We start from the raw sequence: 71909 nt of genomic DNA, 5'->3' as shown, positions 1-71909 counted from the left end.
TCTGTGGAAAGGGTTCTAAATGGAATCCAAAAGGGTTCTACCTGGAACCAAAATGGGTTCTTCAAAGGTTTCTCCTATGGGGACAGCCAAAGAACCCTTTTGGTTCTAGATAGCACCTTTTTTTCTAAAAGTGTAGGGTTGCACATTATGGATTTCGGGAATCCACCAACCGGGATTTCGGGAAAACCAGATTTTTTTTTTTAAGTTCCCAGATTTTTTCGACCCTATGCTTCACAGAGGGATCAGAGAACTGTTTGAATAGTCACTCACGTTTTCTTGAAGACCCCTCCGATCGAGCTGCCGATGAGCAGGCAAAACTGCTGGGAGAAGAAGACCCAGGTGATCTGGCTCAGTGTAGACTGGGTTTGACATCGCAAGTCCAATATGGTGGGTCCCAGGAAGGCTATACACAGTCCAAAACTGAAGAACACACTCCAGTAGGTACAGGTGTGGTGAAAGTTCCTTTTAAAAAGTGTTATAATCCGCTCTTCTATAAACATTATTGTTCCACAAGCTTCAGAAATTCAAATTTAGAAATTATGAACAAAAGTCAGTCCACAATTTTGCAAAGAGAATTGTCCAGTAGTAGACCTAACTAGCCTTTATGTTATTGGGTGTCCAGTCAACAGTATGATTGGTAACTACTCTGTCTCTACCTGCTGAAAGTCTTGCAGTATAATATTTGAGTGATTTGGTCTCTTTTAAATATTTTCAAGTTCCCACCAAAATGACTTAACTGAAAGGATGTCCTTTGTAGTTAATGGGTAGAGGAGATTCTATAAACATTGGGCATCTTTCAAGTGTCAATGATTTGCTGTTAAGCGTCAAACTGTGTCAAAATTATATTTTAAAGCTAACTATTGTCTTATCTGTCATAGTCACTCATGTCCCTCCATTCATTCATTCATTTAGGTCAGGAAATGACACAGGATGAAAGAGTGCCTTGGCTTCCCTTGGTGCCATCATGGAGTTGTATCACCAGGAGGGCTTAGGGGACCTAACCTGTGGAGGGCCCAAAATAACTTCCCATAGATATAAAAGCATCATACTTTATATATTATTAGAATATAACTTCAAAAGGACTCCAACATGCTCTTGATCATTTATATGGCAGACTCTCTTCCTCCTTTACCAGTGTTTGTGACCCGAGACTTTCTCTGTGTGGGCGGCAAGGGAAAGTACTGAAAGTGATGAGAGTCAAGGTGGGGAAAAGTATTATCGCAAGTCATTGACAAAGTGTCACTTATACTCGCTGTCAGTTGTATATTTAAAATGGCAGACTTTAGCAATGACTCCCCAGCTAAATATAGGTTAAATAAAGTATACCAACATGAACTTGTTTGCAGGTCTAAAGTCTAGGAGGTTGACTGGGGTTGGAGGATGTGCATCAGACAACACCACTAGTTTTATATTGCCTTACATTTGTTGTAAAACTTCAACCATGACAGGAAGATCAAATTGTTTAGCAGCAGCAACGTCTTGGTGAGCGTCTTGGTTTGCCGGCATACAACTCATCCCTGAATTGATTTACTGAGGCTAATGGCCAGTTATGAATTTTCGGGTCACAACAAGGTCAAAGAGTAGGAATGGGGACCAACAAATGGTAGCAATGCGAAGAATCAAAAGCATTTATTTAATCCTATTCCTTACCATATTGCACCCAGGCCAGTATCCTCCACATAGATGCTAACACATTGACCTTCATGTAATTTGGAAGAGAGTATTTATGCTACACATTTACTACACATTCATGCTGCAATATGCTACATATGCTTCATATCCTTGTGAAAGGCTAAATACAGTGCCTTTGGAAAGTTTCCATACCCCTAAATTTTTCCATATTTTGTTATGTTACAACCTTATTCTAAAATGGATACAAAAAAAAAAAAGTGGGCAGAAATGGTTGTCCTTCTGGAAGGTTCTCCCATCTCCACAGAGGAACTCTAGAGCCCTGTCAGATTGACCATCGGGTTCTTGGTCACCTCCCTGACCTAGGCCCTTCTCCCCCGATTGCTCAGTTTGGCCGGGCGGCCAGCTCTAGGAAAATTCTTGGTGGTTCCAAATATCTTCCATTTAAAAATGATGGAGGTCACTGTGTTCTTGGGGACCTTCAATGCTGCAGACATTTTTTGGTACCCTTCCCCAGATCTGTGCCTTGACACGATCCTGTCTCGGAGCTCAACGGTCAATTCCTTCGACCTCGTGTCTTAGTTTTTGCTCTGACATGCACGGTCAACTTTGGGACCTTATATAGACAGGTGTGTGCCTTTCCAAATCATGTCCAATTAATTGAATTTACCATAGATAAATGGAAACGGGATGCACCTGAGCTCAATTTGGAGTCACATAGCAAAAGGTCTGAATACTTACAGTTGAAGTCGGAAGTTTACATACACCTTAGCCAAATACATTTAAACTCAGTTTTCACAATTACTGACATTTTATCCTAATAAATATTCCCTGTCTTAGGTCAGTTAGGATCACCACTTTATTTTAAGAATGTGAAATGTCCGAATAATAGTAGAGAGAATTATTTATTTCAGCTTTTATATATTTCATCACATTCACAGTGGGTCAGAAGTTTACATACACTCAATTAGTATTTGGTAGCATTGCCTTTAAATTGTTTAACTTGGGTCAAACATTTTGGGTAGCCTTCTACAAGCTTCCCATAATAAGTTGGGTGAATTTTGGCCCAATCCTCCTGACAGAGCTGCTGTAACTTAGTTAGGTTTGTAGGCCTCCTTGCTCGCACACGCTTTTTCAGTTCTGCCCACAAATTTTCTATGGAATTGATGTCAGGCCTTTGTGATGGCCACTCCAATACCCTGACTTAGTTGTCCTTAAGCCATTTTGCCACAACTTTGGAAGTATGCTTGGGGTCATTGTCCATTTGGAATATCCATTTGCGACCAAGCTTTACCTTCCTGACTGATGTCTTGAGATGTTACTTCAATATATCCACAATTTTCCTTCCTCATGGTGCCATCTAGTTAGTGAAGTGCATCAGTCCCTCCAGCAGCAAAGCACCCCCACAACATGATGCTGCCACCCCTGTGCTTCACGGTTGGGATGGTGTTCTTCGGCTTGCAAGCATCCCCCTTTTTCCTCCAAACATAACAATGGTCATTATGGCAAAACAGTTATATTTTCGTTTCATCAGACCAGAGGACATTTCTCCAAAAAGTACGATCTTTGATTCCCATGTGCAGTTGCAAACCATAGTCTGGCTTTTTTATGGCGGTTTTGGAGCAGTGGCTTCTTCCTTGCCGAGTGGCCTTTCAGGTTATGTCGATATAGGACTTGTTTTACTGTGGATATAGATACTTTTGTACCCGTTTCCTCCAGCATCTTCACAGGGTCCTTTGCTGTTGTTCTGGGATTGATTTGCACTTTTCGCACCAAAGTACATTCATCTCTAGGAGACAGAACACATATCCTTCCTGAGTGGTATGACCGCTGCGTGGTCCCATGGTGTTTATACTTGTGTACTATTTTTTGTACAGATGAACGTGGTACTTTCAGGCGTTTGGAAATTGCTCCCTAGGATGAACCAGACTTGTGGATGTCTACAATTTATTTCCTGAGGTCTTGGCTGATTTCTTTTGATTTTCCTATGATGTCAAGCAAAGAGGCACTGAGTTTGAAGGTAGGCCTCAAATACATCTACAGGTACACCTCCAATTGACTCAAATTATGTCAATTAGCCTATCAGAAGCTTCTAATGCCATGACATAATTTTCTGGAATTTTCCAAGCTGTTTAAAAGGCACAGTCAACTTAGTGTATGTAAACTTCTGACCCACTGGAATTGTGATACAGTGAATTATAAGTGAAATAATCTGTCTGTAAACAATTGTTGGAAAAATGACTTGTGTCATGCACAAAGTAGATGTCCTAACTGACTTGCCAAAACTATAGTTTATTAACAAGAAATGTGTGGAGTGGTTGAAAAACAAGTTTTAATGACTCCAACCTAAGTGTATGTAAACTTTCGACTTCAACTGTATGTAAATAAGGGATTTCTATTTATTTATTTATACATTTGCAAAAATGTCTACAAACCTGTTTTTTCTTTGTCATTATGGGGTATTGTGTGTAGATTGCTGAGGATTTTTATTTATTTAATCCATTTTAGAATACGGCTGTAACGTAACAAAATGTGGAAAAAGTCATGGGGTCTGAATATATTCCGAAGGCAATGTAGTTCCATGTGTGTGAAAGTGGATAAACTGTGCCCAAAATTGAACAACTTGCTGGGTTCATATTGTGTAACTGATTTGCCAAGTCTATTCCTTGGAGCGGAGATGCTGGTTGAGTCATGGCCCCTGAGAAATACTGTATATGTTTTTATAAAAGGCATTGATTAACGACAATCAGCCTGCACACTTCCTCTTTCAAGGTTACACCAACACACAAGTAACGTTTTAGGTAATTGTCAACTAACAATGTCAACAAACTAACATCCTTGCAGAGATTTGTAAGGCGGTTGTTAAATTTCAACTACATTGTAATTTGAATGAGGCTGAAGATGGTGGTTTTCCATGGTTGGTAGAACTAGTTCTGCCAAAGTTGTCACAAGCAGAATTATAAGAATTGGTGTCTATTGCAAACAAAGTATTATTTTTTACTCAATCTCTCAAATATTTGGTTAAGAAACCTGGTCTAACTATCACAATCACTATTTGTTACAAACTACTATTATACTATATATATCTTTTAAAGTGTTAATACTGTATATTGTTTTTATTATATCCCAGAGTTATAATCCACAACTACATCATCAAAATATCCCATCTAATGAAGTACCGCTTGCGTACTAACGCTCTGATTATAGTGGGGTTGAGGTTGTTGACTTTAAACACTAGATGGTGCACATACGTTGCATTTCCTTTAGCTTACCTTAAAAAAAAATGTGAACCCCATTTTTTGTTGGGGATACATTATCATGTATAGGTACATTATCCATTTCAAATGATACTTTTATGAAACATGTACCCATATATTGCCACAAAAAATAAAAAAAAACTGTGTGGGGAGGGGGGGGGGGGGGGCAGTGGAGCACATAGACAGCTTCAGTTCCTCTGTGTCCAAATCACTAGACTTAAAATAGTCCAAACACACACGCACAGTTGTGAAGAAGTCACGAACATCACTGCTAGGTATGGCAATAGCACCACCCTCGATCGCATGGAGCTACAGAGGGTTGTGCGGACCGCCCAGTACATCACTGGGAACAAGCTTCCTGCCATGCAGGACCTATATATCAGGCGGTGTGAAAAGAAGGCCTGGAAAATCTTCATAGGCTCCAACCACTCAAGCCATAGACTATTTTCTCTGCTGCCGCACGGCAAGAGGTGCCAGTACATCAAGTGTGACACAAACAGGCTCTTGAACAGCTTCTATCCTCAAGCAATACAACTGATAAATGGCTAACAAAATAGCTACACAGACTGAGTTAGCCTTGTATCTTTATTGACCTTTTATTTCAGTATTTGGACTCTCTCTATGCACACTGACAGGGCCTACACACTGTCACTCCATCATCTGCTCACTCACACATAATATGCACACACATGTCTTTTTTGTCATTTAGCAGATGCTCTTATCCAGAGCGACTTACAGTACTGTGTGCATACATTGTCATACTATTTTCGTGCATACATTTATACTGACTCTACACACCCGCACACATGCAAGCTGCTGCTACTCTGTTTATCTTATATCCTGTTGCCTAGTCACTTTACCCCGATACATATTGACCTCAACAACTCCAGTATCCCTGCACATGTAAATATGGTATCGGAACTGACTTTTTTAATATTTCCTTTATATAGTATGCATACTTACTTTGTGTATTTCATATTACTTGTGTTTTTTTTCTAGTAATACAATGTTATTGATTATTGCATTGTTGGGTTTTAAATTAGCAAGAAAGGAATTTCACTATACGTGTGCATGTGACATTAAAACTTGAAACTCATATTTTTCCATACTCTGCTCCAGTTAACTTAAAGGGTTGTTCAGATTCAATTAGGTCTGTGGACCATACTTTTTTAATGGCTAGCTTAGAATATGAGCTTTCCAAAAGTTGTTTACACTGTATATTATAGAGATCAGTCCTTTCGGGAGCCCAGATAATTGATTTATAAATCCCATCATTGGATGGTTGGGTGGTTGCATTTTGTCAACATGAAATTACATTTACTGCTCAGTAATTGTATCCAATGAAATTAAATGCCAATTATGGCAATATCAACATAAAGACGGCCCTTCTTCATAAGATTGGCGACAGAATGTAGAAATGAAATAAGATTATGACACAGAATGATTTATTTAGCCATAGTAGATGTTCTGTAAATAGATTTAGTGAAGAGAAAATATGCTGATTAATCCTGCAAGTCAGATGTCTCTAATACTGAATGTTTCTGAGATGAACACTTTTACACTCTGAATAGAAGACAAACTTTGTCACGTATCTTGATCCATGCGTTATCGATCATATTAAATGAAAACAAACTGAGTTCTGGCAGACAGTTTTTCATTTTCTCTGCAGGATTAATGCCCATGAATCAACCTCTAATATTTTTTCTTTTTGTCACCTCTTTTGTCTCGGTGTGTCGCATATAGGCACACATTCGCTCACACACAAACAATTTTTTTCTGTTGAAGCCTTCTGACATTTAGTATGCTGGCCACATCAACATCAGTAGCCGGGCATAAACTAGAGAGAAGCGGTTCAGGCATCTCAACTCCGTCTCATCTCCATAGTCTGACATTTAGCCAACACTTAATCAGAGGCCTAAGACAGTGCGAGGTCAAACTGTGTATGGAATCTTAATCTGCTAGTTTCACTTTTTTACTCCCGGCCCCCTATTCTTCCTCACTGTTTTTGCTGCGGGTCTCTCTTGTATTTCCCCCAGGGTTCTAGTAAGACTGGCTGCAGTAAGGGGGAGGGACTGCAGATTGTTTTGCTGTTGAAGCTGTCACTGTTATAAGGAGAACATGTTGCCTCACTTCTTTCATCAAGAGACATTTATACTGCTATAACTCACACCAGCCCTACAATCCCTTAAGATAATGTAGCTAGTGCTATTGACATTCAACTAAAAGTAGATTTTAATGTAGGCCTCCTTTGAAATTAGAATTGACTAAAATGCCTAAAGAGAAGAGTGCCAATGATTTTTAAAGAGTAAACAAGTTATAAGACTAAAGACTTGTTGTCCCAACCAGACAGGGCTCCATTCTGAGGTAATGTTCAGATTGTCCAGAGAGCTATAACGATAAGCCATAAATGTCCATGTTCAATTTAGTTTCTAAATGGGCTCTGGAATTGAAATTGACTCTTCACGCTTCTAGCAATGGAGAATCTGTCACTCACCTTTCAGTGCTTTGGAGGGCACAGAGACATGAGTTGTGTCAAACCTGGCCCCACCCCTCCCCTCAGACAGAGATACCCCCATGCTACCTCTTTCCAAGGCCAAAAATAGAGTCAAGGATATGTTGAATGCAAAAGACAGGCAGCTGAGCAATAGCATAATGTTAGCACTGCAGAGCAAATTAGCACTACCACTCAGGAAAAAAAACTGAAAACCTATTTTATTGAAGTCTTGTAAACTATTTTCCTAATTCTGAATGTGAGGTAGAAGCTAATTTAATCAGGTTCTTAAGTGGCAGCAACAAATGCCTGCAAGTTCTCCATCTTTACAGGACCTTGGCGGTTGCAATGAATGAATCCTAGGGTTTCCAGTGTATTACAATATGGCAGACTTAAAATAACAACATGATGCAAGATGAATTATCCAAAAGACTAATATGAGACGTTTTTGTAACCATGGTTCATAGAAACAAGTCAACTAATGTATCAGTCTCAGGGATGGGGGTCAAAATGTGGTTGAATGTGAGAAGTGTCACTTACAGTAGAAAATGGCTGTGGTCAAATGAGCATGAAGCATTATTCCTTGAAAAGTCCTCCCATGATATCTGTATACTAGATTAAAGTTCAGTGAAGCAGCTCTGATCACCCAAGCTGTCACATGGTTTGATGCTGGAGAGATGAAGCAGGTGCGGGGAGTAAAACATTTAATAAAGACGGACATAGAACGAGACAGGAACAGCGTCAGCAAACCAATGTTAAAGACAAAAACAATACAATGCAGCAGCGGGGAACAGAGCTGGGGAACTGACAAATATAGGGGAGGAAATTAACAGGTGATAAGTGAGTCCAGGTGAGTCCAATAACACTGATGTGCGTGACGAGGGAAGGCAGGTGTGCGTGATGGATGGTAGGAGTGCGTGATGCAGGGCAACCTAGCACCCTCAAGCGCCAGGGGGAGGGAAGAGCGGGAGCAGACGTGACACAAGCACTGCTGTCAGAAAAATACCCACCCAGTGTTCCTAAAGAATCAAAGTCCAATCAGATGCAGAGGCCTCAGAAGATAATCAGATGTGCCAGCTAGTTTCCCCTAGCTGGCACACAGGTTTACAACAGCAGCAATGACTATTCTGTGGTGCCATTCCATTAACTCTTCAACGTTGCTCATAGAAATCGTAATCAATAATTTCTTAGAGTAAGATTTCACCTAATTGAACAACAGTAAAACTGGAACAACTGATGTCAAAGGACACGAATGAACCCCCCAAAAAACAGTTAAGATTAGGCAGCCTAGTCACTGCTGCATCATACACTGAGTGTACCAAACACTAGGAACACTTCCTAATATTGAGTTGCACCCCCAACTTTCACCCTCAGAACAAGCTCATTTCGTCAGGGCATGGACTCTACAAGGTGTTGAAAGTGTTCCACAGGGATGCTGGCCCATTTTGACTCCAACGTTTCAAACAGTTGTGTCAAGTTGACTGGATGTCCTTTGGGTGGTGGACCATTCTTGCTACACAAGGAAACTGTTGAGCGTGAAAACCCCATCATCGTTGCATTTCTTGACACACCGGTGAGCCTGGCACCTACTACCATACATCGGCACATATTTTCTTTTGTCTTGAACATTCACCCTCTGAATGGCACACATACACAATACATGTCTCAATTGTCTAAAATGTTCTTTAACCGGTCTCCTCCCATTCATCTACACTGATTGAAATGGATTTAACAAGTGACATCAATAAGGGATAATAGCTTTCACCTGGATTCACCTCGTCAGTCTGTCATAGAAAGAAATTTTTTGTATACTCAGTGTAAGTCCATTATCATATCAAGATCCTCTTTAAGACATACTTTTAGATTATTTTGAAGAGCCACAACATTAAAATTGTTCTTGACAAAGCAAGCAACCTTTTATCAAAGGTATTTGTTACAGTCTCTTTAAAGTGCTCATGTTGGAGGTGAGTTCATGGCTGAAAACCCAGATGTTTTATGTGGTTGAAAGCAACAGGTGAACTATAGTGAACTCTAGTTTGGATGTAACACTAGGCTAGATTGATGTGTGAATAATGTATACATATCATGCACAAAAGGCATAAGCGTTTTAACAATGTACATGGTTGAACATACAGGGCATTCGGAAAGTAATCAGACCCCTTAACTTTTTCCACATTTTGCTACGTTACAGCCTTATCTTAAAATAGATTAAATTGTTTTCCCTCATCAATCTACACGCAATACCCCATAATGACAAAGCAAAAATGGGATTTGAGAAATTATTGCAAATGTATAAAACTATACAACTGAAATATCACATTTACATAAGTATTCAGACCCTTTACTCAGTACTTTGTTGAAGCACCTTTGGCAGTGATTACAGCCTCGAGTCGTCTTGGGTGTGACTCTACAAGCTTGGCACACCTGTATTTGAGGAGTTTCTCCCATTCTTCTCTGCTGATCCTCTCAAGCTCTGTCAGGTTGAATGGGGAGCGTTGCTGCACAGCTATTTTCAAGTCTCTCTAGAGATGTTCGATCGGGTTCAAGTCTGGCCTTTGTCTGGGACACTCAAGGACATTCAGAAACTTGTCCCGAAGCCACTCCTGCTTTGTCTTGGCTGTGTGCTTAGAGTCGTTGTCCTGTTGGAAGGTGAACCTTCGCCCCAGTCTGAGGTCCTGAGCTCTCTGGAGCAGGTTTTCATCAAGGATCTCTCTGTACTTTGCTCCACTCATCTTTCCCTTGATCCTGACTAGTCTCCTAGTCACTGCCGCTGAAAACATCCCCACAGTATGATGCTGCCACCACCATGATTCACTGTAGGGATGGTGCCAGGTTTCCTCCAGACGTGACACTTGGCATTCATGCCAAAGAGTTCAATCTTGGTTTCATCAGACCAGAAAATCTTGTTTCTTATGATCTGAGAGTCCTTTAGGTGCTTTTTGGCAAACTCCAAGTGGGCTGTCAAGTGCCTCTTGTGGCTTCCGTCTGGCTACTCTACCATAAAAGGCCTGATTGGTAGAGTGCTGCAGAGATGGTTGTCCTTCTGGAAGGTTCTCCCCTCTCCACAGAGGAACTCTGGAGCTCTGTCAGAGTGACCATCGGGTTCTTGGTCACCTCCCTGACTAAGGCCCTTCTCCCCCGATTACTCAGCTTGGCCGGGCGGCCAGCTCTAGGAATAGTCTTGGTGGTTCCAAACTTCTTCCATTTAAGAATGATGGAGGCCACTGTGTTCTTGGGGACCTTCCAATGCTGCAGAAATATTTTGGTACCCTTCCCCAGATCTTTTCCTCAACACGATCCTGTCTCGGAGCTCTACGAACAATTCCTTCAACCTCATGTCTTGGTTTTTGCTCTGATATGCACTGTCAACTGTGGGACCTTATATAGACAGGTGTGTGCCTTTCAAAATCATGTCCAATCAATTGAATTTACCACAAGTGGACTCCAATCAAGTTTTAGAAACATCTCAAGGATAATCAATTGAAACAGGATGCACCTGAGCTCAATTTCAAGTCTCATAACAAAGGGTCTGAAACCTTATTTACACAAGTAATCTGTTTTATATTTTCAATAAATTTGCTAAAATTTCAAAAAACCTTTTTTCACTTTGTCATTCTGGGGTATTGTGTGTAAATTGATGAGGAAAAATGTTTTGTTTAATCAATTTTAGAGTAAGGCTGTAACGTAACAAAATGTGGAAAAAGGGAAGGGGTCTGAATACTTTCTGAATGTACTGAATACATCTGTGTTGTGCGTTAGTAATAGAGATTCAATCTAAACAGCAGAAAGCTCCATTAGTTCACTGCATTTGTTGCCAGACTCAGGGATATTAGCGGTGGTGCGGATTAGAATACAACTAGCATTGTTGTTTACCTGGATATATGCTATCACACAACAGAAAAACAAACCACCAGATGATACATAGCACATAACAGTCTAGTAAGTTTTTTTTTTTTTTTTTTTACACACATCTGGATAGTCTATTGTGATTTATTCTCCTCCATTGTAAGATTTATCTGTGTCTCTACCTTCCCTCCTCCCCTCCCCTCCCCTGCACCCAGTGGTAGTGAGTGGGGCAGTGAAGCGTGTCTTAGTGAGACCTGGTGAATAGTAATGAACTGTGCCTGTATGTCTATTTGATGGAAAGGGAGAAGGAGAGACAGAATAGAGTCGGGTCTGGGGCTGGCAGCGGCAGGGAGACAGTGAAACTGGGTTTTTCTTGAAGCATTGATGCGGTACAAGCTGTGATCTGAATGTACAGGGAGCCGGGGAGAATAGGAGGGATGAAGATTCATTTCTCCCCACCATCTAACCATTATCCAACATACTCTCTTCTCCTTTTCCTCATCAGTCTTGTACTACAGAGCTGATCAAGATGTCGTGACATTTTACATGTTAGTTATTTAGCAGACACCCTTACCTAGAGCGACTTACAGTAGTGAGTGCATCCATGTTCATTTTTTTCCCCTTACTAGTCGCAATGTGGGCATCGAACCCACAACCCTGGCATTGCAAGCGCCATGCTCTACCAACTGAGCCTCATGGGACATCGTGACCTAAACCTTTTTACTAATTAAATCTTCACCAATTCACACACATTTCTTCTTCCCTCTGGTTTCTTGCCCTTTATTTCTCTCCCCTTCCACTTACGTATACAGTAGCTCATATTCTCCCCCCTTCCCTTCACCCCATTTTCTCAAAGGGGAATGTGTTAACAGGGGAGGCGGATGGAAGGAGGGAGAAGAAAGCTGAGAGAGAGAGTGTGAATGTGGCTCAGAGAGGGGCATAGCACCTGCTGGCTTCATCCCTGCACACTACATTCTTCCTCTGCCAGTGATGGACTGTTTAAGGGGACAAAGAAGGAATAAAGAAGGCCTGAACAAAGAATAGTGAAAAAGCTCTTTGAGGAATGAGGATTTTCCTGCATTGATTTGTCCCAGTGCTTCTCTGACATGTTTGGATTGCCTGCTCTTTTCTTCCCTGTAAATCCACAAATTTTCTGTGCTGGGAGTAGATGTCGAAGTTCATGTCAATTTCGGCAGTTATAATCTAACAGATTAAACAAAATGTACAAAATTTTCCAATCTGGATGTTGATAAACTAAGATTCTTTGAGAATAATCAGCAGCCACCCACTGCCTGCAAGGATCAACTGGAGTGCTATGGTTGAAAGGAAGGGGACACAATAGACACCCCCCTACCTCAACCCTCTCTTTTATCCTCTGCATCCCTCCTCTTCTCCCCGGCTCCAACACACATGGGCACACTGCCAACTCGGAATCTTAAGAACTCTCATTCAAAGAAACCCCCTAAAATAAGGACTTGTTAAAAGCCAGGACACATTCTCTCTCCCAGTCCTTGTGTTTTTCCCCTTTCATTTCCCCATGTGAAGGGGGATGTTTGCTTGATTATTCTCCATCATGGCAACTGGGGTTTCTAAAATTGCCATTCCAGCAACATTTCGTCAGATTTGTGAATTTATGAGTATTGCCAGAAATTGATCCTCCAAAAGTCTCTCTCTCTCTCTCTTTCAGTTTTCATTCTGCTTTACTCCCTCGGTCTCTCCAGTCTTCTCTCGCCTCCTGCTTACACATTAACTCCTCCCCCCCACTACCCATTGTCTCTCTACAGTATCAGGCTGAGGGGATGCCATAGCCTACTCGCTCCAGCGAGGACACAGCCAGAAGATGAGGAAATGGAGGTAAGTGAAAGATTTATTACATCGAATAAATCTGCCCATCAGTAAACTGTGGGTTTAGGGCTAGTGTGTGAAAGCTACTTGTCCATGTTTTGATAATTGTTATCTGGTTGTATGAAAAAGGCAGCTTCAAATAAGATGTTACTGTTGTTCTTCTGCTTACAGAATGCAGTGTTTGGTCTGTGATAGTGACTGTGTAGTCTGACAGTAGTAGGTGCATGTGTATTGAATGAATAGTGGGTTGCAATGTGACTCGCTAGACATTTGATTGCTCTCCCTTATTCCTGTGTATTAGGGAAACAAGCAAATACCTCTGTGAGATGGAGTTTAAAACACAACTGCAAATAATGGAATGTATCGTATCCTGCACTGTAATAGTGAAGGGCAACCATGAACCTCTGCACTTAGAATCTCTTTTATCTTCATTTTGTTTTGTCCATTACTCCACAGTATGTATGTGATTACATTCCACACAGACATATATTACATGCACACTGACATACACTTCTGGTGTGTCTGACAGTGTGACAATGACTTCAATTGGCTCCCAGTGGAGATGAAACGTTGTAGGATGTTTGGGATTAGTGCTAATCCTCCTGGCTGTGCTTCCCTGAGATTCACCTTATCGTCTGGCCAGTGTCTGACACACAGCAGAGCAGAGGCCTTGCTAATTTATGCCTGGACATGCATCAGTAGGCTCCCTGGTGTTATGGGATCTGGAGGAGGGAGGGGGCCAGAGGAGGCTGTCAACCCAAGGTTTGAATTGGGTGTCTGGGGAAAGGAGACTTATTAGGGGTGTGAGAGCTCACTGCCTTCCAAAAAAGTGAGCAGGGAATATTCTCACCAATAATAGCCATCTAATGTCTGCCGGACAAATGAATGATCACCCTGGCTGGCTGGGAGACTATTAGAACAGAATAATAATGAGATGGGACAATAGTACAATGACAGGCAAGATGGTAGAGTAAGTTACTAGAACATTGTCATATAATTTTAGGTACTGTAGGGCCTTCATATCTAAAGCATTAATTCCAGGTACAAAGGACAGTGCAAATCAAGCTCTGAATGTACTGTAGCCTTAGTTCTATTGCATTTTGGCCTGTCCTCTGTACACTTTCTGTCTTAAGATGGCCTGACTCTTTTGCACCTATAATACAGCTATATACACTGAGTGTACCAAACATTAGGAACACCTTCCTAATATTAAGTATTAACTTTTATCCTCAGAACAGCCTCAATTTGTCAAGGCATGTACTCTACAAGGTGTCGAAAGCGTTCCACAGGGATGCTGGCCCATGTTGACTCCAATGCTTCCCATAGTTGTGTCAAGTTGGCTGGATGTCCTTTGGGTGGTGGACTATTCTTGATACAAACAGGAAATTTAAACTGAAAATGAAAAACCCAGCAGCATTGCAGTTCTTGACACAAACCGGTGCGCCTGGCACCTAATACCATACCCCGTTCAAAGGCACTTAAATCTTTTGTCTTGCCCACACCCTCTGAATGGCACACATACACAGTCCATGTCTCAATTGTCTAGAGGCTTAAAAACCCTTCTTTAACCTGTCTCCTCCCCTTTATCTACAAGGATTGAAGTGGATTTACCAGTGACATCAATAAGGGATCATAGTTTTCACCTGGATTCACATGATCAGTTTATGTCATGGAAAGAGCAGGTGTTCTTAATGTTTTAATATACTCAGTCTACAAACCCCACATGGAAAAGTGCAGGTTTAAGAACAAAATTGGTTGGCAGTCTATAATCGTCCTACCCTCTTTGTGTTTTGTCTGAATAACTGTCCACTGCAGAGCAGAAGCCCTGTTCTGCAGTGGACAGTCACAGCCGTACAGGAAGCTTTGTGCTCGAGTTCAGAGAAAAAAAAGCTTGTCTCAATGGGGCTTTTGTTGTTTGAGTTGGAGACATAGAAAGCACCAGAAACCCTGAACACTGACTGACAAATACCTGGCCCCCCTGTGCCTCAAATACCTCAGCTTTGCTTTCGATACAATTTCAACAAATACTGCCTCTGTCCTCCTCAGTTCCCAATTTTCTTCCCTGAGCTAGACTACAGCATCCAGGCATTTTATGTTTGTACTTTTTCCTCAGCAGAGATGGCCAGCTTGAATGACCCGAATAAAGTGAACAGGGGATGTGTCTGACTGGTACAGACCAATAAAGAGAAGGGGTGAGTTAACAGTGATTGAGTTAAAAGCCCAATGTAGTCAAAAACATGATTCTCCTGTGTTTTATATATATTTCCACACTATGAAATTGTGAAAATGATGATAATGCCATTTTAGTGTAAGAACATTTAGAAAATAGAGCCTGAAATTTCAGCCTGTTCTTGTGGCCTTCCTGGTGACATCAGCAGGCGGTGTATTAGTTCATAGACCAATAAGAAACAGAGTTCCAAACCTCTCTTTCAAAAACAGCTAGTGTTCAGTTTCCCCCTCCCCACCAGACCACTCCCAGAGAGTCCTAGCAAAATTCTTGCTTCAGAAACTGCTCTTTACTAAGAAGCTTTTGAACATTTTAAACAAAAACAATTACAGTAAGGTACTTAATAGTTACCCAGAAATTATTTGATATTAAGATAAAAATGGCTGCATTGGATCTTTAACAGTGATTTATGTATGTATTTCAGTCAGAAGGGCTGCACAGAAGACATTGCACTAATGGTAGGTACAGTTGGCCCGTTTGTTAAATAATGTGTTTGGATGTCTCTCTATAGCTTTGGGTATGCTGTATAGGGAATTGGTTTGCAACAGAAGAAAAATAATTTCTATTGCATTGTTTTTGATTAAAAGGAATTCTTGAGGTGTGAGGGTTGTGTGTTTTGGACTTATCCTGGAAACACTGTTAGGCTACCAGTTTTGATTGAACAAGGCTGAGTCTCTAAAAATAGCATATCTTAAATGGGCAGACTGTTCTGTCCATGCAACTAAAGCTTATCGTCCAGTTCCCAATCCCAAATATTGCCTCTGTTTGCACAAAGATTTAGTTAATTAGCCAAAACTGCTTAGTTCTCTGTGTCTCAGTCATGAATGAATCAATGCTGAGGTCATTCTCCAATCCTTTGTCTGTGGTTCCAAACGTCAGGAAGAGGCCTGCCACTGAATAGAAATGACTGTTTACATAATCTGTCTTGTATTCACTGCTTCCATTTAAAACCACAAACACCCTTTTGATTAACGCTTTACCTTTTCCCTTTAGACATTGATTAAAAGATTTGGAAAGAGTATTTCTGTAATTGGGTATTAAATGGCTTGCAGATAGATATTTTAGAATGATGCGTTGAATAGGGATCACTGTACGTTTAGCCTAATATTTGAGTTTCCTCCGTCAAAAACACAATTCTGTTCATTCACCGAGGAATCAGTTGGAAAAATAAAAGAATAATGAGATACTATAATTTATTTCCTCTGAGGCCTTGAATACTACCAGTTCAGTTTCTTTTGTCAATTATTCAAAGGGTTATGAGTTTTAAATCCTGACCAGTGCCTCCTTGCAACCTGCCCCTGTTATAATTACTATTTTTCCAGCTTTTGATATTAAAATAATGTGTCTCAACATATTGCTGCATAACATTTTGGAGGCTAATAAACAAAAGAAGCACATTGGGACTATTCAGAAGTTTGTTGTTTTCCCTGATCATTTAGTCACGCCTGTGTTCTATGGCTTTCTATTCCTATGTGATTTCTCTCTGGTATGTCATGTAGGGTTTAAAGCCATTGTGTACAGAGTGGAAACGCAACCAGGGTACCGACTCTATTCTAAACATAGACCATGAGGAAGGAATATAATTTTGCTTCTATCACTTGCATATAGTCATAGCCTCTTTAATTATTGTACATCTACTACTTATTGATTCATAGGGCGGCGCACAATTGGCCCAGCGTGGTAAGGATTAGTGGAGGGTTTGGCCGGGGGTAGGCCATCATTGTAAAATAAAAATGTGTTCTTAACTGACTTGCCTAGTTAAATAAAGGTTAAATAAAATTTAAATAACCATAGATATCGCAAAATCTGTTCTCCAAATATACAATAGGATCTTCATATAACATTTTAAATAGACAAATAATATTTTTTGTCTGAAAATTAATCAAATCAGCTGTCCATCATTTAGTGATAGCCTAAAGCAGAAACACCTTCTATCCTTTGTGTTGGAGATAGGATGTAGTATCCTGTCAGATCCTTATCCTCCCTCCAGCTGCTCAGTCCCCTATCTACATCTGCCTAGATGCCTAGAGCACTGTTTAAAAATCTGGCATTCCTCCCTGCCTGGAGCAAATGCAATGAGGTTGGTACTCTATCACTGTCTATGTCCACATGCCAGTAAATCTGCCTCAGTCACCTTGTTTGGCATGTGTATCCTTTTAAAACAGCTGTTATACTCACATCATCCACCTTTTCAAGGAGTAAATAAAACCTGTCTCTGAGAAAACTGCCAGGAAGAGGGAATGGCTGCTGAAGCCACTGGGTGTAATAATGTAAGACAATTGTAACAAAACGAGGACCCAAGCCCACCACTGTGATCTCGTGGGAAACAAACCAAACCCAGACACATAGCCTACATACAGGTAGGCAAACTGGTAAAAGGATATTTGTTACTCAGGTCCTATACTACAGGGCATAGCTTAGGCCTACCTTTCGAAGCCGGTAAACCAATAAGCATCCTCTTTTCTTCTGCAAGCATGACTGTATGCTCAAGCTCCCACATTCTTTCTATGTCTTGGGTTCTTTATGCCAGCCTAAATGACAGAAGACGACAGGAAAAATGGATAACTATGGAGGGTCCGGAGGATATGGAAAACGACTGGGCCAGAGGTAGGTTACGTCACCTGTGGACCTCCTCATAGGTACTGTATGGGCATGTTTAGGTTTATCCTGAGAATGAAACATCTTTAACATATACTCACACATTTTATATATATATATATACACTGCTCAAAAAAATAAAGGGAACACTTAAACAACACAATGTAACTCCAAGTCAATCACACTTCTGTGAAATCAAACTGTCCACTTAGGAAGCAACACTGATTGACAATACATTTCACATGCTGTTGTGCAAATGGAATAGACAAAAGGTGGAAATTATAGGCAATTAGCAAGACACCCCCAATAAAGGAGTGGTTCTGCAGGTGGTGACCACAGACCACTTCTCAGTTTCTATGCTTCCTGGCTGATGTTTTGGTCACTTTTGAATGCTGGCGGTGCTTTCACTCTAGTGGTAGCATGAGACGGAGTCTACAACCCACACAAGTGGCTCAGGTAGTGTAGCTCATCCAGGATGGCACATCAATGCGAGCTATGGCAAGAAGGTTTGCTGTGTCTGTTAGCGTAGTGTCCAGAGCATGGAGGCACTACCAGGAGACAGGCCAGTACATCAGGAGACGTGGAGGAGGCCGTAGGAGGGCAACAACCCAGCAGCAGGACCGCTACCTCCGCCTTTGTGCAAGGAGGAGCAGGAGGAGCACTGCCAGAGCCCTGCAAAATGACCTCCAGCAGGACACAAATGTGCATGTGTCTGCTAAAAGGGTCAGAAACAGACTCCATGAGGGTGGTATGAGGGCCCGACGTCCACAGGTGGGGGTTGTGCTTACAGCCCAACACCGTGTAGGACGTTTGGCATTTGCCAGAGAACACCAAGATTGGCAAATTCGCCACTGGCGCCCTGTGCTCTTCACAGATGAAAGCAGGTTCACACTGAGCACGTGACAGACGTGACAGAGTCTGGAGACGCCGTGGAGAACGTTCTGCTGCCTGCAACATCCTCCAGCATGACCGGTTTGGCGGTGGGTCAGTCATGGTGTGGGGTGGCATTTCTTTGGGGGGGCCGCACAGCCCTCCATGTGCTCGCCAGAGGTAGCCTGACTGCCATTAGGTACCGAGATGAGATCCTCAGACCCCTTGTGAGACCATATGCTGGTGCGGTTGGCCCTGGGTTCCTCCTAATGCAAGACAATGCTAGACCTCATGTGGCTGGAGTGTGTCAGCAGTTCCTGCAAGAGGAAGGCATTGATGCTATGGACTGGCCCGCCCGTTCCCCAGACCTGAATCCAATTGAGCACATCTGGGACATCATGTCTCGCTCCATCCACCAACGCCACGTTGCACCACAGACTGTCCAGGAGTTGGCGGATGCTTTAGTCCAGGTCTGGGAGGAGATCCCTCAGGAGACCATCAGCCACCTCATCAGGAGCATGCCCAGGCCTTGTAGGGAGGTCATACAGGCACGTGGAGGCCACACACACTACTGAGCATCATTTTGACTTGTTTTAAGGACATTACATCAAAGTTGGATCAGCCTGTAGTTTAATTTTGAGTGTGACTCCAAATCCAGACCTCGATGGGTTGATACATTTGATTTCCATTGATCATTTTTGTGTGATTTTGTTGTCAGCACATTCAACTATGTAAAGAAAAAAGTATTTAATAAGAATATTTCATTCATTCAGATCTAGGATGTGTTATTTTAGTGTTCCCTTTATTTTTTTGAGCAATATATATATATATATATATATATATATATATATATATATATATATATGTGTAATAATATATATATATATATATGTGTAATATATATATATATATATGTACGTGTGTACATATATATATGTACACACGTACATATATACACACACACACACACACATGTACACACACACATGTACACACACACACACACATATATATATATATACACACATACAGTTGAAGTCGGAAGTTTACATACACTTAGGTTGGAATCATTAAAACTTGTTTTTCAACCACTCCACAAATTATTGTTATCAAACTTTAGTTTTGACAAGTCGGTTAGGACATCTACTTTGTGCATGACACAAGTCATTTTTCCAACAATTGTTTACAGACAGATTATTTCACTTATAATTCACTGTATCACAATTCCAGTGGATCAGAAGTGTACATACACTAAGTTGACTGTGCCTTTAAACAGCTTGGAAAATTACAGAAAATTATGTCATGGCTTTAGAAGCTTCTGATAGGCTAATTGACATAATTCGAGTCAATTGGAGGTGTACCTGTGGATGTATTTCAAGGCCTACCTTCAAACTCAGTGCCTCTTTGCTTGACATCATGGGAAAATCAAAAGAAATCAGCCAAGACCTCAGGAAATAAATTGTCGACCTCCACAAGTCTGGTTCATCCTTGTGAGCAATTTCCAAATGCCTGAAGGTACCACCATCTGTACAAACAATAGTACGCATGTAGCCATCATACCACTCAGGAAGGAGATGCGTTCTGTCTCCTAGACATGAACGTACTTTGGTGCGAAAAGTGCAAATCAATCCCAGAACAACAACAAAGGACCTTTTGAAGATGCTGGAGGAAACAGGTACAAAAACATCTAGATCTACTGTAAAATGAGTCCTATATTGACATAACCTGAAAGGCCGCCATAAAAGAGCCTGACTACGGTTTGCAACTGCACATGGGGACAAAGATCGTACTTTTTGGAGAAATGTCCTCTGGTCTGATGAAACAAAAATAGAACTGTTCGGCCTTAATGACCATCGTTATGTTTGGAGGAAAAAGGGGGGGGCTTGGAAGCCGAAGAACACCATCCCAACCGTGAAGCACAGAGGTGGCAGCATCATGTTGTGGGGGTGCTTTGCTGCTGGAGGGACTGGTGCACTTCACAAAATGGATGGCATCATGAGGGAGGACAATTATGTGGAGATATTGAAGCAACATCTCAAGACATCAGTCAGGAAGGTAAAGCTTGGTCGCAAGTGGGTCTTCCAAATGAACAATGACCCCAAGCATACTTCCAAAGTTGTGGCAAAATGGCTTAAGGACAACAAAGTCAAGGTATTGGAGTGGCCATCACAAAGCCCTGACATCAATCCTATAGAAAATGTGTGTGCAGAACTGAAAAAGCGTGTGCGAGCAAGGAGGCCTACAAACCTGACTCAGTTACACCAGCTCTGTCAGGAGGAATGGGCCAAAATTCACCCAATGTATTGTGGGAAGCTTGTGGAAGGCTACCCGAACATTTGACCTAAATTAAACAATTTAAAGGCAGTGCTTCCAAATACTAATTGAGTGTATGTAAACTTCTGACCCACTGGGAATGTGATGACAGAAATAAAAGCTGAAATAATTAATTCTCTCTACTATTATTCTGACATTTCACATTCTTAAAATAAAGTGGTGATCCTAACTGACCTAAAACATGGTATTTTTACTAGGATTAAATGTCAGGAATTGTGAAAAACTGAGTTTAAATGTATTTGGCTAAGGTGTAGGTAAACTTCCGACTTTAACTGTATCTATATATATGACAAACCTGGTAAAGTACAAAATTCTACCTGTTGCGTCACCAAATGATGCCCCAGCCAGCCTCACATGTAAATGTAAAAAAGTATTTAGTCAAAGTGACAGTTGTAAACGCAAGCAAGTGTGACTTGAAAAAGCATTTAATCAATAAGCGACAAAAAAGTCATTCGGCGCCAAATCAGAGAAACAGACGACAACCGAACCGTGCCTGCGTTGCAGTACCAGCCAAACAAAGGTAACTATTTTAAGGGTATAAGCGCTAAATAATGCATAAAAACGGTATCAACAACTAATGTCAGTTAATACTATTAAAGTGAAATGCCACTGACGTAGCTAAGAAATCATGACTAGTCTGATTCAATTAGCTCAGTTAGCTAACGTACTGTAGCTCCTACAGTTGCAGCTGCTTGCTTGACCATGTTGGCTGGCAAATCAAGTAACTCGTCCCCTCTGCCCTCTTCCAGGCGTGAGCACCTGTTTCTCCGGCTGAGTGACGCCGTAGCTAGCTAGCAACGATTGCTGGTTCATTGGCATTGGACCGTCTCTTTACTTGAATAGCTAGCTTGCTAAACAAGTTGGCATATTGCTTGCTTTGGTGTATTGGTCGGCCCCTGGACGCGTGACATGCCCGTGTTTGTAGAAGACCCCGCTCAGTTCTCCAAGCCGAGACTGAAGTCGGAGTTAATAGCCCACAACGTCACCCTGCCTGCGGTGGAGAGCAAGAAGCAAGTTTATGTGGAACTATATTTGAAACATATCGTTCAGAAAAGTGCTGCAGATTTCTCTAGTGATGAGGAAGATGACGATGTTGTTGAAGTACAGGACAGTCAGGACTTTGTAAGTAGAGCTATCATGTCAATCGAATGGCTAGCTAATTATTTTGTATCAAGTAGCTCGAGTGAAACGCTTTATAACGTATACTGGATCAAGCCAACATATGTGTTCTGATCTAGATCAATTGAGCTTTCTATACCCAGTCCTCCTAATCTATTTGGGAATAGGAATCGATCTCATATAAACTCTGATCATAAGTAATTTATGCGGTTTTATCAGCATCCAGGATTAGACCCCCCCGTTGTTTAATATTATGTGTCCCTCCCTTATTCAGTAATTTGCTCACCAGGGAACGTTCAAATGGTTTTAGCTTAGCAGAGGTAGTCAACTATAAACTAATACTATACTTTACTGTACTTTATACTATACTAACATTTAGCATGCAGTGTTTGCTATGTCTATGGGGTCAGATCTTCTGGTAAACTAAGTTAAACATGTTATTGATACTGTCCCAGGGTGACTGCCTATAGTAAAGGCAGGGCACAAGGTTGCATGCAGCTGTTGTAACCCCATATCAACTAATACCCTGAACTCTGCAAGGTCAGCTATATAGTCGGCCTGGCTGGCTGGCTGGCTGGTCTGCAGGGGAGGGTGAAGGGAGCAGGGAGGGGCCCATGAAGGGGGGGTCTTCCAGAACTGAGTCACCAATGCCATGCCATCATTCAGTGTGGTTTCACACTTAACTAGAGCGTTCAACAAGAATTAGCTTTTTGGTCTTAATTTAAGGTTAGGCATAAGGTTAGCAGTGTGGTTAATGTTAGGTTTCAAATCAGATTTTAAGAAGATACATTGTAGAAATAGGCACCATCGAGAGCATCCTGACTGGTTGCATCACCGCCTGGTGTGGCAACTGCTCGGCATCCGACTGTAAGGCGCTACTGAGGGTAGTGCTTACTGTAGTGGTGCTCGGGTCAGCTGTTTGTTCACCGGCAAGACATTTCTAATAACCCATCTGCAACCGCACGACTATATGTGATAAAATGAAAATATGAGGCCCACTCCCAACCCTAGCCCGCAAATATAGAAAATGCGCTATAGGCGACAGTCAAAGACTGCAGAACGATTTTTTTTGACAGAGGGTGCACGATTTTGTTTTGCCCGATTTAGATATGTTTCTGCTTATAATTTACAACATGTTGGTAGGCTATTTGTTAGTCAACTTGTCTATAATGAGATACTTGTAGTTTTTCTTTTGTCATATGTTGCCCTTGACGACTAAATATACCCTTGCACAAAAGAATAATGTAATATATCGATAGAATTAATTCTTCAATCTATAGTAGTTGACATCGGTAAAGTTTTTTCTGTCATCTTTTGCGGAGCAAAGACGTTTATGGACTGGGATGAAAATACAATAAAGCAATGCGTATTTTATGTAGTTGAAATACTATCAACTTGTATTATGAAGACAGCACCTCTACAGATCGTATCTAACTGAGCATTGCATTCTCTCAAGGTGCAGAAAGAAATCAATCATATTTCTCCACTCCTGTTACCAAATCCAATTTTTGCTGACATTTGGTGTATTATTTTACTGCAAGAAATGCTTAATTTTGCAGGATTTATTATTAATTATAAACTGTGTGCTACCAGTCCTGAATGCTGATTGGCTGACAGCCGTGGTATATCAGACCGTATACCACAGGTATGACAAAACATATTATTTTTACTGCCCTAATTACGTTGGTAGCCAGTAGCAATAAGGCACCTCGGGGGTTCGTGGTATATGGCCAATATATCACGGCTAAGGGCTGTGTCCAGGCACTCGTCGTGCCTAAGAATAGCCCTTAGCCGTGGTATATTGGCCATATTGGCCATATACCACACCCCCTTGTGCCTTATTGCTTAAGACTATAGCCCAATTTGCACAGGACTATTTTTTTACTAGAGAACGTTGGTTATGTATTTATTACCCCAGAATATACGTTATTCCTGAGGACAATTCAGACGGGATATGCCCCCAGTAATTATTGTTTTTTAAATTGACCGTTTTGACGGAATCCTGGAGGTTTGTTTTTCTAGGTGTGAAGATATTTCAACAAGTCCAGGCAATAACAGGATACACTGATAACTCGAGCTTGGTTCCCAAGTTTCTAAACCATACCAAACCATCTTTATTATAGTGTCGCCATAATATTTGAATTGAGGAAGTGTGATCATAATCATTAGGATATTTTACCGATCTGCAGTAGAAGACTTCCTAAATGCCCCCCAGCCTTCAGATGTGTTTAACAGTTAACTTGCGCTTGATATGCGTTTTCAGGCTATGGATGAGAAAGTGAACTTGTTCCAAACGTGTAGCTCAGTTGTATGCTGCTTTGCGATCTATTAACAGCAAGGGTTGCGTTAAACAGGCACAATATTTTTTTTATGATGCATTTGGTGATGTTCAATTCATTTGCACAAAACATATAAACAAAAGCATTCACTGTGAAAGTTGTTACGTGTAGGCCATTCATATATAGGCTATGTGTAGCACTTTGTTCAATTTATCCACCCAGGTCTTGTTTTCTTGCTCAAACCGTGAGCAACACCTGTAAAACTCAGACATTTTCTCTCAAAACACAGGGATGTCGATTCACACTGGACTATTATTAACAGTAGGTTATTCTGGTTAGTTGTCCAGATTTCAGTTTTCATTTAACCCATCTAAACAGTAGGCTACAGTTCCCCTGACATGCCATAGGCCTATTTGAAGTCCTGTCTTGTGACAGTCAAATTTGTAAAGCACCTCACAATCATCACATAAAAATATTTTTTTACATTCAAACAGCTCTCCTGTGAAGTTGTGACTTGTGACATACGCCTAGTTTCCTAAATCGGGTCACATAACATCGCCGGCACTGTTATCATCCTCTTTTACCACTTCACCAAATCTTTTCCTAACATTACTTGTCTGGCCCTCCCTTCTCTTTATTTTCAACTCTCATTTCGCAGCATTTATCTTTTTCTTTTTGCCTCTGTGGATTGATGTTAACTTTTTCTGCCCATTCCCAAAAGCATCATTTGGGGATTGGCTGCGTAGGCAATTTGGCGCGCATACAGTTAAGCCTTAAAGTTTAGGGTTATGCACTCATTCCAGATAGCCTAAAATAATGAAAGAAAAACCTCAATGTACATTTATGTAAATTGCACAATAATGATAAATTTCTGTTTTTTAAAGGTGTTGTTTCTCTTTATTCCACCTGCCCGCTACCCACCCGCCCTACAGCCACACAATATTTAATGACCCTAAACCCAGCCCGTGGGGACTGGCGGGTTATGAGTCAACCCACGCATCACTATCATACGGCCCAGTACATTACTGGGGCCAAGCTTCCTGCCATCCAGGACCACTACTAGGCGTGTCAGAGGAAGGCCCAAAAAATTGTCAGACTCCAGCCACCCAAGTCATAGCCCGTTCTCTCTGCTACTGCATGGCAGGTGGTACCGGAGTGTCAAGTGTAGGTCGAAAAGGCTCCTTAACAGCTTCTATCCCCAAGCAATAAATCTGCTGAACAACTAATCAAATGGATACCCGGACTATATGCATTGACCCCCCCCCCCCCCTTTTTTTTACGCCGCTGTTTATTATCTATCCATAGTCACTTTACCCTTACCTACATGTACATATTACCTTGACTAACCTGTAACCCATTCACATTAACTCGGTACCCCCTGTATATAGCCTCATTATTGTTATTTTATTGTGTTACTTTTTTTGGTTTATTTAGTAAATATTTTCTTAACTGCATTGTTGGATAAGGGCTTGTAAGTAAGCATTTCACGGTAAGGTCTACACCTGTTGTTTTCAGCGTATTTGACAAATCCGATTTGATTTGGTTTAGCTGTAATAGTGACTTTGGCTCTGGTAACTAACACCCGGGTTGTGTTCTCAGATGTCTTCTCAGCTGCTTTCTCTGGTCGAACACATGCTTGATGCTTTCAAAGGCTGCTGATGCTGTACCTGATTGCCGTCTTTGCAACTTACAGCCCTGTCAGCTAGTCCGCTAGTCTGTCTAAGAATATATATGAACACTGAAGTATTTTTCAATAAAGGCTAGAACCAAGCATTATGGATAAGTTGAATTGTAGACAAAACAGGGTGTCTTCTATAGAAGCTGTAATGGGGGTGGAATTTGAACCGCTGTTAAACCACTTTGTACAACTTGCCGTTATATTGATGTTCTGCTGTAACAGCTAGCTTATCGTGATGTTTGATTCAGCATTCAACTGTCATTATAGTAGACATGATACATATATGTTTCTATCAGTATGATCAACATGACTATTTTACCCTGTCTAGTTTAAAAGACAGTTTAGTTATGGTAAAAGTTGTGTAATGTGTTTTCATCATACATGGTAATTTGTTGTCCCCACAGGAAGAGGAGAAAGATCCAGAGATGTTAGACCCCAGTGTACTGACAGATGATGAGCTCAAGACCACACTACTGAAATATGGAGTGGAAGCTGGACCCATTGTTGGTGAGATTATTCCCAGACTACACTGTTTACAGACGGTCTATTTATCTATATTATTATACAATGTATTCTCATCTAATATTTGTGTGTGTGATAGCCACCACTAGGTCTATATATGAGAGGAAGTTGCAGAGGCTACTAAAACCTGCCCAGCCCAGGCAGAACGGTGGCACAGGGGATGCAGACCAGTACTCAGACAGTGAAGGGGAGGAAGAGTCAAGTATGATCATTAAGATGTAACTTTTTAATGTCAACTTTGGGATCAGAGTGAAATGTGTGTGTCTCTGTCTGTCCTGTGTGTGTGTGTGTGTGTGTGTGTGTGTGTGTGTGTGTGTGTGTGTGTGTGTGTGTGTGTGTGTGTGTGTGTGTGTGTGTGTGTGTGTGTGTGTGTGTGTGTGTGTGTGTGTGTGTGTGTGTGTGTGTGTGTACACACACTGCTCAAAAAAATAAAGGGAACACTTAAACAACACAATGTAACTCCAAGTCAATCACACTTCTGTGAAATCAAACTGTCCACTTAGGAAGCAACACTGATTGACAATAAATTTCACATGCTGTTGTGCAAATGGTATAGAAAAAAGGTGGAAATTATAGGAAATTAGCAAGACACCCCCAATAAAGGAGTGATTCTGCAGGTGGTGACCACAGACCACTTCTCAGTTTCTATGCTTCCTGGCTGATGTTTTGGTCACTTTTGAATGCTGGCGGTGCTCTCACTCTAGTGGTAGCATGAGACGGAGTCTACAACCCACACAAGTGGCTCAGGTAGTGCAGCTCATCCAGGATGGCACATCAATGCGAGCTATGGCAAGAAGGTTTGTTATGTCTGTCAGCGTAGTGTCCAGAGCATGGAGGCGCTACCAGGAGACAGGCCAGTACATCAGGAGATGTGGAGGAGGCCGTAGGAGGGCAACAACCCAGCAGCAGGACCGCTACCTCCGCCTTTGTGCAAGAAGGAGCACTGCCAGAGCCCTGCAAAATGACCTCCAGCAGGTCACAAATGTGCATGTGTCAGCATATGGTCTCACAAGGGGTCTGAGGATCTCATCTCGGTAGCTAATGGCAGTCAGGCTACCTCTGGCGAGCACATGGAGGGCTGTGCGGCCCCCAAAGAAATGCCACCACACACCATGACTGACCCACCGACAAATCGGTCATGCTGGAGGATGTTGCATGCAGCAGAACGTGCTCCACGGCGTCTCCAGACTCTGTCACATGTGCTCAGTGTGAACCTGCTTTCATCTGTGAAGAGCACAGGGCGTCAGTGGCGAATTTGCCAATCTTGGTGTTCTCTGGCAAATGCCAAACGTCCTGCACGGTGTTGGGCTGTAAGCACAACCCCCACCTGTGGACGTCGGGCCCTCATACCACCCTCATGGAGTCTGTTTCTGACCGTTTGAGCAGACACATGCACATTTGTGGCCTGCTGGAGGTCATTTTGCAGGGCGCTGGCAGTGCACCTCCTTGCACAAGGGGGAGGTAGCGGTCCTGCTGCTGGGTTGTTTCCCTCCTACGGCCTCCTCCACGTCTCCTGATGTACTGGCCTGTCTCCTGGTAGCGCCTGCATGCTCTGGACACTACGCTGACAGACACAGCAAACCTTTTTGCCACAGTTCGCATTGATGTGCCATCCTGGATGAACTGCACTACCTGAGCCACTTGTGTGGGTTGTAGACTCCGTCTCATGCTACCACTAGAGTGAGAGCACCGCCAGCATTCAAAAGTGACCAAAACATCAGCCAGGAAGCATAGGAACTGAGAAGTGGTCTGTGGTCACCACCTGCAGAATCACTCCTGTTTTGGGGGGTGTCTTGCTAATTGCCTATAATTTCCACCTTTTGTCTATTCCATTTGCACAACAGCATGTGAAATTTATTGTCAATCAGTGTTGCTTCCTAAGTGGACAGTTTGATTTCACAGAAGTGTGATTGACTTGGAGTTACATTGTGTTGTTTAAGTGTTCCCTTTATTTTTTTGAGCAGTGTATATGTCAATATGATGTATACATACTATGTGTATATATATATTACTTTGGACACACCTACTCATTCAAAGATTTTTCTTAATTTTTTACAATTTTCTACATTGTAGAATAATAGTGAAGACATCAAAACTATGAAATAACACATTTGGAATCATGTAGTAACCAAAAAAGTGTTAAATGACAGCTTTGCACACTCTTGGCAGTCTCTCAACCAGCTTTTCCAACTGTCTTGAAGGAGTTCCCACATATGCTGAGCACTTGCTGGCTGCGTTTCCTTCAACTCATCCCAAACCATCTCAATTAGGTTGTGATCGGGTTATCACTTCTTCGCTGTCCTTCTTGGTCAAATAGCCCTTACACAGCCTGGAGGTTTGTTGGGTCATTGTCCTGTTGAAAAACAAATGATAGTCCCACTAAGCGCAAACCAGATGGGATGCCATGCTGGTTAAGTGTGCCTTGAATTCTAAATAAATCACTGACAGTGTCACCAGCAAAGCACCCCCACACATCACACCTCCTCCTCCATGCTTCACGGTGGGAACCACACATGCGGAGATCATCTGTTCACCTACTCTGCGTTTCACAAAGACACGGCGGATGGAACCAAAAATCTCAAATTTGGACTCATCAGACCAAAGGACAGATTTCCACTGGTCTAATGTTCTTTGCTTGTGTTTCTTAGCCCAAGTAAGTATTTTCTTATTGGTGTCCTTTAGTAGTGGTTTCTTTGCTGCAATTCGACCATGAAGGCCTGATTCACGCCGTCTCCTCTGAACAGTTGATGTTGAGATGTGTCTGTTTCATGAACTCTATGAAGCATTTATTTGGTCTGCCATTTCTGAGGCTGGTAACTATAATGAACTTATCCTCTGCAGCAGAGGTAACTCGGTCTTCCATTCATGTGGCGGTCCTCATGAGAGCCAGTTTCATCATAGCACTTGATGGGTTTTGGACTGCACATGAAGAAACTTTTTCAAAGTACTTAAAATTTTCAGGATTGACTGACCTTCCTGTCTTAAAGTAATGATGGACTGTCGTTTCTCTTTGCTTATTTGAGCTGTTCTTGCCATAATATGGACTTGGTCTTTTACCAAATCTTCTTTATACCACCCCTACCTTGTCACAACGGATTGGCTCAAACGCATTAAGAAGGAAAATAAATCCCACATTTGAACTTTTAACAAGGCACACCTGTTAATTGAAATGCATTCCAGGTGACTACCTCATGAAGTTGGCTGAGAGAAGGCCAAGAGTGCAAAACTCATCAAGGCAGAGGGTGGCTACCTTGAAGAATATAACATATATTTTTATTTGTTTAAGACTTTTTTTGGTTCCTACATGATTCCATATGTGTTAGTTCATAGTTTTGATGTCTTCACTATTATTCTATAATATAGTAAAATAAATAAAAACCCTTGAATGAGTAGATGTCAACTTTTGACTGGTACTGAATATATAAATAAATTGCCCTCATACTGTGCTGATATACCAGCAATCAATCTAATCTAATGGGTTTCTGCCTCTGATTTTGCAGGTTCACAACAAGGAAGCCCAGAGCCGGTTTCATTAATGGAGGAAAACCTGCACGTTGACATGCGGGTGAGTGCATTCATACTCTGGTTTTCAGACCTGTGATCAAAGCAAAGATCCGTACCTATGTTCAGCTTCTCATTCCTTTAAAAATAGTAAATGTCCTTTGCAGTTACAGTATGTCATGTTCCTCAAGATATGAAAGGAGAGAACATTGCCTGCAGTGCCATCTGGTGGCAGTAATTGGTATCTCTGGACATGGATCTAATAATGAAAACTCTCTCAATGTAAAGATAAGTTATATTTTAGGAATGGTTCTCAGCTAAGTTATTCCTTACTTTTAATAGATGGTACCGCACTCACGGAATAATAAAAACACGGAATATCACTATCATCAGTGTTTTATGCCTTTGTCCAGAATGGTAAATCTGCCTATTCATTATACCACCAACACCATTATGTATTATTTATTCACAAATTCAATGTTTTAAAATGGGTGATGGAATTATTTCATGAGGGTAATGCTTTTGTGTAATGGGATGATAATAGTGCCACCCTGGCAGCTGGTTCGAAGAGATCTGGGCCGCTTTGAATTCGATCACAGGAGGAATGCAGGGTATCATGGGAATGTGGCTGAGTCGTCTGCCACAGCAGAGTGGGGGCAGCAGCTTCCCCCCTCACATGGGCATGTGCTGAGCAGAACATCCTCTGTACTAGGACTGCCCACAGATTTAGGGATATACCACTACACTCACCTAACTTCCTCCTACTGTAACACTTTCATAACGACTTACTTTTTACGGACATTCCTCTTCAATGGGCATGGGATCTCTCCCCTTCTGCTAGCAATTCATTTAATATATACTGAACAACAATATAAACGCAACTTGCAACAATTTCAACGATTTTACTGAGACAGTTCATATAAGGAAATTAGTCAATTGAAATAAATTCATAAAAATTAAATACAATTTTCTTTGTCACATGCGCCGAATACAACAGGTGAAATACTTACTTTACAAGCCCTTAACCAACAATGCTTTAACACTTATTTTTCTTAAATCTTCTTAAGTAAAAAATAAATTAAATAACAATATAATTCAACGACAGCAGTAAAATGACAATAGCGAGGCTATATACGGGGTACCGGTACAGAGTCAATGTGCAGGGGCACCGGTTAGTCGAGGTAATATGTACAGTTAAAGTGACTATGCATAGATAATAAACAGAGAGTAGTCCTGGGCAGGGGCACAGCCATGGGTGGGCCTGGGAGGGCATAGGCCCACCCACTTGGGAGCCAGGCCCAGCCAATCAGAATGAGTTTTCCCCACAAAAGGGCTTTATTACAGACAGAAATACTCCCTCAGTTTCATCAGTTGTCTGGGTGGCTGGTCTCAGACCATCCCGCAGGTGAAGAAGCCGGAAGTGGAGGTCCTGTGCTGGCGTGGTTACACGTGGTCTGTGGTTGTGAAGCCGGTTGGACATACTGCCAAATTGTCTAAAACGACGGAGGCAGCTAATGGTAGAGAAATTAACATTCAATTATCTGGCAATAGCTTTGGTGGACATTCCTGCAGTCAGCATGCCAATTGCACGCTCCTTCAACTTGAGACATCTGTGGCATTGTGTTGTATGTCAAAACTGCACATTTAAGAGTGGCCATTTATTGTCCCCAGCACAAGGTACACCTGTGTAATGATTATGCTGTTTAATCAGCTTCTTGATATGTCATACCAGTCAGATGGATGGATTATCTTGGCAAAGGAGAAATGCTCACGAACAGGGAAGTAAACAAATTTGTGCACAAAATTTGAGAGAAATAAGATTTTTGTGCATATGGAACATTTCGGGGATATTTGATTTTAGCTCATGAAACATGGGACCAACACTTTACATTTTGCGCTAAAATTTTAGTTCAGTATAAAATGTGCATGAGTCTGGGCACCCTTTTCTCACTCCAAAGATGGTGCAAGGATTTTGGTGGGTTTCTTTCACTTATGGAGAGTATCTTCTGAGGCAGGGGTGTCAAACTCATTCCACAGAGGGCCTAGTGTCTGCAGGTTTTTGGTTCTTCCTTTCAATAAAGCCCTAGACAACCAGGTGTGGGGAGTTCCTAACTAATTAGTGATGTTAATTCATCAATCAAGTACAAGGGAGGAGCGAAAACCCGCAGACACTCGCCCCCCCCCCCCCCCCCCCTGTGGAATGAGTTTGACACCTGTGCTCTAAGGGATCAAGCAAGCTGTTGGTGTATATTTCTTTTTAAGTTCTGTCCTAACCCCTGCAGGTGTCGCCACAGTCAGTGTCTCTGAGAGGCGGTTGTGATGTTGACTCCTCTTCGTACTCTAAGAGCTTCAGCATTACTCAGATGGTGGAGGAGGGAAGTTTGTTTTGAACTGGTTTTGGTATCTAGTCTTAATGATCATATTTTCTATGTAAAATATGCAATTCTATCAATCTTCACTGGAGTGATATGCTGTATTTACCTTTTCCTCTGGAACTACAGTTTGAGAGTCGGATCCCTCTGTCCAGTAGTGGACCAGAAATCAAGAGAGGGAATAACAGGAGTAGTAATCAAGGACCTTGCCCCAGGCCCTACTGGGTCAGTAGTACTGACAAACAGTTCAATAATCTTATCAGTGACAGGCTGGTGTTGGTGGTTATAGGGTTTCTGTGATTCACTGGGCTATGGTAAACATTGTGTGGGTGTACAGGGCTGAGAGGGAAACAAGGATGTAACATTTAATTTGCGTTGTTTCTCACCTATTTTAGCAGGAAGCGGCGACGGTGGACAAGTATACGATGACTAACAGATCCCTATTCATCACCCCTAAGACATCCCTTTTCAAACGGCAAATCAAGGCACATACATTAGCTTGTTTATCCAAGTCTTTTAGATTCTTTCTTTACGCTTTTTCAACAGTTCATATACTTGTGCTTTCATGTCTACATGCAGATCTGCAGGGCTCATTCTATTACTCTGTTTATAAATTGACTGTCAGTATGTGAGTTTAATTGGGTGGGTCTTCATGTATATAACCAAGCCAGTGGTTTAATTAGTGCTCATTCATACCTTAATTAATGTTTTACTAAGAAAAGGTCGATACATTAGTTGACTGTCACTTGAGGACTTTAATCTTATGGTCTAGCTAGCACAATAACCACAAGTGTCTCTATCTGACTTTCCTGTTTCCCCTAACTTTTAATTATCTATTTTTGGGATTCTACCTGACCTGTTTTAAGGTGGTGAGGGTGGACACTGGTGTGGACACTTCTCTTTCCTCTCATCTATTTTGGTGTGTGTCAGTCTCTGATATGTGTGTCTGTTTGTCTGGTCTTTAGGAGCCAGTCACAGATGTTCTGATGGAGATGTTCCCAGAGACAGAACCCACACCAACTGGCATTGCGTAAGTCCAGTCTCTCATAAAAATACACTACACAGTAGACTAGAAATTAAGGAAGCCTGCAGTCACATCAGCCTTTATCCAAACCTGGTTAAGCAGTCAGTTGCTACCGGTATTTTAATTGAAAGGTACCCTGTCTGGGTTATTCTGCAATCTATTGGTTCCTTCATATACAGTACTAAAACAAAATGCAGCAGCTCTTTAGGACCAGGGTTGGAGAATTCTAGTTTACCTAAGTCTACTTATATTCCATGTACCTATAGTATTTGGGTACTACAATGTTGCTAATTCCCCCTTTATTTCAGTGCCACCCGTCGGAGGCCTATCAAGGGTGCAGCGGGGCGACCGGTCCAGTTTAAATACCCAGACCTCCCTGCTAGTCCCATGACCCTACAGCGATGGGCAGTGGAGCATCGCCTGGTTCCTCTGTGGGTCCAGATCCTGGTCTTCTTCATCGTGGCCTGCCTCCTCTACCTCATCTATGCTGCCATAGAGGATAGCTTGGCCAATCCCTTTGTGGCTTTGCTGGACAACCTCAGCATGGAGACGAAGACTGAGGGACTGTCCCTCCAGGCTGAACCCTAGGATATTCCTCAGCTCGTTCTCTAGGGAGGCATAATTCCCCTGCTCCTCCTCGATACTCCACACATTGGTTTACAGTTGTGCGGAACATCATTTTGTTACTATCATTCAAAGCCTTTTAAAAAATCTCTATATATGGCTCTGGTGTCATTCTCCTTTGGACAATCCTGTTGGTTCGAAAATGTTACGGTGAACCTACTGTGTGCTGTTCAAATGCATACAGGATCAGTGCAAGTGCAGAAAACGAATGACTAGGCCTACATTTTTTAAAATAATAAAAATATGTATGAAATTTAACTTAATGGAGTTTTTGTATTTAATAAAATTATGTCTCAATGACATTCATGGAGTTACAGTATAAGTTACACTGTTGGTTTTGTTTGTGGCCTTATCAAAAACAAGTTGAGTGTTATGTGGAGCTCACCAAATGTCAGGGATTTCAGTGTAATATGAAACATGAAAGTTGTTTTTTGTTTATTTTCCAAGAGTTGCTTATTGTGTAGTTGTCTGAGTTAATTTGAATAAAGAGCATTTGACATGTTCTGTCTAATAAAATAAGTGCTACATGGCAATTTGATAGGAAGTGCATAAGGTAAATTATTATCTGGTGACCTATTTCCAGCCCAAAAGGTGGCGCTCAAACGATCATTCATAGATGAAATTAGCAGAACACGTCACGAGCAGCTTGCACTCTTCACAACAACACGCTGTGCACTGTCGAATTAAAAAATGACCGAACGCAGTGCAAAATTGAACATTCTCAAGTTTGTGAAAATTGTGTCGTTTAGCTTGTTATTAGTTATATTAGCCTTTTTCGTTGCAGCCACTGTAAGGACACTAACGTTTGATGTGAATGCAGGACTTCAACTTGCACACTGGGAGAAGACGAACAATATTGCGTCTGACATAAACCAGCACCAGAGAGAGGAGCTTCTAGCGAATTTCAGAGGTGAGATCCGGACTCGATCATCAAACTGAGCAGATTTGTCAATTTATGCTGTGTGAATGAATAATCGCTATAATGTGCTCACTAAATTTGCTCAACGCCGCCTGCTTTTTTGTACACAGACGCAATCCGGATTCCCACCGTGTCAACCACGGAGACACAGCTCAACACCACCGCATTGCGCGAGTTCGACGGCCTCCTGAGGAAAGGTAAGCTACCGGATACCTGCTGTTATACTTGGTTTAGGAGCAGGTACATGCTGCATACGCGGTTATATTATAACCGGTTACTGTAGGAAACATGTTTTCACTGAGTACACTAGCCCACTGAACACAAGGCCCATTAGCCCACTGAGCACAAGGCCGGAAAATGGCGATAAGGATTCGTTTCATTTTACCGTCCAAAAGGAATGCATGGCGCTGGTTGTTTTCAATAAAACGTCACAATAAGAGAGGATTCGATTTACCTGCTGGGGTGCATGTAGTCCCCCAGCTCCGCAGAAAGCATTGACAACTGCGTGCCGTTTAAGGAAATATTAAATACATGTTAACTATTTGGAATGTCATCTCCTCTTGAAGAACATAGTCAGAACTACAAATGTATGTTTACTCCATGCAAAACAATTGCGCACATTTTAGCTCTATCCGTTATATACAGCAAGTAACTGCATGTTTTTCATGACTAGTATGTAATTTGAGGTGTAGCCTCACCACATCTCTGAGTAGAATCCCACAGTGGAGGTGTCATAATACTCATAAAACCTAGTAGTCAAACAGGGAAATGGTTCCAATCATTTTTACCCCATTTTCCCATAAGGGATTTTAGAAACACTTAAAATAAGGGCTGTGTTTTGTGTAGGCTTACCTTGGCTTGAGGTTTTGATAACCATGTACATCTCTCTCTCTTATATCAATATATGTGGCTCTATTTACTCTCAGGTTCAAAAATGCTAATTGGCATCAATTTAGACATCATGTCAAAACTACAAATCTCTGCAAGTTCCTGCATGTCATCTCTAGCTGATACCTTTACTAATGGGTATTGTGTCAATTTAAAACTTTCACAAGACAGTTCACAGAATTGTCCATTTAAAGAAATGTAGCCTATTTATTTATTACTACATTTAGCTAACATTATAAAACAATCAAATGTATTTATGAAGCCATTGTTACATAAGCAGATGTCACAAAGTGCTTATAGAGAAACCCAGCCTAAAATAGACAGCAATGCAGATGTAGAAGCATGGTGGCTAGAAAAAACTCCTTAGAAAGGCAGGAACTCAAGAAACCTAGAGAGGAACCAGGCTTTGAGAGGTGGCCAGTCCTCTTCTGGCTGTGCTGGGTGGAGATTGAGAGTACATGGTCATTAAGGCCAGATTGTTCTTCAAGATGTTCAAACATTCATAGATGACCAGCAGGGTCAAATAATAATCACAGTTGTAGAGGGTGCAATAAGTCAACACCTCAGGAGTAAATGTCAGTTGGCTTTTCATAGCTGAGCATTAAGAGGTTGAGACAGCATGTGTGGTAGAGGGAGGGTGAGAGCGGGTCCAAAACAGCAGGTCTGGGACAAGGTAGCCGCAGGCAGAACAGTTGTAACTGGAGCAGCAGCATGACAGATATGTGTATGTGGACTAGGGCTGTTACGGTGACCATATTACCGTCACACCGGCGGGGACCAGTCATGAAGGCAGTCTAATTCCACGTGACCGCATAGTCACAGTAATTAGCTTCTCGAGTGGCACAGCGGTCTAAGGCACTGCATCTCAGTGCAAGAAGCGTCATTACAGACCCTAGTTCGAATCCAGGCTATATCACAACCGGCCGGGTTTGGGAGTCCCATAGGGCGGTGCACAATTGGGCCAGTGTCGTCCGGTTTGGCCGGGGTAGGCCGTCATTGTAAATAAGAATGTATTCTTAACTGACTTGCCTAGTTAAATAAAGGTTAAATTTAAAATAAATTAAAAAGCTCTGATGCTGCTGATGGTCATTAGTAGCCTACCAGGCTTGTTAACTGCCTGGTACTCAGCACTCTATTGTCCCTCTAATCACTCTGACATCAATGCAAATGTATTCGAACATCAAATCAAACATTTCATGAGAGCTCATGTTGCGCAACATTTCTATAGGCTATGCTGTTGCGTGAGAGAACGAAGAGGTTAAAAGAAGAGGTTCCCATCCAGCGTTCTATAGGCTAGGCCTACTATATATATATTTATACATTATCCTAATGTTAAGCACATTGTTTCTCCTTACAACAGGAGTATAGCATACCTGGCTGGCATGATAATGAATCACGGGAAAAGCGTCCTCTATTTGCTATTTAAGTGCATAGATGACAAGTATTTCTTCTGCTGCTGCTGTTTCGAGAGAGAACTGACCATTATCATGCACCTAAATCAAAACAAATTTCACATATTTAGTATATGCAACGATAAGATTAAATCAAGAATAGTTTGATGGGTGACAATATTAGCCTATTACTTGTGAGTGATTCCCAGCTTAAGGCAAGAAACAGCATTTGCTTTATTTTGCGACTTTCAAATCATTGTTGCCTAGCCCATAGGCCTATATCTCCTGAGGCACCAAAGCATCCCCAAACCATCACACCACCACCACGCTTGACTGTTGGTATGAGGTTCTTACTGTGGAATGCAGTGGTTGGTTTAAATCAGGCATAATAGGATGCATGTCATCTAAAGAGTTGACTCAGAAATACTCTGAACTAACTATTACTGCTTCTATGTGAGCTGGAGGCTTGCCAGCTCAGTGAAGTGCTAAAAATGCCCACTGGCCATATACTGTTAGGTGAAGTATTATGGTAGGGTGTTGGGGGTCGTGACAAACAATGGCTGCTATACCCAAATGTCAACTTTGTTACAACGTTAATGTTACAGCCCCTTAGTGAAGCCCGATAAATCCATGTATGCAACTGCACGATAATATTTTAAGGGTTCCCTGCAGGAATGCCCCACCTTGAGCATCCCATTGGTTCCTTCATAACCCCCCAGGTTAGGATAATTCGGTTAAGGTTAGGAAAAGAGTACGGTTAGCTAAAATGTAAAAATAATAACTTTTGACCTCAATTTTGACAAGCTGTCCCATCTAGACATGACCCTGGCTAAACATCAGGAAGTAGCATTAGCCACTACCATGGGGGTGAAAAATGTTGTTTCATCAAGACAGTATGCATACTTTCCAAATAAATGCTGCCTTCTCGCTTTTAAATTGAGTTCATGAGGAAATTGATGTCTTTGCAGCCTGAATGGAGAATGTACAACAACAAAAACTGTTCACGGGGGACACTAGTGTATAGCCTGCTGCATGCATTCCCTGTAGACCATAAGATGAAACGACTCAATATCGCCATCTGCTGTCCTTTTGGCTTTGAGCATATAAAGTTAGCAATTAGCATTTCGACACTGCTTTCTGATACTCAAGCAGAAATGCATCTGCGTTTACTTCAAATCCACTATTTTAAAAGCTTATTAGAAATGCCCTCACAAAAAGATTTCAGATTTGAAACTGCAGTAAATGTGCAGTAACTGCAGTCGACTGTGGTATTTTGGATGCAGTATTTGCAGAATACTGCAGTTATACTGCACTCTGAGTGCATTTTTTTTTCTCGTAAGGGTGGTATCCTGCATTTCCTAACATTTAACAGATTTTTTCCCCCCCTCTGCCAGCTTTCCCTACAGTGTTTTCTTCCCACCTGGTCCAGCATGAGGTTGTGGCCAACTACAGCCACCTGTTCTGGGTGCCAGGCTCTGACCTGGCCCTCGTCCCCTACATGCTGCTGGCCCACATAGATGTGGTGCCTGCTGAGGAGAGAGACGGATGGGAGGCCCCACCATTCTCTGCACAGGAGATAGGTGGATTCATCTACGGGAGAGGGACCATCGATAACAAGCAGTCTGTTATGGTGAGGCCGTGAGGGTTGACAGTGGGTAGATGTTTATGGAACCTGGGTGTTCCAAGAACAAGGACCAAATCTATGATATGTTTTATCTTTGAGCTAGAGGCCCAAGAGCATTGCGTAATCAACAATGCGGTTGCTGTTTTTCTCACCCAATAATACGATTTCACATTGTGAGAATTTAACCAGACAAATTTTTCACTGTAGGGAATTCTCCAGGCGCTGGAGTACCTGTTGATAAGAGGTTATTCACCGCGAAGGGGATTCTTCATTGGTCTGGGTCATGATGAGGAGGTTTGTGAAGTTGGTAGAGGTATTTACAGTTGAAGTCGGAAGTTTACGTACATTTAGGTTGTCATTAAAACTCGTTTTTCAACCCCTCCACAAATGTCTTGTTAACAAACTATAGTTTTGGCAAGTCGGTTAGGACATCTACTTTGTGCATGACACAAGTCATTTTTCCAACAATTGTTTGCAGACAGATTATTTCACTTATTTCACTGTTTCACAATTCCAGTGGGTCAGAAGTTTACATACACTAAGTTGACTGTGCCTTTTAAACAGCTTGGAAAATTCCAGAAAATGATGTCATGGCTTTAAAAGCTTCTGATAGGCTAATTTACATTATTTGAGTCAATTGGAGGTGTACCTGTGGATGTATTTCAAGGCCTACCTTCAAACTCAGTGCCTCTTTGCTTGACATCATGGGGAAATCAAAAGAAATCAGCCAAGACCTCAGAAAAAAGTCTGGTTCATCCTTGGGAGCACTTTCCAAACGCCTGAAGGTACCACGTTCATCTGTACACACAATAGTACGCAAGTATAAACACCATGGGACCACGCAGCCGTCATACCGCTCAGGAAGGAGACGCGTTCTGTCTACTTGAGATGAACGTACTTTGGTGCGAAAAGTGCAAATCAATCCCAGAACAACAGCAAAGGACCTTGAAGTGAAGATGCTGGAGGAAACGATTACAAAAGTATCTGTATCCACAGTAAAACGAGTACTATATCGACACAACCTGAAAGGCCGCTCAGCAAGGAAGAAGCCACTGCTCCAAAACCGCCATAAAAAAGCCAGACTACGGTTTGCAACTGCACATGGGGACAAAGATCGTACTTTTTGGAGAAATGCCATCTGGTCTGATGAAACAAAAATATAACTGTTTGGCCATAATGACCATTATTATGCTTGGAGGAAAAATGGGGATGCTTGCAAGCCGAAGAACACCATCCCAACCGTGAAGCACGGGGTGGCAGCATCATGTTGTGGGGGTGCTTTGCTGCAGGAGGGACTGGTGCACTTCATAAAATAGATGGCATCATGAGGGAGGAAAATTATGTAGATATATTGAAGCAACATCTCAAGACATCAGCCAGGAAGTTAAAGCTTGGTCGCAAGTGGGTCTTCCAAATGGACAATGACCCCAAGCATACTTCCAAAGTTGTGGCAAAATGGCTTAAGGACAACAATGTCAAGGTATTGGAGTGGCCATCACAAAGCCCTGACCTCAATTCCATACAAAATTTGTGGGCAGAACTGAAAAAGCGCGTGTGAGCAAGGAGGCCAACACACCTGACTCCGTTTCACCGGCTCTGTCAGGAGGAATGGGCCAAAATTCACCCAACTTATTGTGGGAAGCTTGTGGAAGGCTACCCAAAACGTTTTACCCAAGTTAAACAATTTACAGGCAGTGCTACCAAATACTGAGTGTATGTAAACTTCTGACCCACTGGGAATGTGATGAAATAAATAAAAGCTGAAATAATCATTCTCTCTGCTTTATTCTGACATTTCACATTCTTAAAATAAAGTGGTGATCCTAACTGACCTAAGTCAGGGAATATTTACTAGGATTAAATGTCAGGAATTGTGAAAACTGAGTTTAAATGTATTAGGTTAAGGTGTATGTGAACTTCCGACTTCAACTGTATTTCACTAACTAAAAAGGGACAGAAATCAAAAAAAGGATTTTGTCTGTCTACTGTAGGTGAGTGGCTTCCAGGGGGCAATGAACATAGTGAGGGTGCTGAAGAAGAAAGGGGTACAGCTGGCGTTTGTACTGGATGAGGGTCTGGCTGTGCTGGATGGAGTCATCAGTGGTCTGCAGGGGCCTGCTGCTCTGTAAGCATTCATTCACTCTTTTCTCATATTTAGTGACTTTGTAAGTGACTAACCACAGGCCCAATGTAGCCATTTTTATCTCAGTATGAACTCATTTCTGGTTAACAATTAAGTACCATTATAATAGTTTTCCATTTAAAATTGTCAAAAATCCAAATAGATTTTTTGTAAAAAATAATTTCTTAGACAGAATTTAGTTAGGACTGTGGGAGTGGTCTGAGTGAGGGGTGTAATTGGAAGGGCCTAATGGGAGGGATATGTAAGCTGAAAAAACTATCTGTTATTGGCAGAGAGGTTTGGAAATCTCTTTATTGGTCTATTAACTTATACTGCCTGGTGATGTCAACAGGCAAGCCAAAACTCCACCCTTGCAGAAACTGCTGATTACAAGGTCCTGCGTAGTAAATTGTATTTTCAACCAGAAACTATCAGAAAATTACATTAGCTTGGTTTCCATCCAATTGGCGACAGATTTTCATGCGACTATTGAAAAATGTGCGTACAACAATATACACATTTTCCCACCAGAGAAGTTTCCATCAACCGGACTTATTGTGTATAGAAGGCTATGTGTGATAACATAACTTTTGCGGTTAAATTCCCGAATAAAAACAAAAAAAGTTAAATCGCATTTTCAACTCTACTGATAGTTTTGTCACCAAAACTGTTGCGTTTATATAGCAAATGTGACCACTCTAGCCAACGGCTTGCAGATAGATTGCTGGTACGCTACCTACATGATGAGATTATTATGGATGAGAGCAAGATCATTTTTATTTGTCAAATGGAAGCCAAGCATTGATCATCATGTCACTAGAATAAGATCCTCAATATTTCTTGGAAAGGAGCATCAAGATCATCACTGCACTTTCACCACCCTGTGAAGTTCATCATAACTTCTTTCATCTGTAGCCTAATAAACTGCATGCTTTCCTGAGTCGTAGTGGAAGGAACACATAACATATCGTCTCGTGACTCCAAGTTTACTTCGATATGATGCTTATTATCGATATTTGCGTAATTTCTCGTGTAATTAATTTTACGCACACAAAAAGATCCCGCTATGTCAAACGATTAAATTGTCTGTCCACATTTATTAAATTGTACCAGCTGTTTCCATCAACCAGGTCATGATTTTTTCCCCATGCGTCACGTAGTTCATCTGCATGAAGTGGTTGGATGGAAACCTGGTTACTGATCAAAGTTTCTCACTTTTACAGTGTTAGTTTCATCAGCTGTTGTACAATATGATATTAAAACACAACTTAAATATGGTTTACGTCATAGATTGCTATCACAATATATTAAAAGTGTATATGCCTGCCAAGTGCAATCACTGGAGAATAAACTGGATGAGCTCCGTTTGAGACTATCCTACCAACGGGACATTTAAAACGGTAATATCTTATGTTTCACCGAGTCGTGGCTGAACGACGACACGGATAATATACAGTTGGCTGGATTTTCCGTTCATCGGCAGGACAGAACAGCTATCTCTGGTAAGACGAGGGGTGGTGGTGTTTGTCTATTTGTCAAAAACAGCTCATGCGCGATGTCTAATATTAAAGAAGTCTTGAGGTATTGCTCACCTGAGGTAGAGTACCTCATGATAAGCTGCAGACCACACTATCTACCAAGAGTTTTCATCTATATTTTTTGTAGCCGTCTATTTACCACAAACCGATGCTGGCACTAAGACTGCACTCAACGAGCTGTATAAAGCCACAAGCAAACAAAATGCTCATCCAGAAACGGCTCTCCTAGTGGCCATGGAACTTTAATGCAGGCAAACTTAAATCTGTTTCACCTAATTTCTACCAGCATATTACATGTGCAACCAGAGGGGTAAAAAAATTCTAGACCGCCTTTACTCCACACACAGAGATGCATACAAAGCTCTCCCTCACCCTCCATTTGGCAAATCTGACCATAATTCTATCTTCCTGATTCCTGCTTACAAGCAAAAATTCAAGCAATGACTCACTCAATACTGAAGTGGTCAGATGATGCGACTGCTACACTACAGGACTGTTTTGCTAGGATAGACTGGAATATGTTCTGAGATTCACCCAATGACATTGAGGAGTATACCACCTCAGTCACAGGCTTGCGTGCATCGACGACATCGTCCATACAGTGACCATACATACATATTCCAACCAGAAGCCATGGATTACAGGCAACATCTAGAGCTGCCGCTTTCAAGGAGCGGGACACTAATCCGGACGCTTATAAGAAATCCCTCTATGCCCTCAGATGAACCATTAAATAGGCAAAGCGTCAATACAGAACTAAGACTGAATCCTACTACACCGGCTCTGACGCTCTACTGATGGGGCCAGGCTTGCAAACTATTAGACTACAAAGGGAAAACCAGCCGCGAGCTGCCCAGTGACGCCAGCCTACCAGACGGGCTTAATGCCTTTTATGCTTGCTTCGAGGCCAGCATGAGAGCACCAGCTGTTCCGGACGACTGTGTGATCACGCTCTCCGTAGCTGATGTGAGCAAGACCTTTAAACAGGTCAACATTCACAAGGCCGCGGGGCCCGATGGATTACCAGGACGTGCACTCCGGGCATGTGCGGGCCAACTGGCAAGTGTCTTCACTGACATTTTCAACCTCTCCCTGATCAAGTCTGTAATACCTACATGTTTCAAGCAGACCACCATAGTCCCTGTGCCCAAGAAAGCAAAGGTTACCTGCCTAAATTACTCACGTCGGGCAGTCATGAAGTGCTTTGAAATGCTGGCCTTTTAAATTATTTTTATTTTTAACCTTTTTATTTAACTAGGCAAGTCAGTTAAGAACAAATTCTTATTTACAATGATGGTCTACCAGGCAACAGTGGGTTAACTGCCTTGTGCAGGCGCTGAACAACAGATTTTTACCTTGTCAGCTCAGGGATTCGATCCAGCAACCTTTCGGTTACTGGCCCAACTTTCTAACCACTAGGCTACCTGCCGCCCCATGTCATGGCTGACATCAACACCATCATCCTGGAAACCTTAGACCACTCCAATTCGCATACCGCCTGAACAGATCCACAAATGACGCAATCTGTCACACTCCACACTGCCCTTTCCCACCTGGACAAAAGGAAAACCTATGTGAGAATGCTGTTCATTGACTACAGCTCAGCGTTCAACACCATAGTGGCCACTAAGCTCATCACTAAGCTAAGGACCCTGGGATTAAAAACCTCCCTCTGCAACTGGATCCTGGACTTCCTGATGGGCCGCCCCCAGGTGGTAAGGGCAGGCAACAGCACATCTGCCACGCTGATACTCAACACGGGGGCCCCTCATGTGTGCATGCTTAGTCCACTCCTGTACTCCCCGTTCACCCACAACTGTGTGGCCAAGTATGACTCCAATACCTCATTAAGTTTGCTGACGACACAACAGTGGTAGGCCTGGTTACCGACAATGATGAGACAGCCTATAGGGAGGTCAGAGACCTGGTAGTGTGGTGCCAGGACAACAACCTCTCCCTCAACGTGAGCAAGAAAAAGGAGCTGATTGTGGACTATAGGAAAAGGAGGGCCGAACACTCCCCCATTCTCATCGACAGGGCTGTAGTGGAGCGGGTCGTGAGTTTCAAGTTCCTTGGTGTCCACATCAACAACAAGCTATCATGGTCCAAACACACCAAGACACTCATGAAGAGGGCACAACAATGACTTTTCCCCTTCAGGACTCTGAAAAGATTTGGCATAGGTCCTCAGATTCTTAAAAGGTTCTACAGCTACACCATCGAGAGCATCCTGACCAGTTGCATTAACGCCTGGTATGACAACTGCTCGGCATCTGACCGCAAGGTGCTACAGAATGTAGTGCGTACGGCCCATTCCATCATTGGGGCCAAGCTTCCTGTCATCCAGGACCTATAGAGGAAGGCCCCACAAATTCTCAGACTCCAGTCATCCAAGTCATAGACTGTTCTCTCTGCTACTGCACGGCAAGCGGTATTGGAGCGCCAAGTCTGGGTCCAAAAGGCTCCTCAACAGCTTCTACCCCCAAGCCATAGGACTGCTGAACGATTAATCAAATGGCCACCCAGACTGTTTGCATTGATTTTCCCCCCCTCCCTTTATTTTTACACTGCTGCTACTTGCTGTTTATTATCTATGCAAAGTCACTTTACCCCTACCTACATGTACAAATTGCCTTGACTAACTTGTGCCCCTACACATTGACTCGGTACCGGTACCCCCTGTATATAGCCTCGTTATTGTTACTTTGTGTTCCTTTTTCAAACGCTTGTACAGTTGAAGTCGGAAGTTTACATACACCTTAGCCAAACACATTTAAACTCCTTTTCTCACAATTCCTGACATTTAATCCTAGTAAAATGTCCCTGTCTTAGGTCAGCACGTGACAAATAATATTAGATTTTGATTTGCCTGTGTGTGTATATGTCAGGATTGGGATCAGTGAGAAGGGGCTAGCAACGGTGAAGCTGAGTGTTTCCAAGGCCCCGGGTCACTCCTCCATGCCTCCCAGTGAGAGCAGCATAGGCATCCTGGCAGGAGCAGTCAAAAGGTAAGAGGGGATTAGTGAATCTTCACAGGTAAGGCTGGGAATTGTCAGGGACCTCCAGATACATTATCACAATACTTAGGTGCTGAGGTTGGCTTGCTATTCAAAAGAAGATGAACAAGCTATAGAATGAAAAATACCACCGTTTTGGTAAAAACTACAGGACACTCGCGCTACCTAGATTTTTTTTTTTATATAATTTTTTACAAATTGTTACTTAGAGTCAAAGTATCGATTTTATAATATGATGATATATACAGTGGGGAAAAAAGTATTTAGTCAGCCACCAATTGTGCAAGTTCTCCCACTTAAAAAGATGAGAGGCCTGTACATTTCATCATAGGTACACTTCAACTATGACAGACAAAATGAGGGAAAAAAATCCAGAAAATCACATTGTAGGATTTTTAATGAATTTATTTGCAAATTAGGGTGGAAAATAAGTATTTGGTCAATAACAAAAGTTTCTCAATACTTTGTCATTGCCAACAAAGGGTATATGACAGAGGTCAAAGGTTTTCTGTAAGTCTTCAGAAGGTTTTCACACACTGTTGCTGGTATTTTGGCCCATTCCTCCAAGCAGATCTCCTCTAGAGCCGTGATGTTTTGGGGCTGTTGCTGGGTAACACGGACTTTCAACTCCCTCCAAAGATTTTCTAAGATTTTTGACTAAATACTTTTTTGACCCACTGTAACTGTATCGAATGTATTTATTTATTTATTTATACACTGCTCAAAAAAATAAAGGGAACACTTAAACAACACAATGTAACTCCAAGTCAATCACACTTCTGTGAAATCAAACTGTCCACTTAGGAAGCAACACTGATTGACAATAAATTTCACATGCTGTTGTGCAAATGGAATAGACAAAAGGTGGAAATTATAGGCAAATAGCAAGACACCCCCCAAAACAGGAGTGATTCTGCAGGTGGTGACCACAGACCACTTCTCAGTTCCTATGCTTCCTGGCTGATGTTTTGGTCACTTTTGAATGCTGGCGGTGCTCTCACTCTAGTGGTAGCATGAGACGGAGTCTACAACCCACACAAGTGGCTCAGGTAGTGCAGTTCATCCAGGATGGCACATCAATGCGAACTGTGGCAAAAAGGTTTGCTGTGTCTGTCAGCGTAGTGTCCAGAGCATGCAGGCGCTACCAGGAGACAGGCCAGTACATCAGGAGACGTGGAGGAGGCCGTAGGAGGGCAACAACCCAGCAGCAGGACCGCTACCTCCGCCTTAGTGCAAGGAGGTGCACTGCCAGAGCCCTGCAAAATGACTTCCAGCAGGCCACAAATGTGCATGTGTCTGCTCAAACGGTCAGAAACAGACTCCATGAGGGTGGTATGAGGGCCTGACGTCCACAGTTGGGGGTTGTGCTTACAGCCCAACACCGTGCAGGACGTTTGGCATTTGCCAGAGAACACCAAGATTGGCAAATTCGCCACTGGCGCCCTGTGCTCTTCACAGATGAAAGCAGGTTCACACTGAGCACATGTGACAGACGTGACAGAGTCTGGAGACGCCGTGGAGAACGTTCTGCTGCCTGCAACATCCTCCAGCATGACCGGTTTGGCGATGGGTCAGTCAAGGTGTGGGGTGGCATTTCTTTGTGGGGCCTCACAGCCCTCCATGTGCTCGCCAGAGGTAGCCTGACTGCCATTAGGTACCGAGATGAGATCCTCAGACCCCTTGTGAGACCATATGCTGACACATGCACATTTGTGGCCTGCTGGAGGTCATTTTGCAGGGCTCTGGCAGTGCACCTCCTTGCACTAAGGCGGAGGTAGCGGTCCTGCTGCTGGGTTGTTGCCCTCCTACGGCCTCCTCCACGTCTCCTGATGTACTGGCCTGTCTCCTGGTAGAGCCTGCATGCTCTGGACACTACGCTGACAGACACAGCAAACCTTTTTGCCACAGTTCGCATTGATGTGCCATCCTGGATGAACTGCACTACCTGAGCCACTTGTGTGGGTTGTAGACTCCGTCTCATGCTACCACTAGAGTGAGAGCACCGCCAGCATTCAAAAGTGACCAAAACATCAGCCAGGAAGCATAGGAACTGAGAAGTGGTCTGTGGTCACCACCTGCAGAATCACTCCTGTTTTGGGGGGTGTCTTGCTAATTGCCTATAATTTCCACCTTTTGTCTATTCCATTTGCACAACAGCATGTGAAATTTATTGTCAATCAGTGTTGCTTCCTAAGTGGACAGTTTGATTTCACAGAAGTGTGATTGACTTGGAGTTACATTGTGTTGTTTAAGTGTTCCCTTTATTTTTTTGAGCAGTATATATATATATATCCTTTTTTTTCATTACTAATCAAAGGCTAGATGGATCTACTGTGTGTAGCCATTGCTTAACAACTACAGGTACTGTGCAATCAAAGGGAATTCAATTTCCCTTGCATGGTCAGCCATGAACATACACTGAGTATACAAAACATTTAAGAACTGCTCTTTCCATGACAGATGGACCAGGCAAATCCAGGTTATAGCTTTTATCCCTTATTGATGTCAGGTTAAAGAAATATTTAAGTCCCTTTTGAACGTGTTATGGTAGTAGGTGCCAGGTGCACCAGTTTGTGTCAAGAACTGTTGGGTTTTTCACGCTCAACAATTTCCCGACTGTATCAAGAATGGTCCACCACCCAAAGGACATCCAGCCAACTTCACACAACTGTGGGAAGCATTGGAGTCAACATGGTCCAGCATCCCTATGGAACGCTTTCAACACATTGTAGAGACAATGAATTGAGGCTCTTCTGAAGGCAAAGGGGGGGTTGCAACTTAATATTAGGAAGGTGTTCCTAATGTTTGATTCATTTTACAAGGTCCAAGTTCCCTCTTAGGACCTTTTCAGGTAATAATATTAGGAAACTCATTAAAGGGAGGAACCTTTGTGAACCTAAACCCAAATTCTCTAAGTCTAAGCACACGTGATCTGTTTCGTCAGATTGGAGGAGAACCCAATGCCCAGGTTGTTTGGTGAAGGCCCTGAACGTGGGACCTTTGAACACCTGGCTCACAAGGTAATGCTGTGTTTCTAGCCTCAGACATCCTATGAGTGCTATAGAGTGTTAAAGGGAAAGTTCCATCAAATTACAACATCTATTTGTCAGTAAAAAACTTTTTATCACTTTCTTTCTCACAGTTTAGGCTCCCACTCAAATTTGTCATGTCGAATATGTGGCTGTTCTCCCCACTCCTTGGAAGGTAATTTTCCACTCTGAATTTCACTGGCTTGTTCCATCTTTGATTATTTGAATTACAAAGGTAAGAGGGGACTCTTATAAAATAAAGATACCTCATCTTGTGGGAATTTATGGTGTTGATTTAGTTATTAAACCTAATTTAACAGCTTTTATTTGCAGAGTAATGGAAAGAAGACCTGATACAAATGCTTTTGTGAGAACGACAACTGCAATCACTATGTTCAACTCAGGAGTTAAGGTACAATATCTAGTCATGATAAATGATATATTGTGCATAAAGCTGTCTGTTAAATGCCCGCACTAGTAAAAATCCACTTTTCGGAGCTGAAAGACAATGGCCAGAAACCACAAGTGTCTATCCAGATAATGAGAAGCCACATGCAAAGGAACTTATAGTTACATGTCATTTTCGGCATGCATGATCATGAGCAAAGTCATTGTAGCCTATCATTTCACTTCCCCTGTGAGAACCCTGAACACTGACTGACTTGGCTTTTCTGTGCCAAAGCCTGTCAGCAGCCTACCAAAGGTTGCATCGTTTCCATTCCAAATATAGAATAATGCATATCAGCTATCTTTCAATAGTTATCCGTATTTCCGGAGCTTCATCTTATTCTTTTCTATATCTATGGTGGATTCGCGTCCAGTGGTTTCCATCTGCGGCAAAGTTTTCCCTAAATAAAAAAATAAACCGAAACAACGGATAACATTAGCTAGCTAGATAAGGTTAGCATGCTAACTATACTGCGGTCGGTGCCCTATTAGTTGATGTTTATCAACTCCAAGTGGAAATTCCCACACCCAATTCGTGAATATGTATAAGTAGCCTTTGTCATACTTTAGTTGTGGAACCTAAATGTGTATTACATCTCTAGGACAGGAAATTACGTTGAAATAGTGGCTGCAACTTCCTCTGGGGGAGTCCTTTTAATTACATACATATGTTTTCTTTTTTCACAGGTTAACATTCTTCCTTCCCAAGCTGAGGCCTATGTGAATCTGCGGATACATTCCGCACAGTCACTACAAGAGGTGGGGATTAGTATTTACTGCAAGCTCTGTCTAAAGCCAGGTTCCTCAACTGGTGGCCCACAGACCAAATTGGCCAATGGGTGATTTTTATTTGGCACCCCAAGTTTTCTGAGGACAAAATATTTTAAATTATTGTTTTAGTCAAAAATATCTGTTTGCGGGCAATTTGCAGTCTACAAATAATTTGTAATTATGTTCTTGACCATCTGCTCAAGGAAAATTGTCCCGCGGCTGAATCTATTTGGTGATCCCTGGTCTAATGAATGGTGCTGTGACATTGCAAATCTACTGCTATCTATATGGTTCAACCACATGCTATATTAAAAACTCATGTTACTTATCTATTATATTAGCTAGAATCATATGGCCCTCTCACAAAAGTAGAACATTGAACATTTATTTAATTTAGTCATGCTCGCAACTTTGAAGTACAGTTGAAGGAAACTGTTCAGTTTTCACAATGATAGTGTATTTGTCCTCCCGTCAGGTTTTGGAGTTGATCCAGTCCACAGTGGGAGATGAGAGGGTGAAGATGGAGCTAGTGGATGGCTTTGACCCGCTGCCTGTCAGCTCCTACGATGAAACATCCTTTGGGTTCCAGATCATCAAGAAGACTGTGCTGGACCAGTTCCCACAAGTTACTGTTGCCCCTGGTAAGAAATGGGAGTACGTGGAGAGGGAATGGTATTAGTTTGGTTTGCCCACCATGGTGTTGAAAATGTTTTCTGCTTATGAAATGGGTTGTTCAGGCAATGTTTTATCATTTTTATGTCGAGACCTACTATCATATTCCAATGTGCAGGTATCTGCATCGGAAACACAGACAGCCGTCACTACACTGACCTGGCCAAGGACATCTATCGCTTTGCTCCTACATGGTTCAGACCAGGGGACGCCCAGAGGTAGGACACACACTGTAACAGAAGTACTGTGAGCCATAACACCCACAAGGAAATATTCTGTATAGAAGAGCTCTCTCCAGCTCCAATCAAATCACATTTTATTGGTCACATGCACATATTTAGCAGATGTTGTTGTGGGTGTAGCGAAATGCTTGTGTTCAAATCAAAATGTATTTAGCTCCAACAGTGCAGTGGTATCTAACAGTGCAGTAGTATCTAACAACGATTCACAACAATACACATACATCTACAAGTAAAATAATGTAATTAAGAAATATATAAATATTAGATCGAGCAATGTCGGAATGGCATTGACTAAAATACAGTAGAATAGAATACAGTGTATACATATGAGATGAGTAAAGCAGTATTTAAAGATTATTAAAGTGACTAGTGTTCCATTTATTCAAGTGGCCAGTGATTCCAAGTCTATGCATATAGGGCAGCAGCCTTTAAGGTGCAGGGTTTGCGTAACCGGGTCGAAGCCGACTAATGGCTATTTAAGTCTGTTTTTTTTTTGTCTCTCGGTCCCAGCTTTGATGCACCTGTACTGACCTCGCCTTCTGGATGATAGCGGGGTGAACCGGCTGTGGCTCGGGTGGTTGATGTCCTTGATGATCTTTTTGGCTTTCCTGTGACATCGGGTGCTGTAGGTGTCCTGGATTGCAGGTAGTTTGCCCTCTGTGATGTGTTGGGCAGACCGCACCACCATCTGGAGAGCCCTGCAGTTGTGGGTGGTGCAGTTGCCGTACCAGGCGGTGATATAGCCTGACGGGATGCTCTCAATTGTGCATCTGTAAAAGTTTTAGGGGTCAAGACATTTCTTCAGCCTCCTGTTGCGCCTTCTTCACCACACTGTCTGTTTGGGTGGACCATTTCAGTTTGTCAGTGATGTGTACACCGAGGAACTTGAAGCTTTCCACCTTCCCCACTGCGGTCCCGTCTGTGGATAGGGGCGTGCTCCCTCTGCTGTTTCCTGAAGTCCACAATCAGCTCCTTTTGTTTTGTTGAGTGAGAGGTTATTTTCCTGGCGCCACTCTCACAGGGCCCTCCCCTCCCTGTAGGCTGTCTCGGCATTGTTGGTAATCAGGCCTACTACTGTTGTTTCGTCTGCAAACTTGATGATTGAGTTGGAGACGTGCGTGGCCACGCAGTCATGGGTGAACAGGGAGTACAGGAGGGGGCCTAGCAAGCACCCTTGTTGGGGCCCCTGTGTTGAGGATCAGCATAGTAGAGGTGTTGTTTCCTACCTTCGCCACCTGGGGTGTGGCCCGTCAGGAAGTTCAGAACCCAGTTTCACAGGGCGGGTTTCAGACCCAGGGCCTTGAGCTTTATGATGAGCCTGGAGGGTACTATTTTGTTGAATGCTGAGCTATAGTCAATGAACAGCATTCTTACATAGCTATTGCTCTTCGCCAGATGGGATAGGGCAGTGCGATGGCGGTTGCATCGCCTGTGGATCTATTGGGGCGTTAAGCAAATTGAAGGTTGTTTAGGGTGTCAGGTAAGGTAGAGATGATATGATCCTTAACTAGCCTCTCAAAGCACTTCATGATGCGCAATAGTCATTTAGTTCAGTTACCTTTTACTTTCTTGGATACAGGAACAATGGTGGACATCTTGAAGCAAGTGGGGACAGCAGACTGGGATAGGGAGAGATTGAATATGTCCGTAAACACTCCAGCCAGCTGGTCTGCGCATCTTCTGAGGATGCGGCTAGGGATGCCGTCTTGCTCTGCAGCCTTGCGAGGATTAACATGCTTAAATGTCTTATTCACGTCTTCCACGGAGAAGGAGAGCCCACAGTCCTTGGTAGTGTGCCGCGTCGTTGACACTGTGTTGTCCTTAAAGCGGGCGAAGAAGGTGTTTAGTTTGTCCGGAAGCAAGGTTTTGAATGTAGTCATAAGATTGTTTGAACACAAGGCCCTGTTCTTTTGTTGATCATGAGACTAATACTCCACAGTCTTATGATCTAGCCATGTGACACAGTTGAACCATAAAATGTAAGTCAGCCCTATACACACTGTGAAAACAAGGAGTGTTAAACAATGCACTATACTGCATTCGACAAATGAGAAAGTGGCCAAACGACATTAAGTTGAGACGATATTTCTATCTTTTCCCTTTACATTTTCAGGTTCCATGGTATTAATGAGAGGATTTCTAAGAAGAACTATGAGGAACTGGTGGTCTTTTACTTCAATCTAATCCAGAACTGTGACATCAAGGACCTCCCTTCTCCCCACAGTGCTGGTCATGAGCTCTAAAGTTGTAGGGCATTATGGGTACTGGGGGCAGTGGTTGTGCTTTGGTGGTTCACTTATCCATTGCTGCAAGTGTATGCCACTCTGGCTGTGTGTACACAGGCAGCCCAATTCTAATATTTGTTTAACTAATTGGTCTTTTGATAATCAGATCTGAAAAATATCTGATGTGAAAAGTTGAGGTGATTAGTCAAAAGACCAATTAGAATCTCAGAATTGGGCTGCCTGTGTAAACGCAGCCTCTTACATTCATAATCCAGATTACACTGTGTTACATTCTGTTTACCCTGTCAGGTTTGGTCCCTCCTATATTTTGGAAGAAGCACAGTTGTCTCGTGGTGATACTATATGATAAGCAACAAACCATGTGCACATTAGCATCAATGCTATAGTTTGAATGAGACAATCGGATTGTATTATCAATGAGTACAGCAATTCAATGTTACGAAGACATCAAAAGGGGGCAAAGTCTTACGAGGAACAGAAATAATACAACAGAGATTTTGATCTGTGTTACATTTTATAAAGAAAATAACCCCCCCTGGTGACAGTATTGCAGTAGAGATATGGAGTTAGATGTTGGTATGGCCATAGAAAAGCTGTTTTTAATTGGTACAAAATCAATTTGATATGTTACTATTATTTTGTTACTGGTCATTGGCAACATGAAGCTTGAAGTAGGTGATTGATGAAGTGTATGCAACATGCATGTGTGAGAGACATTTGCTGGCAAAATTTCCTCCCTGTGGAATGGCATCTGTAAATGAATATTAAATTATAAAGATATTATGTAAAACAATTATTTTCAATGCACATTAATGGTATGAAGATTGAAATCGCAAGCTTTTAAAAGGAGATAATTTTGCATGCTATTACTTGCTGATTTCTGAGGTATGAGAGCATTTTTTAAATTTTAATTGTGAATATAAAACACAGGTTAATTGAGGTGTGATACTTAATCCTCTGTTTCAGATGATAACTGTGAAAGTATCTATTTTTCTTGAAATACTGCTGCCTAGTGTCAGAGGTACTGTGCCAATGACGCTAAAGATATCGTTGATGTGGGGGTGTAGTGAACATAATGGATAATAAACAAGATGCACTGTGGTGACGGCAATCTTTGTTTCCAGTTGGTGTGTCCAAATAATGTAGTCAGACAGTCCTTGCTATCCGGGATCCTTGGGACATCTCTACCCAACTGAAGTTCACATTCAAGATGGTTAGGGTAAGGGTTGCAGCGTTTCTGAAACTCTGTCCTCGGGGCCTCAAGGGGTGCACGTTTTGGTTTTTGCTCTAACACTACACGGCTGATCAAAGCTTGATGATTAGTTGATTATTTTAAGCAGCTGTGTAGTACTAGGGCATAAAATAAAACGTCCACCCCTTGGGGTCCCGAGGTCTGAGTTTGGGAAACCCTGGGGTAGTTTTCAGGGTAGGGATGTCCCAAGGAATCCCGGTTAGCGAACCGTGTTCAGACAGGTCTAAATCCATGCCACATTAAGTAGCCTCGCAATATTGTTTTCTTATTCACCTATTGTAGACTATATACTTACTACTAAGTAGTAGCCTACTTTACAGTTGGAATTAATGGCGTAACAAACAAACAAGGGTTTCAAACATTTCAAATGAAAGGCAAATCACAATCAGCAGCATCAACAAATATTACATACAAACATTGGACAAGTACTTTATTTTTGGCTCACTTTGAGCCAAATATTGGTGTACATATTTTGACATTAGAATCTAAACTAATGTAGGCACAGTGGTGGTGGAGTGGTCATGGGAGGAAGGGTTGGCAAATTTGTCATACACAAAATGTGTTATTGTCAAGCATGGAATGATACAATAGGCGCGTTCGAGCGGATTACTTTTGTCAAGTAATTATGGTGTTTTTGTTTGATCCACGCGAATGTAACCAAAGACATGACTGAAAAGGAACCAACTGCATGTAGGCTATACAGAGGTTAGCCTGTATACAAATGAATGTGATCTTTTTTATTTCATCTTTAACCAGGTTAGCTAGTTGAGAACAAGTACTCATTTACTACTGCGACCTGGCCAAGATAAAGCAAAGCAGTGCAACGCAAACAAACACAGAATTTCACATGGAATAAACAAGTGTACAGTCAACACAATAGAAAAAGTATATATACAGTGTGTGCAAATGGCGTGAGCAGGTAGGCAATAAATAGGCCATAGTAGCGAAATAATTACAATTTAGCAGATTAACACTGGGGTGATAAATGAGCAGATGATGGCCTCCCGGGTGGCGCAGTGGTCTAAGGCTGTGCCACCAGAGATTCTGGGTTCAAGCACAGGCTCTGCCGCGACCGGGAGGCTCATGGGGTGACGCACAATTGGCCCAGTGTCGTCCGGGTTAGGGAGGGTTTGGCCGGCAGGGATATCCTTGTCTCATTGTGCACTAGCGACTCCTGAGGCGCAGTGCATGCTGACCAGGTCACTAGGTGTACGGTGTTTCCTCCGACACATTAGTACGCCTGGCTTCCATGTTGGATCTGCGTTGTGTCAAGAGTGCGGTTGGTTGTGTTTCGGAGGACGCATGGCTCTTGACCTTTGCCTCTCCCTAGTCCGTACGGGAGTTGCAGCGATGAGACAAGACAGTAACTACTACCAATTGGATACCACGAAATTGGGGGGGAAAAGGGGTAAAATTAAAAAATGAGCAGATGATGTGCAAGCAGAGATGCTGGTGTGCAAAAGAGCAGAAAAGTAAATAAAAACAATATGGGGATTGGGTGGGCTATTTACAGCTGCAGTGATCGGTGTAGCTGCTCAGATAGCTGATGTTTAAAGTTAGTGAGGGAAATATAAGTCTCCAGCTTCAGCGATTTAAAAAAAAATAATAATAATTCGTTCCAGTCACTGGCAGCAGAGAACTGGAAGGAAAGGCGGCCAAAGCAGGTGTTGGCTTTGGGGATGACCAGTGAGATATATCTGCTGGAGCGCATGCTACCAGCAGGTGTTATCGTGACCAGTGAGCTGAGATAAGGCGGAGCTTTACCTAGCATAGACTTATAGATGACCTGGAGTCAGTGGGTCTGGCGACGAATATGTAGCGAGGGCCAGCCGACTAGAGCATACAGGTCGCAGTGGTGGGTAGTATATGGGGCTTTGGTGACAAAACGGATGGCACTGTGATAAACTGCATCCAGTTAGCTGAGTAGAGTACTGGAAGCCATTTTGTAGATGACATCGACGAAGTCGAGGATCGGTAGGATAGTCAGTTTTACTAGGGTAAGTTTGGCGGCGTGAGTGAAGGAGGCTTTGTTGCGAAATAGAATGCCGATTCTAGATTTGATTTTGGATTGGAGATGTTTAATATGAGTCTGGAAGGAGAGTTTACAGTCTAGCCAGACACCTAGGTATTTGTAGTTGTCCACATATTCTAGGTCAGAACCGTCCAGGGTAGTGATGATAGTCGGGCAGGCAGCGAACGGTTGAAGAGCATGCATTTGGTTTTACTAGCGTTTAAGAGCAGTTGGAGGCCACGGAAGGAGTGTTGTATGGCATTGAAGCTCGTCTGGAGGTTAGTTAACACAGTGTCCAAAGAAGGGCCAGATGTATACAGAATGGTGTCGTCTGCGTAGAGGTGGATCAGGGAATCACCCGCAGCAAGATTGACATCAGTGATATATACAGAGAAAAGAGTCGGCCTGAGAATTGAACCCAGTGGTACCCTCATAGAGACTGCCAGAGGTCCGGACAACAGGCCCTCCAATTTGACACACTGAACTCTGTCTGCGAAGTAGTTGGTGAACCAGGCGAGGCAGTCATTTGAGAAACCAAGGCTATTGAGTCTGCCGATAAGAATGTCGAAAGCCTTGGCCAGGTCGATGAAGATGGCTGCACAGTACTGTCTTTTATCGATGGCGGTTATATATCGTTTAGTACCTTGAGCGTGGCTGAGGTGCACCCATGACCAGCTCAGAAACCGGATTGCACAGCGGAGAAAGTACGGTGGGATTCGAAATGGTCAGTGATCTGTTTATTAACTTGGCTTTCGAAGACTTTAGAGAGGCAGGGCAGGATGGATATAGGTCTATAACAGTTTAGGTCTAGAGTGTCACCCCCTTTGAAAAGGGGGATGACCGCGGCAGCTTTCCAATCTTTAGGGAACTCGGACGATATGAAAGAGAGGTTGAACAGACTGGTAATAGGGGTTGCAACAATGGCGGCGGATAGTTTTAGAAAGAGAGGGTCCAGATTGTCTAGCCCAGCTGATTTGTAGGGATCCAGGTTTTGCAGCTCTTTCAGAACATCTTTTATCTGGATTTGGGTGAAGGAGAAGCTGGGGAGGCTCGGGCAAGTAGCTGCGGGGGGGAGGGGGGGGGGGGGGGGTAGCCAGGAGGAAAGCATGGCCAGCCGTAGAGAAATGCTTATTGACATTTTCGATTATCATGGATTTATTGGTGGTGACCGTGTTACCTAGCCTCAGTGCAGTGGGAAGCTGGGAGGAGGTGCTCTTGTTCTCCATGGACTTTACAGTGTCCCAAAACTTTTTGGAGTTAGAGCTACAGGATGCAAATTTCTGTTTGATAAAGCTAGCCTTTGCTTTCCTGACTGACTGTGTGTATTGGTTCCTGACTTCCCTGAACAGTTGCATATCGTGGGGACTATTCGATGCTATTGCAGTCCGCCACAGGATGTTTTTGTGTTGGTCAAGGGCAGTCAGGTCTGGAGTGAACCAAGGGCTATATCTGTTCTTAGTTCTACATTTTTTGAAAGGGGCATACTTATTTAAGGAAATTACTTTTAAAGAACGACCAGGCATCCTCGACTGACGGGATGAGATCAATATCCTTCCAGGATACCCGGGCCAGGTCGATTAGAAAGGCCTGCTCGCAGAAGTGTTTTAGGGAGCGTTTGACAGTGATGAGGGGTGGTCGTTTGGCCGCGGACCCATAGCGTATGCAGGCAGTGATCGCTGAGATCCTGATTGAAAACAGCAGAGGTGTATTTGGAGGGCAAGTTGGTCAGGATCATATCTATGAGGGTGACCATGTTTATGAATTTAGGGTTGTACCTGGTGGGTTCCTTGATGATTTGTGTGAGATTGAGGGCATCTAGCTTAGATTGTAGGACTGCCGGGGTGTTAAGCATATCCCAGTTTAGGTCACCTAACAGAACGAACTCTGAAGATAGATGAGGGGCAATCAATTCACATATGATTTCCAGGGCACAGCTGGGAGCTGAGGGGGTCTATAACAGGTGGCAACAGTGAGAGACTTATTTCTGTGGAGATTCATTTTTTAAATTAGAAGCTTGAACTGTTTGGGCATAGACCTGGAAAGTATGACCTGGAAAGAACTTTGCAAGCTATCTCTGCAGTAGATTGCAACTCCTCCCCCTTTGGCAGTTCTATCTTGATGGAAAATGTTGTAGTTGGGTATGGAAATCTCAGAATTTTTGGTGGCCTTCCTAAGCCAGGATTCAGACACGGCAAGGACATCAGGGTTGGTGGATTGTGCTAAAGCAGTGAGTAAAACAAACTTAGGGAGGAGGCTTCTGATGTTGACATGCATGAAACCAATGTTTTTTCAATTACAGAAGTCAACAAATGAGAGTGCCTGGGGACACGTAGTCCCTGGGTTAACCTTCACATCACTCGAGGAGGAGTAGGATGAGGGTACGGCTAAAGGCTATCAAAACCGGTCGTATAGTGCGTTGGGGACAGGAAATTAAAGGAGCAGATTTCTGGGCGTGGTAGAATAGATTCAGGGCATAATGTACAGACAGGGGTATGGTGGGGTACGGGTACAGCGGAGGCAAGCCCAGGCACTGAGTGATGATAAGAGAGGTTGCATCTCTGGACATGCTGGTTATACTGAGTGAGGTCACCGCATGTGTGAGGGGTGGGACAAAAGAGGACTCTGAGGCATGTAGAGTGGGACTAGGGGCTCCACTGTAAACTAAAACAATGATAACTATCCTAAACAACAGTATACAAGGCATATTGACATTTGAGAGAGACATAAAGCGAGGCATAAAGGAATCACAGGTGTTGAGAGAGCTAGCTAAGACAACAACGGGTAAGACAACAGCTAATCAGCTAAGACAACAACAGGTAAAATGGCGATGAATGGTCAGAGAGGGTCGGTTAACTACACACAGAGCCTGAGTTTGGGGCTAGGGCCGACAGATAAACAACAATAAATAAACAAAATGCAGTACCATGATAAATGAACAGTCCAGCAGGCATCAGCTATGTAGCCAAGTGATCGTAGGGTCCAGTGAACAGCAATAGATGGAACAGGGAAGCCGCGGGGTAGTCGTTACTACACTAGCACGTGGGAGACATGGTGTAAAAAGTTAGCATGCTGGGGTAAGTAGAAACGTCTGCTCCGACGTCCGACAACGGCCGGTTGAGGACACAGCGGATGGAATTACGTCTGCGGACCAGTAGGGGTGGTATGAGTCTCTCAGTAATTTCTTGTACAATGAACACACATGATTTCAGTTTGTGAGTGTGTGATATGGTGGTTGGAGCAATGTTTATTTCGATATTAGAAAGAAAAAACTTTAGGAACAAAGTGGCAACACCAGTGTCTGACTTTCGGCTGTCATAGCTGCACCTCCCCCGACTTCACTCTTAAACTTTCGCCTACAGTCGTTTGCTTTCGCCTTAACACTCAAACGCACCCTTTGTTATACTAACTAAACCTTCTCTTATGAGACTTTTACCTGTGTATTCTAGTAATGGCTGCTTACCTGAGGCCAGAAGAGAACGCCGATCAGGGGCTAGTCATCCAGAGCCCAGATAAAGGCCCCTACAAACTTGTTCATTTTAAGATAGCAATGCCTATAAAATGACAAAATATTTTATTTCCTGAAAACATATAGCCATCAACCAATCACCATGTAACCAATAACAAAGACATGATGGTTTAAATGAGCAACAGGCATTCCACTGCTAGAATTTAAACCATCAACTGAAAGAAGAGTCCTTTTTGCACTGCACTGATTAATGTGATACCTTTGTCTCAAAGTTTTCCCTGTTGTCAAATCCCACCCACTAATTTCCTTTGGTGGGGTCTAGGGAACCATCTGATCCTCAATCAACTGGACAGTTGCTCCTTTCAAGAAAGTGTAGATCTGGTGGAAGAGAAAAATAAACATGAGTACTGTATGTGTGTTGGAAAGCTGATCCTGGCATGCAGAATACCTGTTGCTTTGAATTGGTCCTGAGTATGCTGAAAATATGCATTAATGTATTGTGTTAAAAAAAAAAAATGAAATGTCCCTTTGTAATGTTTGATCAGGTGTTTTACTCACAACATTGTAGTACTTGAGCTCCCCTTCCTCTCAATCTGAAGCACCGCGGTACAGAGGGCTGTTGTGGTGTGTAAGTCAAAACACATCAAATTTTATTGGTCACATAAGCGTGTTTAGCAGATGTTATTGCGGGTTTAGCAAAATGCTTGTTTTTCTAGCTCCAACCGTGCACTATTATATAACAATTTTACAACAATACACACAAATCTAAATCAATGGAATTAAGAATATATAAATATTTGCGCCTTCAACACACTGTCTGTGTGGGTGGACCATTTCAGTTTGTCAGTGATGTGTACGCTGAGAAACTTGAAGCTTTCCACCTTCTCCACTGTGGTCCTGTCGATGTGGATAGGGGGGTGCTCCCTCTGCGGTTTCCTGAAGTCCACGATCAGCTCCTTTGTTTTGTTGACGTTGAGCGAGAGGTTATTTTCCTGGTACCACACTCCCCGGGCCCTCACCTCCTCCCTTAGGCTGTGTCGTCGTTGTTGGTAATCAGGCCTACTAGTGTTGTCTGAAAACTTGATGATTGAGTTGGAGGCGTGGCCACGCAGTCATGGGTGAACATTAGGGATCAGTGAAGTGGAGGTGTTGTTTCCTACCTTCACCACCTGAGGGCAGCCCATCAGGAAGTCCAGGACCCAGTTGCACAGTGCAGGGTTCAGACCCAGGGCCTTAAGCTTAATGATGAGCTTGGACAGTACTATGGTGTTGAATGATGAGCTATAGTCAATGAACAGCATTCTTACATAGGTATTCCTCTTGTCCAGATGAGATAGGGTAGTGTGCGATGGCGATTGCATCGTCTGTGGATCTATTGGGGCGGTAAGCAAATTGAAGTGGGTCTAGGGTGTCAGGTAAGGTAGAGGGGATGTGATCCTTGACTAGTCTCTCAAATTACATCATGATGACAGAAGTGAGTGCTAAGGGGCGATAGTCATTAGTTGAGTTACCTTAGCTTTCTTGGGTACAGGAACAATGGCGGACATCTTGAAGCATGTGGGGACAGCAGACTGGGACAGGGAGAGATTGAATATGTCTGTTAACACTCCCGCCAGCTGGTCTGCGCATGCTCTGAGGACGTGGCTAGGGATGCCGTCTTGGCCGTCTTCCTTACGAGGGTTAACGCGCTTAAATGTCTTACTCACGTCGGCCAAGGAGAAGGAGAGCCCACTGTCCTTGGTAGCAGGCCGCGTCGGTGGCACTGTGTTATCCTCAAAGTGGGCGAAGAAGGTGTTTAGCTTGTCCAGAAGCAAGACTGGTTTTCCCCTTGTAGTCCGTGATTGTCTGTAGACACTGCCACATACATCTTGTGTCTGAGCTGTTGAATTGCGACTCCACTTTGTCTCTGTACTGACATTTTGCCTGTTTGATTGCCTTATGTAGGGAATAACTGCACTGTTTGTATTCGGCAATATTCCCAGTCACCTTGCCATGGTTAAATGCGGCGGTTCATGCTTTCAGTTTTGCGCGAATGCTGCCATCTATCCACGGTTTCTGATTATGGTAGGTTTTAATAGTCACAGTGGGTACAACATCCCCTACACACTTACTGATAAACTCAGTCACCGTATCAGTGTATTCGTCAATGTTATTCTCAGAGGCTACTCGGAACATATCCCAGTCCGCGTGATCAAAACAATCTTGAAGCGTGGATTCCGATTGGTCAGACCAGCGTTGAATAGTCCTTAGCACGGGTACTTCCTGTTTGAGTTAATGCCTGTAGGAAGGGAGGAGCAAAATGGAGTTGTGTTCAGATTTGTCGATGGGGGGGCGTGGGAGGGCCTTGTAGGCATCCTGGAAGTTGGAGTATAGTGGTTGAGTGTTTTAGCAGCACGAGTACTACAGTCAATGTATTGATAGAACATCTGTAGTGTTTTCTTCAAATTTGCTTTGTTAAAATCCCCAGCTACAATAAATGCGGCATCAGGATATGTGGTTTCCAGTTTGCATAAAGTCCAGTGAAGTTCTTTGAGGGCTATCATGGTATCGGCTTGAGGGGGACTATACACGGCTGTGACTATAACCGAAGATAATTCTCTTAGGAGGTAATACGGTCGGCATTTGATTGTGAATGGGTCCCAGGCTCCATCCAGGTCATCACATTGTTAAAGTCCAGGTATCTGTTCGACAGCCATACAAGGCAAAAAGTCAGTAAATATAACATGGGAAATACCAACTGGTAAATTAGAAACGTTCACAATAATTATTACTAAAATAATCACCATGGTAAATTAAGAGTTCTGTTTTAACCTTTGAACTCCCTTTCAACCTCTGCAATCTCATAAACATTGTCAGTGTTTCCCTTCCTAGCAGCCACTGCAGCTGTGACCAGCAGCCTTGGTCTCCTGATGTCAGCACTCTCCTTCTTAAATGCCTCGAGCAACTGCTGGAACCAAATGGGGCAGTGTATTTAGTTAATGTTATGAAATAATATCGTAAACTATCAAAATAAAGAAAGTTGCACACTCCATGTATAATCTCCCAGCAATTTAATGGGTATTTCCCAATGTTTCCATGCATAAGCGACATAAGCAGTCGCTTAGGACCACAGGCCGCTAGGGGGCCCCCGAACTCAGCCAGGGTGTCAATTTACTGTTGAGAGTTAGAATAGTTGAATACACAAGGTTGAAATTTGGTTTTGCATCAGCAATTTTTCTGTTATGTTAATCAATTAAGACACATTTCAGTTGTACAACTGACTAGGTATTCCTTTTCCATGTCGGCTAAATATTTTCAGATTGGGAAGTTAGTCTAGCCAGCTATCTAAACTTGTAGTAATCATGGCCGAATACCGACTGGGCATGCAGGGCACGTGCACAGGGGCCCTGACCTCCAGGGGGCCCCCATTAATTTTGTTAGTTACTCAGATATCCTTAACATGGCATAAGTCATGGCAACATTTGTAGAATTGCAGGCAATTAGCTGTGAAACTGAAAACTCTTCTCTCCACTCCATGGCAAAATGGGTAGAATTGCAGGGAATTAGCTGTAAAATTGCACACACAACAAATTCTCGGCCCCATGGCAAAATTGCAAAGTGTTTGCTACACTCTATGGAAAAATATGTAGAACTACAGAAAAGGTGCTTTAAAAGTGCTACATTTTCTCTTCACCCCATGTCAAAATGTGCAGAATTTGGGGGGCCCACAAAAGGCTAGAGCCGGCCTTGAACAGTCGTCTTGAACTAGTTAAGAAATACAATTAGTCCAGGATCTGGCCCCTATTGTAGTATTCATCATACATTCACACATAACAGCTACTATAGGCCCAGAGTGCGAGTTAAGGAAGAGCAGTTAAGGATGAGACATGAGCTCCTCTAAAGGCAACAAAAGTCAAACTTTGGTGGGGTCTTAATATTGATAATTTGACAGAGACGCCAACAGCAAGACGCATCAATCTCGCCAGAGAAATCTTTCAGCGATAACTCTGAGCGATGCGGATGCTTACTGCGGTGAGATAGATTCAGCCGCTTGTGAAATGAAGGAAAATGATGAGATATTCGTATCTTTTTATTGTTCACATTTTTGGAGAAGCATGGCTTCCCTTGGCATCCATGAATACACGCCAATGATTTAGTATGTCGAATGACAATCATCGAATGTCATTACACTTATGGTGTTTAACAGATGTCTCGTTACATTAATCAAATGTCATGTTTGAAAACTGGAATTATTTTGGAGTGGATGTACATGCACAGCCGCAGGTAGTCTACATTTGGAAGTGATTTGTATATACAGTATATATATCACAGGGGGTTGGTGGCACCTTAATTGGGGAGGACGGGCTCATGGTAATGGCTGGAGCGTATTTCCATGTGTTTGATGCCACTCCATTTGCTCTGTTCCAGCCATTATTATGAGCCATCCTCCCCTCAGCAGCCTCCAATGATATACACTGTTCAAAAAAATAAAGGGAACACTAAAATAACACATCCTAGATCTGAATGAATGAAATATTCTTATTAAATACTTTTTTCTTTACATAGTTGAATGTACTGACAACAAAATCACACAAAAATGATCAATGTAAATCAAATTTATCAACCCATGGAGGTCTGGATTTGGAGTCACACTCAAAATTAAAGTGGAAAACCACACTACAGGCTGATCCAACTTTGATGTAATGTCCTTAAAACAAGTCAAAATGAGGCTCAGTAGTGTGTGTGGCCTCCACGTGCCTGTATGACCTCCCTACAACGCCTGGGCATGCTCCTGATGAGGTGGCGGATGGTCTCCTGAGGGATCTCCTCCCAGACCTGGACTAAAGCATCCGCCAACTCCTGGACAGTCTGTGGTGCAACTTGGCATTGGTGGATGGAGCGAGACATGATGTCCCAGATGTGCTCAATTGGATTCAGGTCTGGGGAACCGGCGGGCCAGTCCATAGCATCAATGCCTTCCTCTTGCAGGAACTGCTGACACACTCCAGCCACATGAGGTATAGCATTGTCTTGCATTAGGAGGAACCCAGGGCCAACCGCACCCGCATATGGTCTCACAAGGGGTCTGAGGATCTCATCTCGGTACCTAATGGCAGTCAGGCTACCTCTGGCGAGCACATGGAGGGCTGTGCGGCCCCCCAAAGAAATGCCACCCCACACCATGACTGACCCACCGCCAAACCGGTCATGCAGGAGGATGTTGCAGGCAGCAGAACGTTCTCCACGGCGTCTCCAGACTCTGTCACGTCTGTCACATGTGCTCATGTGCTCAGTGTGAACCTGCTTTCATCTGTGAAGAGCACAGGGCGCCAGTGGTGAATTTGCCAATCTTGGTGTTCTCTGGCAAATGCCAAACGTCCTGCACGGTGTTGGGCTGTAAGCACAACCCCCACCTGTGTACGTTCGGCCCTCATACCACCCTCATGGAGTCTGCTTCTGACCGTTTGAGCAGACACACTCACATTTGTGGCCTGCTGGAGGTCATTTTGCAGGGCTCTGGCAGTGCTCCACCTGCTCCTCCTTGCACAAAGGCGGATGTAGCGGTCCTGCTGCTGGGTTGTTGCCCTCCTACGGCCTCCCCCACGTCTCCTGATGTACTGGCATGTCTCCTGGTAGCGCCTCCATGCTCTGGACACTACGCTGACAGACACAGCAAACCTTCTTGCCACAGCTCGCATTGATGTGCCATCCTGGATGAGCTGCACTTCCTGAGCCACTTGTGTGGGTTGTAGACTCCATTTCATGCTACCACTAGAGTGAAAGCACCGCCAGCATTCAAAAGTGACCAAAACATCAGCCAGGAAGCATAGGAACTGAGAAGTGGTCTGTGGTCACCACCTGCAGAACCACTCCTTTATTGGGGGTGTCTTGCTAATTGCCTATAATTTCCACCTTTTGTCTATTCCATTTGCACAACAGCATGTGAAATGTATTGTCAATCAGTGTTGCTTCCTATGTGGACAGTTTGATTTGAAAAAGAAAACTGAAAAATAAATTGCAAAAGGTTATCATAGTAGAACAAACATTATGCAAGATCCAGGCCGTTAACTAAGAGACATATCGTGACTTTACTTTCATTAATCTGATGACTGTTATTTATTTAATCAACTAATTTAATCAACTAAATATGTTTAATTGTTACCCGATTAAATGAATCATGTAACAATTAACTGATTAGGTTTTGGGGCACCTAGGAAGGAGACAGACTGTTGGAAGAACAGGCATTTCTCAGCCTTGGCGTACAGGTTATGCTCCACCAGGCGACCAAGCACTCTGCGCACCAGGGATACATGCTCGGCGCGTGTAGCGGAGTATGTCAAAATGTCATCAATATACACCACTACACCCTGCCCATGCAGGTCCCTGAAAATCTTGTCTACAAAGGCTTGGAAGACTGATAGCGCATTCATCAACCCGTATGGTATGACGAGGTACTCATAGTGCCCACAGGTGGTACTGAAAGCCGTCTTCCACTCGGATACGCACCAGGTTGTAAGCTCTCCTGAGATCTAGTTTGGTGAAGAAGCGCGCCCCGCGCATTGACTCTATCACTGTGGCTGTGAGCGGTAGCAGGTAGCTATACCTCACAGTGATCTAATTCAGACCACAATAGTCAATACACAGACGTAGACCTCTCTCTTTCTTCTTCACAAAAAAAGAAACTCGAGGAGGCGGGTGAAGTGGAGGACCGAATGTACCCCTGATGCAAGGATTCGGAGACAAATGTTTCCATAGCCTCCGTCTCCGCCTGTGAGAGGGGATACATGTGACTCCTGGGAATTGCAGCGTCTACCAGGAGATCTATCGCACAATCGCCCCGTCGATGAGGTGGTAATTGAGTCACCTTCTTTTTGGAGAAGGCGAGAGCCAAATCGGCATATTCAGGGGGAATGCGCACGGTGGGGACCTGGTCTGGACTTTCCACCGTAGTAGCACCAACAGAAACCCCTAAACACCTACCTGAGCACTCTCGCGACCACCCCGTGAGAGCCCTCTGTGGCCAAAAAACAGTGGGGTTATGACAAGCTAACCAGGGTAGGCCCAGCACCACGGGAAACACAGGAGAATCAATAAGGAAGAGACAAATTCTCTCCGTATGACCCCCCCTGCATCACTATGCCCAGTGGCGCAGTGACCTCCCTAATTAACCCTGACCCTAATGGTCGGCTATCTAAGGCGTGAACGGGGAAGGGCACATCCACGGGAACAATAGGGATCCCTAAACTATAGGCTAAAGCACTATCAATAAAATTCCCAGCCGCGCCTGAATCGACGAGCACCTTATGCTGGGAATGCGGGGAAAATTCAGGGAACGTAACAAACACAAACAAATGTACCACAGAGGGCTCTGGGTGAGAATGGTGCCGGCTCACCTGGGGTGATGCCAGAGCGCCCTGCCTGCTGCCTCGATTCCCAGAGGAAACAACCCGGCACCGACCGGCAGTGTGACCTCTGCGGCCACAGATGGTGCACGAGTGGGAACCCCCTCCGGTCTCTCTGCGCACCGCTTCTCCCAGCTCCATGGGTATTGGAGAGGGGGTGCGGGAGGATGGAACAACCAGACCCCAATCTGAACGTCCACGAGTAGCCAGCAGGTTGTCCAGCCGGATGGACAGGTCCACCAGCTGGTCAAATGTGAGGGAGGTGTCACTGCAGGCCAGCTCCCGACGAACGTCCTCGCGCAGACTGCAACGATAATGGTCAATCAGGGCCCTGTTGTTCCATCCCGCGCTGGCAGCCAGGGTCCTAAACTCCAGGGCGAACTCCTGGGCGCTCCTCGTCTCCTGCCTCAGATGGTAGAGGCCCTCCCCCGCCGCTCTACCCTTGGGCGGGAGACTGCCCGGAAACGACGGGTGAACTCCTCAAACTGGTCCAACGCCGCATCTTCCTCTCTCCACACGGCGTTGGCCCACTCCAGGGCTCTCCTGGTGAGGCACGAGACGAGGGCGGACACCCTCTCACAGTCCGATGGAACTGGGTGGACCGTGGTCAGATAAAGGTTTAATTGAAGGAGGAACCCCTGACAGTTGGCAGCACTCCCATCGTACTCCTGTGTCAAGGAGAGACGGATCCCACTGGGTTCAGGCGGGAAATACAACTCCAAAAACCAAAATATACAAAAAATAACATAAGTGGGTACAAAACTCGTCGCACACCGACACATGACTTGCACAAACATACAATCTCCGACAAGGACATGAGGGGAAACAGAGGGTTAAATACACAACATGTAATTGATGAGATTGGAAGCGGCGGTAGCGGTCCTGCTGCTGGGTTGTTGCCCTCCTACGGCCTCCTCCACGTCTCCTGATGTACTGGCCTGTCTCCTGGTAGCGCCTCCATGCTCTGGACACTACGCTGACAGACACAGCAAACCTTCTTGCCACAGCTCGCATTGATGTGCCATCCTGGATGAGCTGCACTTCCTGAGCCACTTGTGTGGGTTGTAGACTCCGTCTCATGCTACCACTAGAGTGAAAGCACCGCCAGCATTCAAAAGTGACCAAAACATCAGCCAGGAAGCATAGGAACTGAGAAGTGGTCTGTGGTCACCACCTGCAGAACCACTCCTTTATTGGAGGTGTCTTGCTAATTGCCTATAATTTCCACCTTTTGTCTATTACATTTGCACAACAGCATGTGACATTTATTGTCAATCAGTGTTGCTTTCTAAGTGGACAGTTTGATTTCACAGAAGTGTGATTGACTTGGAGTTACATTGTGTTGTTTAAGTGTTCCCTTTATTTTTTTGAGCAGTGTATTATCATCACAAAAAACTGTAATGTCAAAGTCTAAGAAAAATTGTAACATTTGTAAAACAATGAAATAAAATACTAATATCTCTTGATTAGAAAGTATTCAAACCCCTGAGTCAATACATGTTAGAATCACCTTTGGTAGCGATTACAGCTGTAAGCCTTTTTGGGTAAGTCTCTAAGAGCTTTGCATAGCTGGATTGTACAATATGTGCACATTATTCTTGACAAATTCTTAAAGTTTTGTCCAGTTGGTTGTTTATCATTGCTAGACAGCCATTTTCAAGTTTTGCAATAGATTTAAGCCGATTTAAGTCAAAACTGTAACTAGGCCTAACATTCAATGTCGTCTTTTTAAGCAACTCCAGTGTATATTTGGCCTTGTGATTTAGATTATTGTCCTGCAGAAAAATGGAATTTGTCTCCCAGTGTCTGTTGGAAAGCAGACTGAACCAGGTTTTTCTCTTGGATTTTGTCTGTGCTTAGGTCTATTCCATTTATTTTTATCCTAAAAAACTCCCTACTCCTTGCCGATGACAAGCATACCTATAACATTATCCTGACCAACTTGCCCTCCAAATACACCTCTGCTGTCTTCAATCAAGATCTCAGCGATCACTGCCTCATTGCCTGTATCCGCCACGGGTCCACGGTCAAACGACCACCCCTCATCACTGTCAAACGCTCCCTGAAACACTTCTGCGAGCAGGCCTTTCTAATCGACCTGGCCCGGGTACCCTGGAAGGATATTGACCTCATCCCGTCAGTTGAGGATGCCTGGTCATTCTTTAAAAGTTACTTCCTCACCATATTAGACAAGCATGCTCCGTTCAAAAAATGCAGAACCAAGAACAGATATAGCCCTTGGTTCACTCCAGACCTGACTGCCCTCGACCAGCACAAAAACATCCTGTGGCGAACTGCAATAGCATCGAAGAGCCCCCGTGATATGCAACTGTTCAGGGAAGTCAGGAACCAATACACGCAGTCAGTCAGGAAAGCAAAGGCCAGCTTTTTCAAGCAGAAATTTGCATCCTGTAGCTCTAACTCCAAAAAGTTCTGGGATACTGTAAAGTCCATGGAAAACAAGAGCACCTCCTCCCAGCTGCCCAATGCACTGAGGCTAGATAACACGGTCACCACTGATAAGTCCGTGATAATCGAAAGCTTCAACAAACATTTCTCAATGGTTGGCCATGCCTTCCACCTGGCGACTCCAACCTTGGCCAACAGCCCCGCCCCCCCCCCGCTGCTACTCGCCCAAGCCTCCCCAGCTTCTCCTTTACCCATATCCAGATAGCAGATGTTCTGAAAGAGCTGGAAAACCTGGACCCATACAAATCAGCTGGGCTTGACAATCTGGGCCCCCTATTTCTGAAACTGTCCGCTGCCATTGTCGCACCCCCTATTACCAGCCTGTTCAACCTCTCCTTCGTATCATCTGAGATCCCCAAGGATTGGAAAGCTGCCGCTGTCATCCCCCTCTTCAAAGGGGGAGACACCCTGGACCCAAACTGTTACAGACCTATATCCATCCTGCCCTGCCTAGCTAAGGTCTTCGAAAGCCAAGTCAACAAACAGATCACTGACCATCTCGAATCCCACCGTACCTTCTCCGCTGTGCAATCCGGTTTCCGAGCCGGTCACGGGTGCACCTCAGCCACGCTCAAGGTACTAAACGATATCATAACCGCCATCGATAAAAGACATTACTGTGCAGCCGTCTTCATCGACCTGGCCAAGGCTTTCGACTCTGTCAATCACCATATTCTTATCGGCAGACTCAATAGCCTCGGTTTTTCTAATGACTGCCTTGCCTGGTTCACCAACTACTTTGCAGACAGAGTTCAGTGTGTCAAATCGGAGGGCATGTTGTCCGGTCCTCTGGCAGTCTCTATGGGGGTACCACAGGGTTCAATTCTCGGGCCGACTCTTTTCTCTGTATACATCAATGATGTTGCTCTTGCTGCGGGTGATTCCCTGATCCACCTCTACGCAGACGACACCATTCTGTATACTTCCGGCCCTTCCCTGGACACTGTGCTATCTAACCTCCAAACGAGCTTCAATGCCATACAACACTCCTTCCGTGGCCTCCAACTGCTCTTAAACGCTAGTAAAACCAAATGCATGCTTTTCAACCGTTCGATGCCTGCACCCGCACGCCCGACTAGCATCACCACCCTGGACGGTTCCGACCTAGAATATGTGGACATCTATAAGTACCTAGGTGTCTGGCTAGACTGCAAACTCTCCTTCCAGACTCATATCAAACATCTCCAATCCAAAATCAAATCTAGAGTCGGCTTTCTATTCCGGAACAAAGCCTCCTTCACTCACGCCGCCAAACTTACCCTAGTAAAACTGACTATCCTACCGATCCTCGACTTCGGCGATGTCATCTACAAAATAGCCTCCAATACTCTACTCAGCAAACTGGATGCAGTTTATCACAGTGCCATCCGTTTTGTTACTAAAGCACCTTATACGACCCACCACTGCGACCTGTATGCCCTAGTCGGCTGGCCCTCGCTACATGTTCGTCGTCAGACCCACTGGCTCCAGGTCATCTACAAGGCTATGCTAGGCAAAGTGCCGCATTATCTCAGTTCACTGGTCACGATGGCTACACCCACCCGTAGCACGCGCTCCAGCAGGTGTATCTCACTGATCATCCCTAAAGCCAAAACCTCATTTGGACGCCTTTCCTTCCAGTTCTCTGCTGCCTGCGACTGGAACGAATTGCAAAAATCTCTGAAGTTGGAGACTTTTATCTCCCTCAACAACTTTAAAAATCTGCTATCCGAGCAGCTAACCGATCGCTGCAGCTGTACATAGTCCATCTGTAAACTACCCACCCAATTTACCTACCTCACCCCCATACTGCTTTTATTTATTTACTTTTCTGCACTTTTGCACACCAGTATCTCTTCTTGCACATGATCATCTGATGATTTATCACTCCAGTGTTAATCTGCTAAATTGTAATTATTCGATTTATTGCCTACCTCATGCCTTTTGCACACATTGTATATAGATTCTCTTTTTTCTACCATGTTATTGACTTGTCTATTGTTTACTCCATGTGTAACTCTGTGTTGTTGTCTGTTCACACTGCTATGCTTTATCTTGGCCAGGTCGCAGTTGCAAATGAGAACTTGTTCTCAACTAGCCTACCTGGTTAAATAAAGGTGAAATAAAAAATAAAAAAAAATAAAAAAATAACATGATGCAGCCACCACTATATTGAAAATATGAATAGTGGTACTTAGTGATGTGTTGTGTTGGATCTGCCCTAAACA

The 71909-nt window shown here is 43.2% G+C and overlaps 3 protein-coding genes across 6 annotated transcripts in view; 2 read left to right on the top strand and 1 right to left on the bottom strand.

The window, feature by feature from the left end:
• The window catches only part of LOC129830019 (major facilitator superfamily domain-containing protein 4B-like), a 5723-nt gene extending 4858 nt beyond the window's left edge, over nucleotides 1-865 (bottom strand). Inside the window, exon 1 of the mRNA XM_055892159.1 lies at nucleotides 271-865. Coding sequence (XP_055748134.1) covers nucleotides 271-500 — 230 coding nt within the window. The 5' untranslated portion in view covers nucleotides 501-865. The remainder of the gene's footprint in view (nucleotides 1-270) is intronic.
• An 18896-nt stretch (nucleotides 866-19761) lies between these two features.
• Nucleotides 19762-34542, top strand: lemd1 (LEM domain containing 1). Of its 3 annotated transcripts, XM_055892156.1 has the most exons (11): nucleotides 19762-21617; nucleotides 21847-22219; nucleotides 26578-26680; nucleotides 26775-26897; nucleotides 30196-30260; nucleotides 30539-30613; nucleotides 32479-32569; nucleotides 32696-32793; nucleotides 32964-33053; nucleotides 33534-33598; nucleotides 33901-34542. In XM_055892156.1, the coding sequence occupies exons 2-11, from the start codon at nucleotides 22007-22009 to the stop codon at nucleotides 34178-34180; spliced, it is 1203 nt and encodes a 400-aa protein (XP_055748131.1). In that variant the 5' UTR covers nucleotides 19762-21617; nucleotides 21847-22006; the 3' UTR covers nucleotides 34181-34542. The 3 variants fall into 3 exon arrangements, with proteins under 3 accessions (XP_055748131.1, XP_055748129.1, XP_055748130.1); XM_055892154.1 differs by lacking the exons at nucleotides 30539-30613; nucleotides 32479-32569; nucleotides 32696-32793; nucleotides 32964-33053 and having other exon boundaries at nucleotides 19807-21617; XM_055892155.1 differs by lacking the exons at nucleotides 19762-21617; nucleotides 30539-30613; nucleotides 32479-32569; nucleotides 32696-32793; nucleotides 32964-33053 and having other exon boundaries at nucleotides 21706-22219.
• A 284-nt stretch (nucleotides 34543-34826) lies between these two features.
• On the top strand, nucleotides 34827-54223 carry LOC129830015 (N-fatty-acyl-amino acid synthase/hydrolase PM20D1.2-like). Of its 2 annotated transcripts, XR_008755484.1 has the most exons (14): nucleotides 34827-35126; nucleotides 35246-35332; nucleotides 38809-39044; nucleotides 39246-39332; nucleotides 41030-41163; nucleotides 45587-45706; nucleotides 48660-48735; nucleotides 48858-48919; nucleotides 49078-49156; nucleotides 49879-49950; nucleotides 50438-50603; nucleotides 50753-50852; nucleotides 51387-51521; nucleotides 52990-53078. XR_008755484.1 is itself a non-coding variant. In XM_055892153.1 (13 exons), the coding sequence occupies exons 1-13, from the start codon at nucleotides 34907-34909 to the stop codon at nucleotides 53117-53119; spliced, it is 1569 nt and encodes a 522-aa protein (XP_055748128.1). In that variant the 5' UTR covers nucleotides 34827-34906; the 3' UTR covers nucleotides 53120-54223. The 2 variants fall into 2 exon arrangements, 1 of the variants encoding a protein (XP_055748128.1); XM_055892153.1 differs by lacking the exon at nucleotides 51387-51521 and having other exon boundaries at nucleotides 52990-54223.
• Nucleotides 54224-71909: the final 17686 nt, after the last annotated feature.

This window comes from Salvelinus fontinalis, chromosome 31, assembly GCF_029448725.1.
Source record: "Salvelinus fontinalis isolate EN_2023a chromosome 31, ASM2944872v1, whole genome shotgun sequence".
NCBI classification, from domain to species: Eukaryota; Metazoa; Chordata; class Actinopteri; order Salmoniformes; family Salmonidae; genus Salvelinus; species Salvelinus fontinalis.
The sequence above is the reverse complement of the archived record's forward strand: the minus strand, read 5'-3'. Positions and strand labels throughout refer to the sequence as shown.

Excerpts from the sequence above, each read along its gene's own strand:
- lemd1 (XM_055892156.1), top strand. The coding sequence starts at position 22,007 with ATGCCCGTGTTTGTAGAAGACCCCGCTCAGTTCTCCAAGCCGAGACTG. Across the intron at positions 22,220-26,577 it reads TACAGGACAGTCAGGACTTT|GAAGAGGAGAAAGATCCAGA; the intron begins GTAAGTAGAGCT and ends TTGTCCCCACAG. Across the intron at positions 26,681-26,774 it reads GGAAGCTGGACCCATTGTTG|CCACCACTAGGTCTATATAT; the intron begins GTGAGATTATTC and ends TGTGTGTGATAG.
- LOC129830015 (XM_055892153.1), top strand. The coding sequence starts at position 34,907 with ATGACCGAACGCAGTGCAAAATTGAACATTCTCAAGTTTGTGAAAATT. Across the intron at positions 35,333-38,808 it reads CGACGGCCTCCTGAGGAAAG|CTTTCCCTACAGTGTTTTCT; the intron begins GTAAGCTACCGG and ends CCCCTCTGCCAG. Across the intron at positions 48,736-48,857 it reads TTGAACACCTGGCTCACAAG|TTTAGGCTCCCACTCAAATT; the intron begins GTAATGCTGTGT and ends TCTTTCTCACAG.